This window comes from Oncorhynchus nerka, linkage group LG2 (genome assembly GCF_034236695.1).
Source record: "Oncorhynchus nerka isolate Pitt River linkage group LG2, Oner_Uvic_2.0, whole genome shotgun sequence".
Taxonomy (NCBI): domain Eukaryota; kingdom Metazoa; phylum Chordata; class Actinopteri; order Salmoniformes; family Salmonidae; genus Oncorhynchus; species Oncorhynchus nerka.
The window spans coordinates 75,219,811-75,291,079 of record NC_088397.1 but is presented as its reverse complement, the minus strand read 5'-3'; the positions used below and the strand labels follow the sequence as shown (position 1 = coordinate 75,291,079).

Sequence of the window (71,269 nt, the reverse complement as noted above, 5' to 3'; positions counted from 1 at the left end):
ATTAGCATAATGCAACGTTAACTATTCATGAAAATTGCAAATGAAATTAAATAAATCTATTTGCTCTCAAGCTTAGCCTTTTGTTAACAACACTGTCATCTCAGATTTTCAAAAATATGCTTCTCAACCATTGCAAAACAAGCATTTGTGTAACACTATTGATAGCCTAGCATAGGATTATGCCTGACATTCAGCAAGCAACATTTTCACAAAAACCAGAAAAACATTCAAATAAAATCATTTACCTTTGAAGAACTTCAGATGTTTTCAATGAAGAGACTGTTAGATTGCAAATGTTCAGTTTTTACAAAAAGATTATTTGTGTTGACAAATCACTCCGTTTTCTCCATCACGTTTGGGTAAGAAAAAAAAACGAAAATTAAGTCATTAAAACGCGAACTTTTTTCCAAATGAACTCCATAATATCGACAGAAACATGGCAAACCGATGTTTAGAATCAATCCTCAAGGTGTTTTTCACATATCTATCGACGATAAATCCATCGTGGCAGTTGACTTTCTCTTCTGAAGAAATGGAACGCGCATGGACCTAGAGATTACGCAATAATTTCGACACAGGACACCGGGCGGACCCCTGATAAATGTAGTCTCTTATGGTCAATCTTCCAATGATATGCCTACAAATACGTCACAATGCTGCAGACATCTTGGACGAACGGCAGAGAGCTTAGGTTCATTCATGGCACATTCACAGCCATATAAGGAGACGATGGGAAACAGAGCCTCAAATTCTGCTCATTTCTTGTTTGAGGTTTCATCTTGGTTTCGCCTGTAGAGTTCTGTGGCACTCACAGATAATATCTTTGCAGTTTTGAAAACGTCAGAGTGTTTTGTTTCCAAAGCTGCCAATTATATGCATAGTCGAGCATCTTTTCGTGACAAAATATTGTGCTTAAAACGGGCATGTTTTTTTATCCAATAATGACATAGCGCCCCCATAGGTTGAAGAGGTTATGTCAATAATTATTGTATTTGTTTTACATTGTCTGCAAACTGATATGTGACACGTATTCACGTCAAAATAACATGCAAAACGGGCATTTAAAAAAATATATCCTACGTATATTGTATCTACTGTCTGCTCTCTTCTCTCATCATCGTCTCCCTTCTCATCTATCCTACCTATCCCTCTCCATCTCTCTGTTTTTTTTTATCTCCTGACAGCTGCCCATCCAATCTCCTCTCATCAAAACCAGCAGGATTCCACTGGGAAAAGAGAGATGGATAGAGAGGGGCACAGAGAAAGGCACAGATAGACAAAGAGGCAGTGTCACGGTTTTCATATGGTGAAGGAGAGTCGGACCAAACTGCAGCGTGTCAATTGCGATTCATCTTTATTAAACAAACGTAAAACACGACAACACTAACACTACAAAACAATAAACGAAACGAAAACCGAAAACAGCCTATACATGTGTCTACTAACCTCTAACAAGGACATCAAGACACTCAGGACAATCACCCACAATACAACCAAAGAATATGGCTGCCTAAATATGGTTCCCAATCAGAGACAACGATAAACACCTGCCTCTGATTGAGAACCACTTCAGACAGCCATAGACTTTCCTAGAACACCCTACTAAGCTACAATCCCACTAACATACACACCAAAACCCCCAGACAAAACACACCACAATAGAAAAACTCCATGCCACACCCTGGCCTGACCCAATACATGAAGAAAAACACAAAATACTTAGACCAGGGCGTGACAGAACCCCCCCCCCCTAAGGTGCGGACTCCCGAACGCACCTCAAATCAATAGGGAGGGTCCGGGTGGGCGTCTGTCCATGGTGGCGGCTCCGGCGCGGGACGTGGACCCAACTCAGTTAATGTCTTAGTCCCCTCTCCTTGCGTCCCTGGATATTCCAACCTCGCCGCCAACCATGGCCTAGTAGTCCTCACCCACCAGACTGAGGAGCAGATCGGGACTGAGGTGAAGCTCGGGACTGAGGTGAAGCTCGGGACTGAGGTGAAGCTCGGGAGTGAAAGGAAGCTCAGGAGTGAAAGGATGCTCAGGCAGGTTGATGGATCTACCAGATCCGGGCCGACTGACAGATCCCGGCTGACTGGCAGTTCCGGCAGATCCCGGCTGACTGGCAGATCCAGCAGATCCCGGCTGACTGGCAGATCCGGAAGAGCCCGGCTGACTGGCAGATCCGGAAGAGCCCGGCTGACTGGCAGATCCGGAAAGAGCCCGGCTGACTGGCAGATCCGGAAAGAGCCCGGCTGACTGGCAGATCCGGAAAGAGCCCGGCTGACTGGCAGATCCGGAAAGAGCCCGGCTGACTGGCAGATCCGGAAAGAGCCCGGCTGACTGGCAGATCCGGAAGAGCCCGGCTGACTGGCAGATCCGGAAGAGCCCGGCTGACTGGCAGATCCGGAAGAGCCCGGCTGACTGGCAGATCCGGAAGAGCCCGGCTGACTGGCAGATCCGGAAGAGCCCGGCTGACTGGCAGATCCGGAAGAGACTGGCTGACTGGCAGATCCGGAAGAGACTGGCTGACTGGCAGATCCGGAAGAGCCTGGCTGACTGGCAGATCCCAGCTGACTGGCAGATCTGGAAGAGCCTGGTTGACTGGCAGATCTGGAAGATTCTGGCTGACTGGCAGATCTGGAAGAATCTGGCTGACTGGCAGATCTGGACGAGCCTGGTTGACTGGCAGATCTGGAAGATTCTGGCTAACTGGCAGATCTGGAAGAGCCAGGTTGACTGGAAGATCTGGAAGATTCTGGCTGACTGGCAGATCTGGAAGAGCCTGGCTGACTGGCAGATCCGGAAGAGCCTGGCTGACTGGCAGATCCCGGCTGACTGGCAGATCTGGAAGAGCCTGGTTGACTGGCAGATCTGGAAGATTCTGGCTGACTGGCAGATCTGGAAGAATCTGGCTGACTGGCAGATCTGGACGAGCCTGGTTGACTGGCAGATCTGGAAGATTCTGGCTAACTGGCAGATCTGGAAGAGCCAGGTTGACTGGAAGATCTGGAATATTCTGGCTGACTGGCAGATCTGGAAGAGCCTGGCTGACTGGCAGATCCGGAAGAGCCTGGCTGACTGGCAGATCCGGAAGAGCCTGGCTGACTGGCAGATCCCGGCTGACTGGCAGATCTGGAAGAGCCCGGTTGACTGGCAGATCTGGAAGAGCCCGGTTGACTGGCAGATCTGGCAGATCCCGGCTGACTGGCAGATCTGGAAGAGCCTGGTTGACTGGCAGATCTGGAAGAATCTGACTAACCCATGCTGACTGGCGGCTCTGACTGCTCCACGCTGACTGGCGGCTCTGGCTGCTCCATGTAGGCTGACAGCTCTGGCGGCTTCTTACAGACTAGCAGCTCTGGCGGCTCCGTGCAGACTGGCAGCTCCTTGCAGAATGGCAGCTCCTTGCAGACTGGCAGCTCCTTGCAGACTGGAAGCTCCTTGCAGACTGGCAGCTCCTTGCAGACTGGCAGCTCCTTGCAGACTGGCAGCTCCCTGCAGACTGACAGCTCTGGCTGCATCATGCAGACTGACAGCTCTGACTGCTCCATGCAGACTGACAGCACCCTGCAGACTGGCAGCTCTTTGCAGACTGACAGCTCTGGCTGCTTCATACAGACTGACAGCACCTCTGGCGGATCCTGGCTGACTGGCACTTCTGGCGGATCCTGGCTGACTGGCACTTCTGGCGGATCCTGGCTGCCTGGCGACGCTGGGCAGACTGGCGGCGCTGGGCAGACTGGGAGCACTGGCGGCGCTGGGCAGACTGGGAGCACTGGCGGCGCTGGGCAGACTGGAGACTCCGGCAGCGCAGGAGAGGAGAAAGGCTCCGACAGCGCTGGAGAGGCGGGAGACTCCGACGGCGCAGGAGAGGCGGGAGACTCCGACGGCGCAGGAGAGGCGGGAGACTCCGACGGCGCAGGAGAGGCGGGAGACTCCGATGGCGCAGGAGAGGCGAGGCGCACTGTAGGCCTGATGCGTGGTGCTGGCACTGGTGGTACTGGGCCGAGGACACGCACAGGAAGCCTGGTGCGGGGAGCTGCTACCGGAGGACTGGGGTGTGGAGGTGGTACTGGATAGACCGGACCGTGCAGGCGCACTGGAGCTCTTGAGCACCGAGCCTGCCCAACCTTACCTGGTTGAATACTCTCGGTCGCCCTGCCAGTGCGGCGAGGTGGAATAGCCCGCACTGGACTATGTAGGCGAACCGGAGACACTGAGCGCAAGGCTGGTGCCATGTACACCGGCCCAAGGAGACGCACTGGGGACCAGATGCGTAGAGCCGGCTTCATGGCATTTGGCTCGACGCTCAATCTAGCCCGGCCGATACGTGGAGCTGGAATATACCGCACCGGGCTATGCACCCGCACTGGGGACACCGTGCACACCACTGCATAACACGGTGCCTGCCCGGTCTCTCTAGCCCCCCGGTAAGCACAGGGAGTTTGCGCAGGTCTCCTACCTGGCGTAGCCATACTCCCTGTAAGCCACCCCCCAATCATTTTTTGGGGCTGATTCCCGGGCTTCCATCCACGTCGCCGTGCTGCCTCCTCATACCAGCGCCTCTCCGCTTTTGCCGCTTCTAGTTCCTCCTTGGGGCGGCGATATTCCCCAGGCTGAGCCGAGGGTCCTTTACCGTCCAGTTCTTCCTCCCATGTCCATTTCTCCAGGTGGTGCAGCCTCTCCCACTGCAGCTGCTCCTGCCTGTTGACACGCTGCTTGGTCCGTTGGTGGTGGGTGATTCTGTCACGGTTTTCATATGGTGAAGGAGAGTCGGACCAAACTGCAGCGTGTCGATTGCGATTCATCTTTATTAAACAAACTTAAAACACGACAAAACACTAACACTACAAAATAATAAACTAAACGAAAACCGAAAACAGCCTATACATGTGTCTACTAACCTCTAACAAGGACATCAAGACACAGGACAATCACCCACAATACAACCAAAGAATATGGCTGCCTAAATATGGTTCCCAATCAGAGACAACGATAAACACCTGCCTCTGATTGAGAACCACTTCAGACAGCCATAGACTTTCCTAGAACACCCTACTAAGCTACAATCCCACTAACATACACACCAAAACCCCCAGACAAAACACACCACAATACAAAAACTCCATGCCACACCATGGCCTGACCCAATACATGAAGAAAAACACAAAATACTTAGACCAGGGCGTGACAGGCAGATAGAGAGATTGACAGGGGCAGAAATATAAAGAGAGGCATACAGTGGAAGAGAGAGATAAAGAGAGGAGAACAGGTAAAGAGGGAAATGAAGAAAGACAGACAGGGAAAAAAGAGAGACTAAGAGAGGCAGACAGGTTAAATAGAGATAAAGAGAGACAGACGGTACAAGAGAGGTAAAGAGAAGCAGACAGGGTACAAGATAGATAAAGAGAGGCTGGCAGTGGAAGAGAGGCAGACGGGGAAATAGAGAGAAAGAGAGGCAGACAGGTAAAGAGTGAGATAGAGGCATACAGGGAAAAAAGAGATAGACTAACTGGGGCAGACAGGGTACAAGAGAGATAAAGCGAGGCATACAGGGTAAGAGAGGCAGACAGATGAAGTAATAGATTCAGAGAGGCATACGGGGAAGCGAGGCAGACAGGGAAAGAGAGAGATAATGATAGGCAGACAGGGAAAGAGAGAGATACAGAGAAGGAAGACAGGTAAAGAAAGAGATAAAGAGAGGCATACAGGGTAAGAGAGGCAGACAGGTGAAGAGAGATTCAGAGAGGCAGACAGGGGTAGAGAGAGATTCAGAGAGGCAGACAGGGGATGAGAGGCAAACAGGGAAAGAGAGATAAAGAGAGCCCTGACAGGGGAAGAGGGGCAGAAAGGGAAAGAGAGAGATAAAGAGAGCCCTGGCAGGGAAAGAGAGAGATAAAGAGAGCCCTGGCAGGGAAAGAGAGAGATAAAGAGAGCCCTGGCAGGGAAAGAGAGAGATAAAGAGAGCCCTGGCAGGGAAAGAGAGAGATAAAGAGTGAGGAAAGTAGAGAAAGGCCAAAGAGATTCAGGAGAAGGACGATACTGTGGTCTTTTTGGAATGCTTTTACGTCAGTTTGAATTTTGTTCAGTTTCTATTGAGTTTCATGGTTGAACAGCTTTGCAGAATCAGTAGAGTACAGCATCTGAATGTGTTTTCCAAATACAGTATTCAGCTTCTTTCAGCGATCGTCTTCTTATGTTCTGAACAACCAAACACTATGCCTGTTGAGACAAGAACAGAGACACTCAGCAGAGGAGAGGAGGGAGCAGATGGGCAGGGTTGTGTGTGGTAACAGGAAAGGGTGAGGGAGGAAAGAAAAGGCAGGGGGACGCTAGCAAAAGTAGAGTGGGGGGGGTCGAGAGGAATGGAATGGATGGGTGGAGAGGGGGATGGAGGAGGGAAGGATGTGAAGGAGAGAGAGGTTTTCATAAAGTGTTTGGCAAAGACCCTCTCAGTCCTGCACAGCCTCTCAAGAGGGACTCAAGAGGTACTGGTTCTCACTGGTCAGGTAGGTAGGTGTGTGTGTGTTTGTGTGTGTGTGTGCATGTGTGCATGAGCATTGTATGTGTGTGTGTGTGTGTGTGTGTGTGCGTGCGTGCGTGTGTGCACAAATATTGTATGGGTGTGTGTGTGTGTGTGTGTGTGTGTGTGTGTGTGTGTGTGTGTGTGTGTGCGTGGATGTGTTTAACTACCAGAATTCCCCACAAGAATAGTAAACAAACAAACATTTTACCAACTGGGGACATTTTGTTGGTCCCCACAAGGTGAAATGCTATTTCTAGTAGGTTTATGGTTAAGGTTAGAATTATTGTTAGGGTTAGAATTAGGTTTAGGAGCTAGGATTAGGGTTAAGATTAGGGTTAGGGTTAAGATTAGGGTTAGGGTTAGGTTTAGGGGTTAAAAATAATATTTTTAATGGGACTGAATTGTGTATCCCCACAAGGTTAGCTGTACAAGAGTTATTTGGCTGTCCCCATCATATAACCCTTTTTGGTTCCAGGTAGAACCCTTTTTGGTTCAAGGTAGAACCCTATTGGGCTGTCGAACCCTTTTCCAGAGAGTTCTACATGGAACACAAAAGAGTTCTACCAGTGGTGACAGCCAAAGAACCCTTTTGGAACCCTTTTTTCTGAGTGTACATTAATTTATATAGTCTTCTCTTTTTTACATTCTCCTCTGTGGATCCATTACCTGATGAAGAAAGATCCTTAAATACTGCCCCTGCAGTATTGTACAGTATTTAACATGCAGTATATCTAGTGTTGAGTCAATAGTGCCTGCTGTTTGGATGGGCAGCTGCTCTTTGGCTTGTTTTCATATCTGTTTTGTGTGTGTGTGTGTGTGTGTGTGTGTGTGTGTGTGTGTGTGTGTGTGTGTGTGCTGATCCCCTGTAGCTCTCCTCTCTTTTCATGTGGTGATAGATTACATTTTGATAGATAACATTTGACTTGGGTTTTTCTTTGGTTATGGTGTTTTGATGTTTAGCATCTACGTTTTCCGGTCATTCCAGGAGTTTATTATGTATTAAAGCTTTGGCAGCAAGAATGCATTACTTTCATATGTGTTGTTTTTACAAAGGGGGGCAGAGAAATGTCTTGATGGTAATTTATGAGTTTCAACTCCCAATGGGAGAGTATGGGTCCTTTACAATGTTCTCTCATTTCTTTGGGCCCCTTTTTTATACAGTAGATTCAGGTTGGTTGATGATTATCATTTGGAGTATTTTCCAGGATCTTCAGGTATGTTTAACTCACATTTCTGAACTCTGGGTAAGTCTCCTCTCTTTCTCTCCTCTTAGCTGCAGCAGACTTGTGTGTGAGTTCTTTCCTGCGTGTGTGACCATGCGCGGTGTGTGCGTGTTCCTTTTGGTATGCATCATGGCGCTATCCGTTGCCATGCCAGACAGGCAGGACCCGTTTCTCTGGCTGTCCGCCCTGCATGGTCGCGGTTACAACGAGGGATCCCTATTGGCCGACACCACCGGGGGGGAGTGTCCTGATGAGTGTGACTGCCCGCCCTCCTTTCCCATCGCTATGTACTGTGACGGACGGGGGCTGACAGCCATGCCCACCGTGCCCTCCAGGATGAAGTACCTGTACCTGCAGCACAACGAGATCACCGCCCTGCCAGACTCCGCCCTGGCTAACACTACTAACCTAGTCTGGGTCATGTTGCATCACAACACGCTGTCTACAGACAAAATCGGCAAGAGGGTAGGTTACTCTATATAACATGACACTTCACTGCACGTCACAATACAGCACTAGACTACACTACACTAGGCTTCGATCAACCAATCATTACATAGGTTATAACATACTTTTTTCATCATTGTATTCCAGGCGTTTGCCAAGCTGCAAGGGTTGGAGCGTCTGTATCTACAACATAACAACCTGACTGGTGTTCCCCCCAACCTGCCACGCTCACTACGAGACCTCAGACTCAACAACAACAACATCAACAAGGTAACGGCATCATTCAGACCCTTCATCACCGCTGCACTTTCAAACACTTTTATTCTTCTTCATCTGTATTCAGTCTTTATTTTGATTGTGAAGTGCATCCAGATGTTTTTCAATCAAGTGTCAAAGAGGCATGTAAAAAAACACACTCTTGGAAAGACCACAAGCGTTCTGGGCCTCATCACTGTTTTTATGCAATCATTTCAATAAAGTGTGTTTTGTTGTGGTTGCCTAGATTACACCAGAGGCCCTGGAGGGCATGGACAACCTGACCATCCTGTATCTCCATGGCAACGCTCTGACGGAGATGGGCACATCTCTTAGGGGGTTGAACTCACTCACACTCCTCGACATCAGCGGCAACAAACTGAAAAAGGTACTGTAGTGTAACGGGTGTGTGTGTGTGTGTGTGTGTGTGTGTGTGTGTGTGTGTGTGTGCGTATTTCACTTTTCTGTCTTCTCTTTGTGAAGCACTTAGTCAAAAATACTTTTGTAAAAACACAATATATAAATACATTTGTATTGATTGATCAAGTGATCTATTGATTGACTGACTGACCCCTCCAGGTTCCAGACAGCCTTCCAGAGCACATCCACCAGCTGTACCTGGAGTCTAATGCCATCAGCGCTGTCCCAGAGGGATTCCTCAGTAAGTTCTCCCAGCTGCAATACATTCGCATGGGCCACAACCAGCTGACGGACAAGGGCATCCCCCCCAACACCTTCAACGTGACTGGCCTGGTGGAGCTGGACCTCAGCTTTAACCAGCTGGAGAGGATCCCCCCCGTCAGCCAGACGCTAGAGCACCTCTACCTACAGGCCAACCACATCAAAGGTGTGTGTAATTAGTGATGTCTGACAACCTAATTAAGCATAATCAAAACTGATTTGTGAGTCATCTCATCATGACATGAACTACGGAGGCCCCTGAGGATCAACAGCAACCACATATCATATCCTTAAACTGTATACAGTATGCATGTTTGCATGCAAGCAGAACATACACATGCACATGTATGAGCACACAACATCTTGGCTGTCCATTGAAGTCCATGATGACAATGCTCCATTGAAGTCCATGATGACAATGCTCCATTGAAGTCCATGATGACAATGCTCCATTGAAGTCCATGATGACAATGCTCCATTGAAGTCCATGATGACAATGCTCCATTGAAGTCCATGATGACAATGCTCCATTGAAGTCCATAATGACAATGCTCCATTGAAGTCCATGATGACAATACTCCATTGAAGTCCATAATGACAATGCTCCATTGAAGTCCATGATGACAATGCTCCATTGAAGTCCATGATGACAATGCTCCATTGAAGTCCATGATGACAATGCTCCATTGAAGTCCATAATGACAATGCTCCATTGAAGTCCATGATGACAATGCTCCATTGAAGTCCATAATGACAATGCTCCATTGAAGTCCATAATGACAATGCTCCATTGAGGTTGGGGGGAAAGTAGGTTACAGTAGGTGGGAAGGTGCTTTGGACACGTCATGTGATGTGGTTGTGCAGCATAGTGTGGTTGTGGTGCAGCATAGTGTGGTTGTGGTGCAGCATAGTGTGGTTGTGGTGCAGCATAGTGTGGTTGTGGTGCAGCATAGTGTGGTTGTGGTGCAGCATAGTGTGGTTGTGGTGCAGCATAGTGTGGTTGTGGTGCAGCATAGTGTGGTTGTGGTGCACAGATGCCCTTACACAATGGTGCAGGAAGGACACGTCCATAGTCTAATGATGTGATTCCAGCAGCACTTAGAAGTTGAAGAAACACATTTGCTCTTTGTTTGAATGCCAGAATGTAAACAATATCACTCTCTGTCTCTACCTCTCTCGCTGGCTCTCTCCCACACTTGTCTCCCTCCCCTCTCTGTTGCTCTCTCCCTCTCTCTTTGTAGAGTTTACCCTGGGTAGTTTCTGTAGTGTCGTGGACGTGATTAACTTCTCCAAACTGAGGACGGTTCGTCTGGATGGGAATGAGATCAGCACCGCGGATGTCCCCTCCGACTCAGTCCTTTGTCTGCGCATGGCCAACACCATCGAGGTGTAATGCTCCCATCTCACCACCAGGCTGCAGCACCATCAAGGTGTGAACAACCATCTCAACACTGGAATGCAGTATTTCCAGTACACATCTGCAACTCCCCTATTTCCTGAACGGAGGGCAGCAGTTTGATCGTCACTAGCTACCAAAGCTACAAAGTCATAATTATGGCTAAACCCCACCTATTTCTATAATATATTAGCCATTTAGCAGACGCTTTTATCCAGAATTACTTGCAGTCATGCATGCATACATTTGAAGTATGGGTTGTCCGGGGAATTGTGCCAAGCGCTGCCAACTGAGCAACAATTTTTCTGCCAAAAATCTTATTTTAAACCTAACCTTAACCTTAACCACACTGCTAAACTTATGCCTAACCCTAACCTTAAATGAAGACTGAGAAGAACATTTTTGCTTTCATTAATTTTGACAATATAGCCAATTTTGACTCTGTGGCTGTGATAACTAGTGACAAAGCAGCAGTCCTAACTTTAGCATCACCTTGCAATTCCCCAATCTCACAAAGAAGGGGCAGCAGAGGGGTATGAGACACAAAGGCACAACAAGTTTATTTTGGTTTAGTTTGTTTTACTAATATCATTCAAAAGGACGTTAGCATACATCTCCATATCAGGACAAGTTAGAAATAGAATGTTCAAAGCATGTTGAAAGTGCTTCCAAAGTCAACTTCTTGTCAACTTTTGACGGTCAGAAAAAAATGATGGACAAATGGTGGTTCTGGCCATAATTTACGTTGTCTGACAACATATGAGCCTCAGAGAAATACCATTGGATCAGATCTCTGTGTTCCGGCCCTAATCCGAGTAGGGATGTAACTGTTGTGATTTATGATATGATTTATGATATGAAAGACATGTAGGCCTACTGCATGTATTGGTATTAGTATTGACTAAGGGCCTTGGTGTTTTGATGTCCTTTACAGGGCTTTCTTATTGACTTAATAAAGGGATTCATGTTTTACTAAGACTTAACAGGTTTTGATTTTGGATTATTGTTTAGGTTCAATCTCTTGTTTCACAAAATCATTATAGTTTTCGGGACAAAAAAATGTAACTTGAGTGCCACAGTAAACCCACTGGGCCAGACGATACCCAGAAATGAGCTTTCATTGGGTAGTGTCTGCAGTTTGTGATACGAGAGACAGAGGCAGGGACAAGGACAGAGACACAAACAGAGACCGATACCCGATCACCCAACAATGTCTCTATGGCGCACACACATACACTCTTACAAACACACTATTTTCTATAGACTCACTCTTTCTGCACACACAAAATCACACACTTCCAAGGTAAGTGCTTTGAATGGTAAGGTGGGAAAACCTTGTCCACCACCAATGTTTATCACCCACCTGGGGTACTGGTACCGAGTCAGTGTTCGGGGGTACAGGTTAGTCGAGGTCATTTGTACATGTAGGTAGGGGTGAAGTGACTATGCATAGATAACAAAAGCTTGGCCGTAGTGATGTACTGGGCCTTTCAAAGCACTTCATGGCTACCGAATTGAGTGCTACGGGGTACTAATCATTTAAGCAGGTTACCTTCGCTTCCTTGGGCCCAGGAACGTTGGCGGTCTGCTTGAAACATGTAGGTATCCCAGACTCGGTCAGGCAGAGGTTGAAAATGTCAGTGAAGACACTGTTAGCCTAGATTCAGATCATTTAGGCGAGAAAAAAACCTCACCCAGACAGGCCAGTCATGTGACAAACTCGTCATCATGAAAGCCTGTCAATACTTTGCCCCTTGATTACCAGCGCACATCTGTATGTTGTAAAAGCGTTACATGGTCGCTGCCCATATCATTGCATAGCGTAGAAAATACGAGAGTTCAGGGGCCTTGCTTTAACCCTTTCACGTACCATCACACGGGTGTGATCGTTCTACAGTGGTCCCTGAAGCATACGATCACAGTGTTTAGAACACTCATTTAGAATGCTCGTTTAGAACAGCCGTTTCGAATGACGCAACAATGAGCTGGCCACACTTTTTTCAGAAACGATTTACACAAACACAGTCCTTACAAAGTTATGTCCAGAATGTCAGCAGTTTATTTTTGGATGCATTGTTCAGATATTCACAGAAGTAAATATAGCATAACACAATCATCCTAACCGGAAAAATGTAGGCTACATTTGTCCTAGCACTGAGGAAAGATTGACCCAACACAAGCAGTCATATTTTCTAACTCTCGGCTGACGTAAACTACAATATGAATTAGCTAATAGCAATTACTATATATAATTAATCACATCACGGGTGAGCTCACCATTGATCGAAATAACTAGGTAAAACACTTTATAGAAATCGAAAGTAATCCGACGATTAGTTTCAGCGCGCAGCCATGCATTTTTTCCTCACAGAAACCGAAGATAATAAGAGAAGAGGAGATGAGTTTGGTCTGTTTGTAGTATGCATGTTGAAGGGGTGTGTCATCTACCATCGTTCACATCCCACCATTTTAATTTCCGGAAGTCCTCAAAAAATTAGTGAACTCTTACTCACCTCATTTTGTTATAACATCTTTGGTCAAACAGATGTGAATCCCAGAATGCATTGTATGTCAACAAACATGGCTACACAGCTGGAATTAGCTTAGCTCATCATAATCAGTACAACCTTCAAAAAAGTATTTTACACACATAATATGTGCCCATTACAATCTGTGCATGAATCGGAATGCATGAGTTGTCACCTAGAATTGAAAACATGTGATTAAAATCGTAAATACACAAATAATTACCACACAAAACATTTTCTGATAGTGATTTATTGATACAAGTGGCGCGTGCCGGCAGTCAACCACGTAACCTCCCACTCTGCGCCATTCAGTGTTGTTGTTTATGTATGTTGCTAGCGAGCTAAGCTGTAGCATTAACAATGTCTTTCAAAAGGAGACAACTCACAAATGTGGAAATTCTGGAGATTTTTTAAAATTCTGACAATGAGTCTGAGTATGAAAGTCAGGAATCAGATTCTGACAGTGACAGTGAGGAGCTGCCCCTCAACCTTGTAGCCATTGAGAACCCTGAATCTGAATTTCCCTTGTCAACTGAGGAAGTACCAGGTCCCTTTGAAGATGCTGGTGGTGATGGAGGCAGACCGACAGTGGATGAAGTACAGGAGTTCTGTGGTAGCTGGAAGGCCACCAGTCATTTCACCCCACCTGGCCCTGCTGTCTGCTTTGACGAGTCCCAGTCTGGAGTGCAATGCCCCTTGCCATTTCCAACTGAGGCAGAGTGCTTCAAGTTGTTTCTCACAGAGGAGCTGGTGGGAGAGATAGTTGAGGAGACCAATCGCTATGCCTTAGAGCTACAGGAGAAGAGAGAGCCAGGAGTGAGGGGGAAACTCGCTAAATGGGTGACAACCACAATTAGTGAAATGTATACCTTCCTGGTGACAGTCCTTCTCATGGGGATAGTAAAGAAGAACTCGCTAAGAGAATACTGGAGCACAGATCCTATGTTTGCAACTCCCTTCTTTGCCTCCCTCTTTTCCCAAGATCGCTTCCTAGTTCTGCTGCGATGCCTGCATTTTGTCAACAATGCTACTGCCATCCTAAGTGACCCGTTATACAAAATAAGAAATGTTCTTATCAGCCTGACATCAGCATTTGGTCGGGTCTTTGTGCCATACAAGGACCTATGCATTGATGAGTCCCTGATGTTATGGAAAGGTAGGCTGGCGTTCCGTCAATATATTCCCTCCAAAAGGCACAGGTTTGGAGTCAAGTTCTTTGTCATGTGCGACGTGAAGACAGGATTTGTCCAGGATATTATAGTTTACACAGGGTCCACCACTGACATCAAACATTATGAGGGGCTTGGGGTGTCAGGGTCCGTGGTGATGACCATGCTGGCTCCTCATCTCGGCAAGGGACACACTTTGTACGTGGACAATTGGTACAGCAGTCCCACACTCTTCCAGTATCTGCTCTCCAACAGCACAGGGGCCTGTGGCACAGTCAGGTCGAACAGGAAGTTGATGCCGGCATTCGGATGCGGGAAGATGCAGAGAGGGGAGGTGGAGTTCCAGGAGAACGGTCAACAGCTGGCAGTAAAGTGGCATGACAAGCGAGACGTCCATGTCCTCTCCACTGTCCATACTGCAACCATGTCGGCCACAGGGAAGGTGGACCACCTGACCGGAGAGAGAAAGATCAAACCAGATTGTGTGCTTGATTATAACCTCAAAATGGGGGCCGTGGATAAGGCAGACATGATAAACAGCTTTGTGGAATGCACACGGAAAACGAACAAGTGGTATAAGAAGATATTTTTTCCATCTGATCGACACTGCTGTCCTCAACGGCAGCATAGTTCACCGCCAACTAACAGGTGAGATGAGTACTGAACAAGGTATTTTTGTAATTGGATGTACAGTTCACATACAAATCCATTATGCAATTATAGTGACGATATCTCACCCACCTACCCACTGCCTCATCATCCTCTAACTTTCCTCATCCTCCCCACTCCCTCATAGGTAAAGTAATTACCTACCAAAAATACAGAGAGAACCTCATGAGAGAGCTGCTGGAGGAGTACCACACCCCTCGGCGCCCATCCACTGGGGGTCGTCCTGCTGTAGACAATCCCCTACGCCTCACTGCACGACATTTTCCCTGCAAAGTCCCTCAAACTGCTTCTCAAGGTAGTCGCACACGGAGGCATTGCAAAGTCTGCCTGTCTGGCGCCAGGAGAAGTAAGCAGAGGAAGATGACAAAATACATGTGTCTAGCTTGTGATACACCTCTATGTATTTCACCATGCTTTGAGGAGTATCACATGCTCAAGCATTATTGAGCACATCTGCAGCAATAGGTGACTGACTGACCTGACATGTGACTTGACAGGTGACCAGCCATGATACTATGCCTTAGAGATGGGGGTGGAAATGCAGTTGTTGTTCAGTCACTGCATGGATATTAAATATGGGTTATGCATATTCAGTTTTTTGTCCTCTAGTAAAACAAGTTGTTGAACCAACTACCAGTACTGCAATAAAATAGATGAATATTACATATTGGCATATGTGTTTTCTTGCTGTGTTTTCATCTAGTACAACTGTTAAGGAGTGTACGTTAGCATACAAAAGCTGTCCTCATTCTTCAGCTCCAAAGATGTCCAGCTCCAGTTATGATATTGGCAAATAATGTTTCTGGTTTCTGAAAGTACAGAATAAAGAGGAATTATTCATTAGAATACAATATAAGGATATAGCAATACAACAATACTACAAAGAAGTAACATAATAAACACTGCTATAAAAAAATAGTTTATTGCATTGACAAAATCACAGATTTGAGTTATAACAGTAAGAAACTAACTTTTGAGCTCCACAAGGGGGCAAGGCAGGGCAGAACAGAGCTTGCTGAATAGACCAAATAAACAAACCATGGTCATATTTTTATTTTATTTAACTAGGCAAGTAATTTAAGAACAAATTATTATTTACAATGATGGCCTACACCAGCCAAACCCGGACAACGCTGGGCCAATTGTGCGCTGCACTATGGGACTCCCAATCACAGCCAGTTGTGATACAGCCTGGATTTGAACCAGGGTGTCTGTAGTGCCATAGACCGCTGCGCCACTTGGGAGTCATAAGGCCAGGGTAGCTTCAAAATACAACACAAGCTAATAGTTTTCTGACGCAACTAGCATTGTTTTACAGAGCTAATAGAATAATGTAGCTAGGTAAGCATGATTGACAATAACACCATAAAGGTTATAAAATGTGTAACGTTACCTCACGTGTCCGCAGTTATAAGGAATATATTATGATCTACAGCTACAGCAGAAACGGCATACGGAAACTATTATTATAACTATTATAACGTAATAAGGCACTTATTTTGATGGAAACGCAGCCTGGATTTGAACCAGGGAGTCTGTAGTGACGCCTCTAGTACTGATGTGCTGTGCCTTTGACCGCTGCACCACTTGAGAGTCATAAGGCCAGGGTAGCTTCAAAATGCAACACAAGATAATACTTCTCTGACGCATTTAGCATTGTTTTACAGAGCTAATAGAAGAATGTGGCTACATGAGCACGATTGACTATAACACCATAAAGGTTATAAAATGAGTAACGTTACCTCACGTGTCCGCGGTGATAAAGAATATACACAAATATATTATGCTCCATACATACATTACGCTACAATAGAAATGTGGAATAGAAAATGTGAACACGTGTGCAGATCCTGTTCTGATGGGAGATGAGCAAATGTCTGCAGACGTGAACTGCACAAACAATTGGGTAGTGCTTGGGGAATTTTGTCCGTGTCAGAAATGTCCCAAAAATGTAATTATCCGCAAAAGTAAAAATGACTATTTTTATGTGAATGAATGAGGAGGCGTAACACACAATTCAAACTGTTTTAGAAAATAAAAACTTGTTTGAAAATCATTTCAAATTGAAGTTAAAACAACCTATAAATATAAACAGGCTGCGTGCTTTAGTTTGAGGGCAGCGCGGATAAAATGTACTGTTACGTATCAATCACATTCTGGAATGGAGAGAACATTCTAACATCACGTGCATAAAAAAACTCACGCTGGGGCGACCGTTAGAGATATTTGGAACTCACGCATGAAAGGGTTAACAAAGTTAAAGTGGCCAAAACGTCTTTCAAACTGTCAGGCATTCCCTTGGCAGCAAGAGCCTCTCGGTGGATGCTGCAGTGTACCCAAGTGGCGTCGGGAGCAACTGCTTGCACGCGTGTTACCACTCCACTATGTCTCCCTGTCATGGCTTTTGTGCCATCAGTACAGATACCAACACATCTTGACCACCAGAGTCCATTTGATGTCACAAAGATGTCCAGTACCTTAAAAATATAATCTCCTGTTGTCCTGGATTCCAGAAGAGGATATCGTCCTTAATTGACCCCCCATACACGTAACAGACATATAGTAAATAAATGTCCTTCTTTTTGAAAGAAAAGCTATTTTTTCATCCATTAAAATAAAATAAAATAGATCTGAAATACAGTGTAGACATAGTTAATGTTTTAAATGACTATTGTAGGTGTAAATGGCTGATTTTATATGGAATATCTACATAGGTGTACAGAGGCCCATTATCAGCAACCATCACTCCTTTGTTCCAATGGCACCCTGTGTTAGCTAATCCAAGTTTAGCATTTTAAAAGGCTAATTGATCATTAGAAAACCCCTTTGCAATTATGTTAGCACAGCTAAAAACTGTTGTTCTGATTAAAGAAGCAATACAACTGGCCGTCTTTAGACTTGTTGAGTATTTGGAGCATCAGCATTTGTGGGTTTGATTACAGGCGATAAATAGCGAGAAACAAAGAACTTTCTTCTGAAAGTCGTCAGTCTGTTCTTGTTCTGAGAAGTGGCTATTCCATGCGAGAAATTGCCAAGGAACTGCAGATCTGGTACAACACTGTGTACAACTCCCTTCACAGAACAACGCAAACTGGCTATAACCAGAATAGAAAGAGAAGTGGGAGGCCCCGGTGCACAACTGAGCAAGAAGACAAGTACATTAGAGTGTCTAGTTTGAAAAATAGATGCCTCACAAGTCCTCAACTGGCAGCTTCATTAAATAGTACCCGCAAAACACCAGTCTCAACGTCAACAGTGAAATGGTGACTCTGGGATGCTGGCCTTCTAGGCAGAGTTCCTCTGTCCAGTGTCTATGTTATTTTGCCTTATTGGCCAGTCTGAGATATGGCTATTTCTTTGCTACTCTGCCTAGAAGGCCAGCATCCCAGAGTTGCCTCTTCACTGTTGATGTTGAGACTGGTGTTTTGGGGGTACTACTGTTCGCTAAACACTAGATTGTTTAATTTTATTTTTGGAAGGGAAATGATGCTACTCAGGACAGAAAAAAACCTCACCCAAATGTATAGCCCCGTTGGAAAATGTACAGTTGAAGTCGGAAGTTTACATACACTTAAATTGGAGTCATTAAAACTCGGTTTTCAACCACCACAAATTTCTTGTTAACAAACTACAGTTTTGGCAAGTTGGTTAGGACATCTACTTTGTGCATGACACAAGTCATTTTTCCAACAATTGTTTACAGACAGATTATTTCACTTATTATTCACTGTATCACAATTCCAGTGGGTCAGAAGTTTACATACACTAAGTTGACTGTGCCTTTAAACAGCTTGGAAAATTCCAGAAAATTATGTAATGACTTTTGAAGCTTCTGATAGGCTAATTGACATCATTGGAGTCAATTGGAGGTGTACCTGTGGATGTATTTCAAGGCCTAACTTCAAACTCAGTATCCGTTTGCTTGACATCATGGGAAAATCAAAAGAAATCACCAAGAACCTCACAATTTGTAGACCTCCACAAGTCTGGTTCATCCTTTGGAGCAATTTCCAAATGCCTGAAGGTACCACGTTAATCGGTACAAACAATAGTACCCAAGTATAAATCCATGGGACCAGGCAGCTGTCATATCGCTCAGGAAGGAGACTCGTTCTGTCTCCTAAAGATGAACGTACTTTGGTGCGAAAAGTGCAAATCAATCCCAGCACAACAGCAAAGGACCTTGTGAAGATGCTGGAGGAAACATGTAGAAAAGTATCTATATCCACTGTAAAACGAGTCCTATATCAACATAACCTGAAAGGCCGCTCAGCAAGGAAGATTCCACCGCTCCAAAACCGCCATAAAAAAAGTCAGACTACGGTTTGCAACTGCACATGGGGACAAAGATCGTACGTTTTGGAGAAATGTCCTCTGGTCTGATGAAACAAAAATAGAACTGTTTGGCCATAATGACCATTGTTATGTTTGGAGGGAAAAAAGGGAGGTTTCCAAGCAGAAAAACCCCATCCCAACCGTGAAGCACGGGGTGGCAGCATCATGTTGTGGGGGTGCTTTGCTGCAGGAGGGATTGGTTCACTCCACAAAATAGATGGCTTCATTAGAAAGGAAAATTAGATGGGTATGTTGAAGCAACATCTCAAGACATCAAGTTAAAGCTTGTCCAAATGGACAATGACCCCAAGCGTACTTCCAAAGTTGTGGCAAAATGGCTTAAGGACAACAAAATCAAACAATCAATGAATAAAATGTATTTATAAATCCCTTCTAACATCAGCTGATGTCACAAAGTGCTGTACAGAAACCTAGCCTAAATCCCCAAACAGCAAGCAATGCAGGTGTAGAAGCACGGGGGCTAGAAAGAACTCCCTAGAAAGGCCAGAACCTACGAAGAATCCTAGAGAGGAACCAGGTGTGAACCAGGTGTGTCAGGTGGAGATTATAACCGAACATGGTCAAGATGATCTGGTTTCCATGGCCAAGTTTCCATGACCAAGAAGACTTTGATCTGGTTTCCTTTAAATATCATCCAATTTCATCAAAAACCTGATTTTGACTCAATGAACTTTAAACTAACAATATTTTGATGCGTAACATGTCTGTTGTCTTTACTAGTTTTCTGCGGTCAGGATTACCGTAAAATGACTGTTTAAGACTGAAACCATGCTGTAATCTCTGAAAACACAGTCCTGGAAAAATATAGTGTCCTGTACAATGGCAACAACATGATGTAGTGTGTGTGTGGCCAACTAACCTCTAATCCTATGATGAGAGTGCTGCTACTGTAATGTGACCATCTCTCTCTGTGTCAGCAGATGAGTAATGAACTCACTTCACCCTTGCTCACATACACAACAATCATGCAGTGCAACAGTCAGTCATGACGGATAAATGAGGTAACTCAGTACTTAACTACATTTGTCGATAGCTTAATATACATTATTCCAGTTGCGTGTTTACTCTATACGTGTGTATTTGTGATGCCATAGAAACTATTGTCTATACAGCCCAGCTCTGAGAACCACCTCCAACCTGTAGGCCTACTACAGTAGACTACATCCAGTATCTCTGTATATCTGACTACATCCTCTCTGGCCCTGCCTCGCCTCCTCTGCCTCTGCTGTTACTGCTACAGGTAGTCTGAGAACATCAACAATACTTCTCACCACTTCCCTGACATCGGTGGTGGCTGATAGCGATAGTGGTAGCTTAGCAGTTCAGAGTGTTTGGTCAGTAACCAAAAGGTTTCTGGTTCAAATCCCCAAACCAACTAGCTGATATATCTGTTGACATGCCCTTGAGTAAGGCACTTAACCCTAACTGTTCCTGTAAATTGCTCTGGATAAGAGTATCTGCTAAATTACTTAAATTTAAGGACAAGATGGCTGTTCTGGAGAGGTCCAAGAACTCTTCCTTAATCAGGACTACTCGGAAGCGATTTGCGCCAGAGGTGTAAAGTACTTATCGCTGCCAGAGAGCGTGGGAACATTGCTTACATCCACTATGACAGGCTCATTGTCCACCCTTCCTCCCAAAATACTTGTAGCAGTGAGAGAGCCGAGCTTCGGGTCAGCAACTTCAGCTCCACATCACATATACAGTACATACACCAATTGATACTCAAAAGTGCCTGATTGACAATGTTCTTGTCATGCTTTCTGTTTTTTTCTTCATATTATGTCTATCTCCGATAAGCTACCCAGGAAAGGGCAAAACATTGTACATATTAAATATTGCCTTAGAAATAAGGTTTATGAAATCAATAACTTGCTAAAATCAGATAACGTTCATATATTGCTCATCTCAGACTCAGTTCCACTTTCACCTGCCTCACCTAAAGCCTCTTCTTTTGGGGTGCTACTATAGGCCATACACCTTTACATACACCTTAGCCAAATACATTTAAACTCAGTTTTTCACAATTCCTAACATTTAATCTGAGTAAAATTCCCGGTTTTAGGTCAGTTAAGATCACCACTATTTTAAGAATGTGAAATGTCAGAATAATAGTAGAGAGAATGATTTATTTCAGCTTTTATTTTCTTTCATCACATTCCCAGTGGGTCAGAAGTACACTCAATTACTACTTGGTAGCATTGTATTTAAATTGTTTAACTTGGGTCAAACGTTTCGGGTAGCCTTCCACAAGCTTCCCACAATAAGTTTTTTTAATTTTGGCCCATTCCTCCTGACAAAGCTGCTGCAACTGAGTCAGGTTTGTAGGCCTTGCTTTTTCAGTTCTTAAGTCCTTAAGCCATTTTGCCACAACTTTGGAAGAATGCTTGGGGTCATGGTCCATTTGGAAGACCCAATTGCAACCAAGCTTTAACTTCCTGACTGATGTCTTGAGATGTTGCTTCAATATGTCCACATAATTTTCCTGCCTCATGGTGCATTCTATTTTGTGAAGTGCACCAGTCCCTCCTGCAGCAGAGCACCTCAACAACATGATGCTGCCACCCCACTGCTTCACGGTTGGGATGGTGTTCTTTGGCTTGCAAACCTCCCCCTTTTTCCTCCGAACATAACGATGGTCATTATGGCCAAACAGTTGTATTTTTGTTTCATCAGACCAGAGGACATTTCTCCAAAAAGTACGATCTTTGTCCCCATGTGCAGTTGCAAACCGTAGTCTGGCTTTTTTGGTGGTTTTTGAGCAGTGGCTTCTTCCTTGCTGAGCGGCCTTTCAGGTTATAGGACTCATTTTACTGTGGCTATAGATACTTTTGTACCTGTTTCCTCCAGCATTTTTCACAGGGTCCTTTGCTGTTGTTCTGGGATTGATTTGCACTTTTCACACCAACGTACGTTCATCTCTAGGAGACATAATGCATCCCCTTCCTGAGCGGTATGACAGCTGCGTGGTCCCATGGTGTTTATACTTGCATACTATTGTATGTGCAGATGAACGTGGTACCTTCAGGCATTTGGAAATTGCTCCCAAGGATGAACCAGACTTGTGGAGGTCTACAATTTTTTTCTGAGGTCTTGGTTGATTTTTTAAAATATTCCCATGATGTCAAGCAAAGAGGCACTGATTTGAAGTTAGGCCTTGAAATACATCCACAGGTACACCTCCAATTGACTCCAATGATGTCAATTAGCCTATCAGAAGCTTCTAAAGCCATTACATAATTTTCTGGAATTTTCCAAGCTGTTTAAATCACAGTCAACTTAGTGTATGTAAACTTCTGACCCACTGGAATTGTGATACAGTGAATTATAAGTTAAATAATCTGCCTGTAAACAATTGTTGGAAAAATTACTTGTGTCATGCACAAAGTAGATGTCCTAACCGACTTGCCAAAACTATAGTTTGTTGACAAGAAATTTGTGGAGTGGTTGAAAAACTAGTTTTAATGACTCCAACCTAAGTGTATGTAAACTTCGGACTTCAACTATATATGTGCTATGCTTGATATTGTGTTTGATGTTAACAGAGAATTTATTTTCTGGGTGACCTGAATAAAGACTGCTTTTCATCAAGCTGTCCGCTCAAGAGGAAGCTTCTCACTATAGTGTGTAATGAGGAGCATCCAGATGCTGCACTTGATGAATTTATGAAATTGTTTCTTCCAGTTCTTGATAAGCATACACCTATTAAGAAATTAACTGCTAGCACTGTTAAGGCCCCGTGGATTGATAAGGAATTTAAAAGCTGTATGGTTGAGAGGGACGAGGCAAACAGAGTAGTGAATACATCTGGCTGGATGTGACTAAACTGAACAAAGAGAAAGAAGACATTTTGATGTTGCCAATTACTTTAATTACTATTTAATTAGCAAAGTAGGCAAATTTAGGCATTAAATGCCAACAACAAACTGTGTGCCTTCACATGCATGCATAAATGACCTAATAATGAAAGAAAAGCATTGTAATTTTGAATTCTGTAAAGTTAGTGTGGGTGAGGTAGAAAGATTATTGTTGGCCATCAATAATGACAACCCACCTAGTCTTGACAACTTAAGACAGAAAGCTACTGAGGATGGTAGTAGCGGACTATATTGCCACTCCTATTTGTCATATGAAAAATGTTTATCCTCAGACCTGGAGGGAAGTCAAAGTCATTCCACTACCCAAGAATGGTAAATCACATTTTACTGGTTATAACAGCTGACCAATCAGCTTGCTGTTTTTGACAATGCAATTTCTATGTAAACAAATTAACAACAGATGTTCAGCATGCTTATAGAGAAGGGCACTCAACATGTATTGCACTGAAACAAATGACTGATGATTGTTGGAAATAAATTGATAATAATAACATTGGGGGTGCTGTACTGTTTGATTTCAGTGCAGCCTTTTATATTATTGACCAGAACCTGTTGTTCAGGCTTTTCAACCTCTACCATATCGTGATTTCAGAGCTATCGATCTAATAGAACACAGAGGGTTTTCTTTAATGGATGCTTCTCTAATGTTAAAAGGTTATAAAGTGTGGTGAAACACACGGCCGTTTTCTAGGCCCTCTACTCTTTTCTATTTTTACTAATGACCTGCCACTGGCATTAAACAAAGCCTGTGTGTTTATGTATGCTGATAATTCAACCCTATACGAGTCAGCAACCACAGCTAGTGAAATCACTGCAACCCTAAACAAATAATTGCAGTCAGTTTTAGAATGGGTTGCCAGTATTAAACTAGTCCTGAACATCTCTAGAACTAAGTGAATTGTATTTGGTCAAAATAATTCTCTATGTTTTAGACTTCAGCTGAATCTAATAATGAATAATGTGGCTGTTGAGCAAGTTGAGGAGACTAAATGACTTAGTGTTGCCTTGGATTGGAAACTGTCATGCTCAAAACATATAGATTCAATGGCTGTAAAGATGGGGAGACTAAATGACTTAGTGTTGCCTTGGATTGTAAACTGTCATGCTCAAAACACATTATTTCAATGGCTGTAAAGATGGGGAGACTAAATGACTTAGTGTTACCTTGGATTGTAAACTGTCATGCTCAAAACATATAGATTCAATGGCTGTAAAGATGGGGAGACTAAATGACTTAGTGTTACCTTGGATTGTAAACTGTCATGCTCAAAACATATAGATTCAATGGCTGTAAAGATGGGGAGACTAAATGACTTAGTGTTGCCTTGGATTGTAAACTGTCATGCTCAAAACACATTATTTCAATGGCTGTAAAGATGGGGAGACTAAATGACTTAGTGTTGCCTTGGATTGTAAACTGTCATGCTCAAAACATATAGATTCAATGGCTGTAAAGATGGGGAGACTAAATGACTTAGTGTTACCTTGGATTGTAAACTGTCATGCTCAAAACATATAGATTCAATGGCTGTAAAGATGGGGAGACTAAATGACTTAGTGTTCCCTTGGATTGTAAACTGTCATGCTCAAAACACATTATTTCAATGGCTGTAAAGATGGGGAGACTAAATGACTTAGTGTTGCCTTGGATTGTAAACTGTCATGCTCAAAACACATTATTTCAATGGCTGTAAAGATGGGGAGACTAAATGACTTAGTGTTGCCTTGGATTGTAAACTGTCATGCTCAAAACACATTATTTCAATGGCTGTAAAGATGGGGAGACTAAATGACTTAGTGTTGCCTTGGATTGTAAACTGTCATGCTCAAAACATATAGATTCAATGGCTGTAAAGATGGGGAGACTAAATGACTTAGTGTTCCCTTGGATTGTAAACTGTCATGCTCAAAACATATAGATTCAATGGCTGTAAAGATGGGGAGACTAAATGACTTAGTGTTCCCTTGGATTGTAAACTGTCATGCTCAAAACATATAGATTCAATGGCTGTAAAGATGGGGAGACTAAATGACTTAGTGTTCCCTTGGATTGTAAACTGTCATGCTCAAAACACATTATTTCAATGGCTGTAAAGATGGGGAGACTAAATGACTTAGTGTTCCCTTGGATTGTAAACTGTCATGCTCAAAACACATTATTTCAATGGCTGTAAAGATGGGGAGACTAAATGACTTAGTGTTGCCTTGGATTGTAAACTGTCATGCTCAAAACATATAGATTCAATGGCTGTAAAGATGGGGAGACTAAATGACTTAGTGTTCCCTTGGATTGTAAACTGTCATGCTCAAAACATATAGATTCAATGGCTGTAAAGATGGGGAGACTAAATGACTTAGTGTTACCTTGGATTGTAAACTGTCATGCTCAAAACACATTATTTCAATGGTTGTAAAGATGGGGAGACAATGACAGTGACAAAGAGATGCTCTTCTTTTTTGACACCACATTCCATAAAGAAAATCCTAGTTTTATCTTATCTTCATTATTGCCCAGTCATATGGTCAGCTGCTGCAAAAAAAATAACAAGAAAAACTGCAGCTGGCAGAGAAGAGAGCAGCACTTTTTGCTTTTCACTGTATTCAGAGGGCTAATATCAACATTATGCATGCAAGTCTCTCTTGGCTAAAAGTAACACGTTGGCAGGTGGTCAAGGCTCCACACTGTGAGCATTTCACTCGCATTTGTGAATAAAAATAGTAAAGTATGGTCACATGTATTGCTAAATAAATGCTGTAGTAGCCGTTTTCAAAGTATTTCTGACGTTTAGCTTCATAGTTGGTCAATTCATCGCACAAAGTCAAAGAACTAGGAATCATATAGCCTGTTCCACATTGCACTGCAACACTGCCTGGCTGGGAGCTGTGCACATGTGAAGAGCTGAGTGAAAGACTCATTTTTAGAAGTGCTGCGCAACCCATAAAAGTTGGTCTCATTCATTTGAAATGAAAATCTACTGAAGTGAGACTTTGTCCTGGTGTTTCTTGGCTATTTACATTGTTTTGTTCACAAGCTTTTTCAATGTTTGAGTTTCAACAGCTAGGGAAGCCAAGACAATGACTGGAGCAGTGTTACCACAGTAACCTCCCACCCTTAAAGGGGTAGGTGAACATTTTTGTATCCAAAGGATTTGTGTGCAAAAATTAATCACAAATTGTATTTTAGGCCCTGCTTTTCACAGTTCCCAAATCCAGTACAAATTCAAGAAAACTCACAGTATTATATAGAGCCATGATTACATGGAACTCCCTTCCATCTGTGATTGTTCATGTGAACAGCAAACCCAGTTTTTAAAAAAACAGATAAAGCATAACCTCATGGCGCAACGCCTCTCCCCTGTTTGACCTAGATATTTTGTGTGTATGTACTGATTTGTAGGCTATATGTGATGTTTTAACCCTCCCCGTTGTCCTGGTATTGTGTCTAGTCCCCGCGTCCTCCGGGTCACCCTGTCCCGTCCTGGCTAAAGGCCCAATGTGCGCAAGTGTGATAGTAGGCGTGTGAACAGCCTTTGCAGATGTATTTCTTACACCTGCAGCACACCGTGTGTGTCTTGGAGTCCTTCTTGGGTGGGCAGAGCTGACACCTCTTCCTCTTACTTGCCCCTGTGGCCGGGGCAACGAGTGGGGCAGTGGCCGTGCCAGCGGCGGGGCCCTCGCGCTGTTGATCACGAGGCGCCGCCGCCACCGCCGCCGTAGCACTCTGTAGGACTTTGACAAGCGCTGACGCCGCTTCGGTGCGGGGCAGATACTGCCTTCTTTGGATCAGCGGCTTCACGAGTGCCTTTCCCAGCTGCTCGAGGAACACCCTGCGCTTGTTCCGCTTGCCAGGCATCCAGTCAGGCTTGATCTCTCGCCATATGACAAAGGCGTTGTAGGAGGACACGTCGAGGATGTTGTGGAAGACGACCAGGGGCCAGCGGGCAGTCATCCGTCTGCAGCTGTAGGTGCCGACCACCTTGTCTAGGTTGTCCACGCCGCCCTTGTTGCAGTTGTAGTCTAGGATGAGGGCCGGCTTCCTGTCGCGGCGATCGCTAATGTGGCCCTCTGTGTGCAGCGTGCTCAAAAGTAGCACGTTCTTGTTTTCCTTTGCCAGGTAGGACACCAGAGTGGCGGTGGGCGTGAAGGCGAACCTGGAGGACAGGACCTGTCTACCCCTGGACTCGAGCAGCGCGGGCGGGAGCTCGGCCTTGTTCTTTCTCACCGTGCCCACCATGGTGAGGTTCCTCTCGAGGAGCCGCTGGCCCAGGTCATAGGAGGTGAAGAAGTTGTCGCAGGTGACGTTGCGACCGCTCAGGCCCGTTGTCAGATCGAGGACGACGCGCATCCCCTGGTTCTTCTCGGGGCCTCCGCCGGCCGCCTTGCCGGTGTACACTTGCATCTTCCAAGCGTAGCTGGACTTGGCGTCGCAGGCCACCCACGACTTGATGCCGTATTTGGCCGGCTTGCTGGGGATGTACTGACGGAAAGGACAGTGGCCTTTTGGAAAGGGGACAAGAGATTAGTGTGGTTACTGTGTCACGGGGGCCAAGGGACAAATTTTGTGTTACACACGCTGCCAGCGCTGCTACAGCCGCTGCTTGTACCGCTGCTACGGCAGCACTGCCTCTCTGTATAGACATATAAGCACATGCGCACACACGCGCACGCGCACGCACAAGCACAGTACCTCTGAACGGGACCAGTTGCTCGTCCACCGTCACGTCGGGCCCCGGGTTGTAGAGGGCCGGCAGCCGCGCCTCCCACAGGTCCCAGACCTCCCGTATGGCTGCGAGTTTGTCCGTGGCGAGTCTGGCGGGTCTCGACTGGCGGTCGTCGAAACGCAGCAGCCTCGAGTACCTGTGAAAGACCTTGAGCGGCATGGTGGCTCGGAACACGGTCCTGCCGCTCTCGGCGTCCCACAGGCTTGTGGCGGCCTCGCCCCGGGACCTGTAGACGCCCGCTAGGATCAGCAGCCCTACGTAGGCGCGCAGGTCCGTGGCGTCCATGGGTCGCCAGCCATCGCCGTATTTTCTGGCCCCGTGCAGGTTCGTCATTTCCACAATTATCCTTTCTATCGCTGGTGTGACAAACAGGTGGAAGCCGGACGCGATGTCGCGGGCCTGTGTCGCGGCATAGGCCGTGGGGCCCGGAGTCTGGTCCGGCCCGGCGTGGCAGATCGCGAGGGGCCCGCAGTGGCGGCCGTAGGCCACGGGGGACCACTCGATTTTGCCGTTTTTCGACAGCAACGGCGGCTCCCGTTGGTACGGGACCGAGGAGATCTCTTCCTCGCCGCGGTCCTCGTGCTCGTCCTCGTGCTCGTCCTCGGGCGGCTCTTCCTCGGGCTGCTCTTCCTCAGAAGAGGGAGAAGAGGCATCGTCGACCTCGCGGCGCTCGGGGTTGTATTCCTCCCCGTCTTCGTCTTCCGAAACCTCTTCCTCCTCCTCCTCCTCCTGGCAATCCGAGTAGTCTTCTTGGTCCACGCTGGACAAGATCTGTTCTAGAACCTGCGCGACCGTAAAACGCCGCTCGGCCCATGGCCGCTCGGCTCCACTGATCGGGGAAGAGCGCACTTGGCACGGGTGGGGCGCCGGTCACTTTGTGTGTGTGTGTGTGTGTGTGTGTGTGTGTGTGTGTGTGTGTGTGTGTGTGGGTGTGTGTGGGTGGGTGTGGGTGCCGCTGACAATATTAGTATCCTCTCTAGTAGGGCCGGCCGGCCGGCTTACGCGGGAGACCGAGACCCGAAAATGCTCGAGGCTCGCTTGCGCGCTCGTGTGTAGCCGTGTGCAGTTGACCCACCCCAGCCTAGCAGTTGACCCACCCCAGCCTAGCAACAAGAACACTCGCTGCTCTCTAGCACACAGCGGAGCACGTCTGGACCTGTGCAGCGGCTTGCTGGGTCGCTCTGACTCGCAGAGCGCAGAGCGCAAAGCCAACAAGAACACCCGGTTGCTCTCTAGCACACAGCGGAGCACGTCCGGACCTGTGCAGCGGCTGGCTGGGTCGCTCTGACCCACGAGCGCAGAGCACAACTACAACACTCGGCTGCTCTCTAGCACACAGCGGGGCACGTCCGGACCTGTGCAGCGGCTGGCTGGGTCGCTCTGACCCACGAGCGCAGAGCGGTGAGCCCAGAGCACAGAGCGGGGAGCCGGGCACAGCCTCGCCACACTCGCAGGCACTCTACTACGCTCAACGGCATACGCCTCGCCAGTGGCTGGCAGGGTCGCTCTGAGCCACGAGCGCAACTCTAACACTCGGCAGGGGCTGGCTGGGTCCACCGAGTGCAGAGCGGGGAGCCGGGCACAGCCTCGGCACACTCGCAGACACTCTACTACGCTCAACGGCATACGCCTCGCCAGTGGCTGGCAGGGTCGCTCTGAGCCACGAGCGCAACTCTAACACTCGGCTGCTCTCTAGCACACAGCAAGGCACGTCCGGACCTGTGTAGCGGCTGGCTGAGTCGCTCTGACCCAAGAGCGCAGAGCACAGAGCCCAGAGCACAGAGCGCAGAGCACAGAGCGGGGAGCCGGGCACAGCCTCGCCACACTCGCAGACACTCTACTACGCTCGACGGCATACGCCTCGCCAGTGGCTGACAGGGTCGCTCTGACTCAGGAGCGCAGAGCGCCAGCCCTGGAAACACAGGGCCTGGGTCGCTCTGAGCCACGAGCGCAGAGCGCAACAAGAACACTCGGCTGCTCTCTAGCACACAGCGGGGCACGTCCGGACCTGTGCAGCGTCTGGCAGGGTCGCTCTGACCCAAGAGCGCAGAGCGGCGAGCCCAGAGCACAGAGCACAGAGCGGGGAGCCGGGCACAACCTCGCCACACTCGCAGACTCTCTACTACGCTCGACGGCACATGCCTCGTCAGTGGCTGGCAGGGTCGCTCTGAGCGCAGAGCGAAGAGAGCAGAGAGCAGAGCGGGGAGCCGGGCACAGCCTCGCCACACTCGCAGACTCTCTACTACGCTCAAAGGCACACGCCTCGCCAGTGGCTGGCACGGTCGCTCTGACCCGCCAGCGCAGAGCGGGAGCCCTGGAAACACAGGGCCTGGGTCGCTCTGACCCGCGAGCACAGAGCACAGAAAGGGGAGCCCTCCACACACAGGACCTGGGTCACCCTGACCCAGGACCACGGGAGGGTTAAATATATGTAGTTCTGTTCTTGTCTATTAATGTTTTGTATTATTTCATGTTTTGTGTGGAACCCAGGAAGAGTACTTGCTGCTTTCGCTAATAAAATACCAAAATACCTTCTAATGAATGTGAAAACAAATGTGCATTGTCCCCGGCAACTAAGTTGGTGTATTTAGTGATGGTGTAAAACAGTTAGTTATACATCACCAAAGTGATATGACATATCTTAATATTTGAGAACAGTTATTTTAGAGACAGATATGACACTATCCCCTAATACAATAGAATCAGTCAAAAGAGTCCAGAAAAAACACCTTCTTCTCTTATTGTTTCCAATACTGTTGCAATGCATCACTACATTATTCATAAAACACCATCAGTATGTTTTTAAAAACATACCAGGAAATCAGCTAACCCATGGCAGTCACACAGAACACACAACCCAGATTTGTTTGTGAGGCAGGTATGCTTTTACAAGATGATTCTCAACAACTATCAGATCCTGTGACATAGGCACACACTAGCTTTTGTTTAACAAAGAGGGCTCCCTCTGTGGTTCTCAGCTGAAACATTGACGATGGTGCAGGACTGTGTACAATATTCCCAACACTTTGTCTACATGTTGAAACCCTTGCTTATGATAGGGCTTTGGAAACCTTTGGGTATTTACTGTCATATAATCAAGAAAGTTTTTCATAAACCAAAAGGTTCAATTACTACACACCTTTATAGGGTGAGAGTTCCCCCACGGCCATATTTCCATGTTACAGCGCTTGTCAAAGGAAGACCGACGGAAGACAGAGGCAACCAATTGGAAGAAGGATGCCAGAAAATACTGTCAGCTTCAACTGTGTTAAAACCGGTTAAAACAGTGTACAGTAAGTGTTTATGTTGCATTTGCAAAATTATTTTTTATGTGATATGAAAATAGAGGGCTTTATGTTTTAGAACCGTATCACTATTGAGAATCGATTGACATTTAGATGGAATGTTTGGCTGTTTTTGCTGACAGAGCCAGTTTACCTCATATAACATATAAGTTATTTGGACTTTAAAGGAGTAGGCTCCTTAATAGTAACATTGTGGTCTAAGGCACACACACACACACACAGATCCACACACACAGATCCACACATGCATCCAAAACACATGCACATGCAGACACACACATACACACACATAAGCACATACTCACACAAAGAAAAAAACTACAACGCACTTGACAAAAATGATAGGTAACCTGTTTTGTTTGGCATTGATAGAATAAACCCACTAGAAATAGTCAGTGGTGTAAAGTACTTAAGTGCAACTACTTAAAAAGTAGTGGTGTAAAGTACTTAAGTAAAACTACTTATTAAAGTGCTACTTAAGTCGTTTTTGCGGGTATCTGTACTTTACTTTAATATTTATAGTTTTGACAACTTTTACTTTCACTCCACTGTCTCTGACACCCGAAAGTAATAGTTACATTTCGAATGCTTAGCAGGACAGGAAAATGGTCAATTTCACACACTTATCAAGAGAGCCTTCCTGGTCATACCTACTGCCTCTGATCTGGCAGAATCACTGAACACAAATGCTTCGTTTGTAAATGATGTCTGAGTGTTGGAGTGTGCCCCTGGCTATCTGTAAATAAATAAAAAACAAGAATATTGTGCCTTCTGGTTTTAATATAAGGAATGTGGAATAATTAATATTTTAGCAATTACATTTACTTTTGATACTTAAGTATATTTAAAACCAAATACTTTTAGACATTTACTCAAGTTGTATTTTACTGCGTGACTTTTACTTTTACATTAGTAATTTTATATTAAGATATCTTTATTTTTATTCAAGTATGACAATTGGGTACTTTTTACACCATTGGAAATAGTTAGTCATATCTGAACGAGGACAAAATAATGAACGATTTAGGTCTATTTACAAGAAAATACTATAGGTACAGTATGTCTTAGCACTCTGGTTGGAAACACGCACGCGCACATGCACACACACGCATGCGGGCGCACGCGGTTTCAAACGTTTCACTCAAACTATAATTTGGTACGCGGGTAATGCAGGTGATTCTGGGATCAGAGCGGCGATTGGCTAGAGAGACGAGCGTGTCACTCAGGCTCAAGGGAGTTTAAATAACTGTGTACCTGTCTGTCCCAAACAAACGCTTCTCATCACATCACTTCGTAATGTGACAAACAGCAGCAAAATGAGGAAATATTGGAGCAGTTTCACAGACGTAATATTTACAAACCCCGCGGCCACTGACACGGTAGGATGATATGCAACTGTCTTGGTGTAACAGTTAATTAAGTCATGGTTGTTGGCGGGAGGAACGATATTTTGACCAAAGCAACTTCATTCTGACGACTGTCTTTTTATTTATTTAATTGGGGAGATTAGCCTACTTATAAAGATAAACGCTTAAAATGTATGAAGCGATTAATGGGTAAATATGCTATTATTTGCGCGGTCCAAATTACAAACAGGTAGAATTCTAATTCATCTGGAATGGAGAATTTAACTGTATAGCCTACTTCTCTGTCACGGTTGGGATGCTATTCACTGTAAATGAATAAAAACCAATTCCAGTGTGTAACAATGGCTTGACATTGACTTCTAAGCTTTATGAAATATGCTCTCACTTACTATGTGCGTGCTTGCGTTATCTGTCTGTGATACAGGTTAAGGATGACCATGAGAAGCAGCAGCAGGACTCCCATGTGGGCAGCAATGATGAGAATATTGACCGGGGGAACTGGACCAATAAGAGGGAGTACATGTTGTCTATGATTGGCTATGCTGTGGGTCTGGGGAATGTATGGAGGTTCCCCTACCTGGCCTATAAGAATGGAGGAGGTAGGTGGGGACACCTGTGCGCACACACACACACACACCAGTGGCTCTCGGTGCAGTTTAAGATTAGGGATGATTATTTTTGAGCATGGCCTAATTTCTATTACAGCCTATTGGATGACTGTCATTCATACTCCATTCACCCAGCTCAATGTTTAGTCTATTATATGATACTCTAATTTGCCCAATACCCATCATGAGGTTGCTACAACCTAGCCTACGAATGAAAGTTTATAACATAGGTACACAGGTTGAGAGACAAATTGGAGTAATCAAGGTGACGGATGGTGACACATTCAATACCGCCTTGCACACTCTTGCCATCATCTAGCTGATCTAGGCTGTAGTCACTAGTCAAAACAGTGGCAACACGGAACATCTAAAAGTAGAGTTTCTATTGGACAAATTCTGATACTTTCATCCCGTTTTGTTCCGTTTCCTTCTGTTTAAGAAATGTTTTGCAACAGAATGGGTGAAATGAATCCACCCCTGATCACCTGTTCACCTTCATAGCAGGCACATACAGCATCATCACTTGCTTGTTGAATAATTCCTTCTCGGATCTCCGCTCTCTCTCCTCTCACCTTTTCCCTTGGTGTTAAGTGCACAACACAACAGCTGTCTGTGGCCAGGTGAAAATAACGTATCTAAGTCAAACCTTCATACCCTAACTGCTAACCACTGCACAGCCTACATCGAGTGCGGTTACATGCATACAATAATGCGACTATTGTGGATAGTCATCACTCCTGTGTTCCAATGGCACAATGTGTTAGCTAATCAAAGTTAGCAATTTAAAAGGCTAATTGATCATTAGGAAACTATTTTGCAATTATGTTTGCACAGCTGAAAACCTGTTCTGATTTAAAGAAGGAATAAAACTGGCCTTCTTTGGACTGCTTGAGTAGCTGGAGCATCAGCACTTGTGGGTTCGATTACAGGCTCAAAATGGCTAGAAACAAATAACTTTCTTCTGAAACTCAGTCTATTCTTGTTCTGAGATATGAAGGTTATTCCATGTGAGAAATTGCCAAGAAACTGAAGATCTGGTACAGTGCTGTGAACTACTCCCTTCACAGAACAAAGCAAACTGGCCCTAACCAGAACAGTGAAAAGGCGACTCTGGGATGCTGACCTTCTAGGCAGAGTTCCCTCTGTCCAGTGTCTGTGTTCTTTTGCCCATCTTAATCTTTTCTTTTTATTGGCCAGTCCGAGATATGGCTTTTTCTTTTGCAACTCTACCTAGAAGGCCAGCATCCCGGAGTTGCCTCTTCACTGTTGATGTTGAGACAGGAACACGGCTTTCCCGAAGCGGATCCTCTGTTTGGTCCACCACCCAGGACAATGGATCAAAACAAGGCTCCCTAAATTTTTATCAGCATATCGAATGCGCGACCCGGGCTGGACTAATTCTGGATCATTGTTACTCTAACTTCCGTGATGCATACAAGGCCCTCCCTCGCCCTCCTTTCGGTAATTCTGACCACGACTCCATTTTGTTGCTCCCAGCCTATAGACAGAAACTTAAACAGGAAACGCCCGTGCTCAGGTCTGTTCAACGCTGGTCCCACCAATCTGATTCCATGCTTCAAGATTGCTTTGATCACGTGGACTGGGATATGTTCCGGATAGCGTCGAACAACATTGATGTATATGCTGTTTTGGTGAGCGAGTTTATTTGCAAGTGCATCGGTGATGTTGTACCCACGGCAACAATTAAAACCTTCCCCAACTAGAAACCGTGGATTGATGGCAGCATTCAAGCAATACTGAAAGCGCGAACCACTGCTTTTAATCAGGGCAAGGCGGCCCGAAACATGACCGAATACAAACAGTTTAGCTATTCCCTCCAAGGCAATCAAACAAGCTAAGCGTCAGCATGGAGACAAAGTAGAGTCGCAATTCAACGGCTCAGACACGAGGTATGTGGCAGGGTCTACAGTCAATCACAGACTACAAAAAGAAAACCAGCCCCATCGCGGACCCCGATGTCTTGCTCCCAGGCAAACTAAACAAATTCTTTGCTCGCTTTGAGGACAATACAGTGCCCCCGACATGGCCCGCTACCAAAACCTGCGGGCTCTCCTTCACCGCAGCCAACGTGAGTAAAACATTTAAACGTGTTTACCCTCGCAAGGCTGCCGGCCCAGACGGCATCCCCAGCCGCGTCCTCAGAGCATGCGCAGACCAGCTGGCTGGTGTGTTTACCCTCGCAAGGCTGCCGGCCCAGACGGCATCCCCAGCCGCGTCCTCAGAGCATGCGCAGACCAGCCGGCTGGTGTGTTTACGGACATATTCAATCAATCCCTATCCTAGTCTGCTGTTCCCACATGCTTCAAGAGGGCCACCATTGTTCCTGTTCCCAAGAAAACTAAGGTAACTGAGCTAAACGACTATCGCCCCGTAGCACTCACTTCCGTCATCATGAAGTGCTTTGAGAGACTAGTCAAGGACCATATCACCTCCACCCTACCTGACACCCTAGACCCACTCCAATTTGCTTATCTCCCCAATAGGTCCACAGACGATGCAATCGCAATCACACTGCACACTGCCCTAACCAATCTGGACAAGAGGAATACCTATGTAATACCTATGGGTCTCGACCCCGCCCTGTGCAACTGAGTCCTGGAAATTCTGACGGGCCGCCTCCAGGTGGTGAGGGTAGGTAACATCTCCACCCCGCTGATTCTCAAGATTGGGGCACCACAAGAGTACGTTCTCAGCCCTCTCCTGTACTCCCTGTTCACCCATGAATGCGTGGCCTTGCACGCCTCCAACTCAATCATCAAGTTTGCAGACGACACTACAGTGGTAGGCTTGATTACCAACAACGGCGAGACGGCCTACAGGGAGGTGAGGGCCCTCGGAGTGTAGTGTCAGGACAATAACCTCACACTCAACATCAACAAAACAAAGGAGATGATTGTGGACTTCAGGAAACAGCAGAGGGAGCACCCTTCTATCCACATCGATTGGACAGTAGTGGAGAAGGTGGAAAGTTTTTAAGTTCCTCTGAGTACACATCACGGACAAACTGAAATGGTCCACCCACACAGACAGCATGGTGATGAATGCGCAACAGCGCCTCTTCAACCTCAGGAGGCTGAAGAAATTTGGCTTGTCACCAAAAACACAAACTTTTACAGAGGCAAAAAGTTGGTATGGCAACTGCTCCGCCCACAACCGCAAGGCTCTCCAGAGGCGTTGTGCAGACCTCACTACCATCACTGGGCACAATCAACCTGCCCTCCGGGACACCTACATCACCCGATGTCACAGGAAGACCGAAAAGATCATCAAGGACAACAACCACCCAAGCCACTGCCTGTTCCCCCCGCTATCATCCAGAAGGCGAGGTCAGTACAGGTGCATCAAAGCTGGGACCGAGAGACTGAAAAACAGCTTATATCTCAAGGCCATCAGACTGTTAAACAGCCATCACTAACATTGAGTGGCTGCTGCCAACATATTGACTCAAATCTCTAGCCACTTTAATAATAACAATTGGATGTAATAAATGTCTCACTAGTCACTTTAAACAATGCCACTTTATATAATGCTTATATTACTCATCTCATATGTATATACTGTACTCTATACCATCTACTGCATCTTGCCGTTCGGCCATCGCTCACCCATGTATTTAAATGTACATATTCTCATTCATTCCTTTACACTTGTGTGTATAAGGTAGTTGTTGTGAAATTGTTAGATTACTTGTTAGATATTACTGCATGGTCGGAACTAGATGCAGAAGCATTTCGCTACACTTGCATTAACATCTGCTAACCATGTGTATGTGACCAATAAAATTGGATTTTGATTTGAGGGTACTATTTAATGAATGTGCCAGTTGAAGACTTGTGAGGCATCTGTTTCTCAAACTAGACACTAATGTACTTGTCCTTTTGCTCAGTTGTGCACCAGGGCCTCCCACTCTTTCTATTCTGGTTAGAGCCAGTTTGCGCTGTTCTGTGAAGGGCGTAGTACACAGCGTTATACCAGATCTTCAGTTTCTTGGATATTTCTTACATGGAATAGCCTTCATTTCTCAGAACAAGAACAGACTGAGGTTCAGAAGAAAGTTATTTGTTTCTGGCCATTTTGAGCCTGTAATTGAACCCACAAATGCTGATGCTCCAGATTCTCAACGAGTCTTAAGAAGGCCAGTTTAATTGCTTTTTTAGTCAGCACTAAAGAAGTTCAGCTGTGCTAACATAATTACAAAAGTATTTTCTAATGACTAATTAGCCTTTTAAAATGATAAACTTGGATAAGTTAACACAATGTGCCATTGTAACATAGGAGCCTATGTAGCCTCTGTACGCCTATGTAGATATTCCATAAAAAAATCTGCCGTTTCCAGCTACAATAGTCATTTACAACATTAACAATGTCTACACTTTATTTCTGAACATTTTGATATTATTTTAATGGACAAAAGAAATGAGCTTTTCTTTCAAAAACAAGGACATTTCTAAGTGACCCCAAACTTTTGAACAGTATTGTACATTGTTGCGCCCAACACACTTCACTAGCCCTAAAGAGGGAGGCTCGCTTGGCAGGTGCAAGCACAGGCACAGAACAAATACACTGCTGGAATGCCTTTTTACATTTTTTAATTGCATAATCTCCCTAGTGCCATAACCAGTTTAATATGAAATTATTAGTGTGCATGTAAACATACCATATTTGCTATTGTCATAGTCAACATAGCTAGGCCTACTAGAACTAACGCATTAGTAAACCCACAATCCAATCTATGTGTACAGCTAGCAGTTAGACTGGCAGGCACCGGCGGCAGTACATTACTAAAACCGAAAGCTTACCTTGACTTGGAAGAGTTGCAGTGTTGGATTGCCTTAGCCAGCTAGCTAACATAAATGGCATTCCTCGCTGTTTGAGTCAGGTTGTTGAGTAGGCTATATTAGCTGCCTTAGCTAGCTAAGTGAGTGAAAGGTAATGAACTGCTTATCCTTAATTTAAGAAAATAATATGTTTAAAACTGTTAAATATTGTCATTCTGAGTCAACAACACACCACACTTGATGCACGGCTGTGCTAGCTAGCTGTAGCTTCTGCTTTCAGTACCAGATTAATTATCTGATCATTTGATTGGATGGACATGTCAATTCATGCTGCAAGAGCTCTCCGGAAGTAGTCATAATTACTGTGTATGTCTATGGAAGTGGGTGAGAACCGTGAGCCTCCTAGGTTTTGTATTGAAGTCAATGTACCAAGAGGAGGATGGAAAATATATTTTTCCTCCACCTACACTATTATTCTTCTACCCTAGAAGGTGCTGTTGATGCTACTGTAGACCCTCATTGCAAAACAGTGTTTTAATAATTTTGTTAAAATTAATATATTTAGTATAGTTTTATCTTATGTTGACATTAGGTTTTTCTGAAATTCACTGAGTAGGCTGGTCCTCCCCTTCATCTGAGAAGGAGCCTCCACTGACACACACATACACAGTGACCTAAGCTTGCTTAGTGTGCACTAATGACACACCTGTTCAATAGTAACTCAATACCCTATAACGGGTCCCCGGTTGCATTCAGCCGTGTGCCAATTATTATTATTTTCTTTCCTTGAGCAGATGGTCGGGGGCTGGAACATAGTTATAAACTCAGCAAAAAAAGAAACGTCCTCTCATTGTCAACTGCGTTTATTTTCAGCAACATGTGTAAATATTTGTATGAACATAAGATTCAACATCCTGAGACAAACTGAACAAGTTCCACAGACATGTGACTAACAGAAATGGAATAATGTGACCCTGAACAAAGGGGGGTCAAAATCAAAAGTAACAGTCAGTATCTGGTGTGGCCACCAGCTCCATTAGGTACTGCAGTGCATCTCCTCCTCATGGACTGCACCAGATTTGCCAGTTCTTGCTGTGAGATGGTACCCCACTCTTCCACCAAGGCACCTGCAAGTTCCCGGACATTTCTGGGGGGAATGGCCCTAGCCCTCACCCTTCAATCTAACAGGTCCCAGATGGGCTCAATGGGATTGAGATCCAGGGTCTTTGCTGGCCATGGCAGAACACTGACATTTCTGTCTTGCAGGAAATCACGCACAGAACAAGCAGTATGGCTGGTGCCATTGTCATGCTGGAGGGTCATGTCAGGATGAACCTGCAGGAGGGTACCACATGAGGGGGGAGGATGTCTTCCCTGTAATGCACAGCATTGAGATTGCCTGCAATGACGACAAGCTCAGTCCGATGATGCGACACACCGCCCCAGACCATGACGGACCCTCCACCTCCAAATTGATCCCGCTACAGAGTACAGGCCTTGGTGTAACACTCATTCCTTTGACGATAAACATTAATCCGACCATTCCCCCTCCTGAGACAAAACCGAGACTCGTCAGTGACGAGCACTTTTGCCAGTCCTGTCTGGTCCAGCGAGGGTGGGTTTGTGCCCAATGGCGACGTTGTTGCCGGTGATATCTGGTGAGGACCTGCCTTACAACAGGCCTACAAGCCCTCAGTTCAGCCTCTCTCAGCCTATTATGGACAGTCTGAGCACTGATGGAGGGATTGTGCGTTCCTGGTGTAACTCAGACTGTTGTTGTTGCCATGCTGTACCTGTCCCGCAGGTGTGATGTTCGGATGTACCGATCCTGTGCAGGTGTTGTTACACGTGGTCTGCCACTGCGAGGACGATCAGCTCTCCGTCCTGTCTCCCTGTAGTGCTGTCTTGGGCGTCTCACAGTATGGACATTGCAATTTATTGCCCTGACCACATTTGCAGTCCTCATGCCTCCTTGCAGCATGCCTCACGTTCACGGAGATGAGCAGGGACCCTGGGCATCATTCTTTTGGTATTTTTCAGAGTCAATAGAAAGGCCTCTTTGGGGTCCTAAGTTTTCATAACTGACCTTCATTGACTACCGTCTGTAAGCTGTTAGTGTCTTCACGACTGTTCCACAGGTGCATGTTCATTAATTCATTGAACAAGCATTGGAAACTGTGTTTTAAACCACTTACAATGAAGATATGTGAAGTTATTTGGATTTTTACTAATTATTTTTGATAGACGGGGTCCTGAAAATGGACGTTTCTATTACTGAGTTTAAATTTCAACATTGCAAATTGACCGCAAAAAAACTAACCGATCACATATTTGACAAAAAACGGAATCATTTAAAACCTTGATAAGCTCACATGCCTCTATTTATGCGTGGGTTTACATGGCAACAGATTTCCTAAATTAAAACCACTTGAAGCTTATTTCCTGGTGATTTTAGTCTTATGTCACAAAATAATTAGTGTCAACTTGGGGGGCCTAATAAAATCACCTACTGGCCAACTCTGTCCCGCAGGCCGCCTATTTGGGAATCCTACCCTATAATAACTTATAAACTAGACCATGGCAGAACATTCTTAAAGATTAATTTCAGATTATTGTAGTTAAGCCCATATACGCTTTCACCATCCACTGGCTACCTCATATTCCTGCATTTGTTATTAGTGTCAAGTTTTCTGTCCTCTCTGTCTCTAGGTGCTTTCCTCATTCCGTATGTCATCATGCTGGCTGTTGCTGGTATACCTCTGTTCTTCCTGGAGAGTTCCTTTGGTCAGTTCTGCAGCCAAGGCCCTGTCAATGTGTGGCGGGCTCTGCCCATATTTCAGGGTAAGACTAAGCCTTGTACCCCTAATTTACCACCTAATCCCAAACCGGTCCCAATTCAATGTCTACCATTACTCTTGGTCTCAACCCTTCGATGTTTGCAGATACAGTATGTAAGGTATAAGTTATGTTTTTGGAACCTTCACCACTACACTGCTTATACCTAGCCAGACTCTTCAGATCTGCAGACATTGAAGGGTAAAGGGCCAAAGGGAATGGTTAAGGAGTGGATTGGGACCAGCTGTATGACTTTTTTCCCCCACTTCTAGGAACTCATCCATTCCCTTCACCACTCAGACCTTTTGGGGAGTGTTTGCTACTACTCTCTGTTTGAATGTTGTGTGAGCAGACAGCCCATTACACCACGGGATCAGCTTTATTGACCTTATAGGACATTTTTATCAATTTTGTTTGAGCAGTGTATTAATGGTTAACTATATGACCTGAATCTAAACTCGATGTATGAGCTGGAGGAACTATCAGTCTAGACCCAGGGCTAACCCTATAAGGCTGCTAGTCCATTTACTGTATGTACCCAGCCCCTAACCTATAACCCTACCAAGCCCAATGGGTTACTGTATCACTCTGTCAGACTGGCCTCTAGTTGCTGAATGTGCCAAAACACAGAACACATTCATGGTGCATATTGGACAAAGTCCTTCTCTACTGCTATTGGTTAGTTATAAAACTGTCAAGGGTAGTGTTTCCAAATCATGTTTTTTGTTTTTAACCCTAGCACTACGTAACGCACCTGATTCACATTTGTTGTGTATTTCAATCCGGTGTGTAGCGCTAGAGAAAATGTGCACCCCTTTTGGATCCCCGGAACCAGGATTAAGAAAAATTGCTCTAGGATGTGCATGTAAGCAATTTCTTAGTAATACTTGTTTGTGAGCTGAAATAAAAGAGAAATTGTAGAAATTGCCCATAAGCACATTTTGTTATTATGTTTAGCACAAATTTGTTTACATCCTCATTAGTGATAATTTCTCATTTGGCAAGATAATCCATCCACCTGATAAGTGTGGTATATCATTACACAGGTGAACTGGGGACAAAAAGCCACAAATGTTTTGTCACATAACACAATGCCACATGTTTTGAGGGAGTGTTCAACTGGCATGCTGACTGCAGGAATGCCCACCAGAACTGTTGCCAGAGAATTTTATGTTTTAGAGAATTTGGCAGTACGTCCAACCGGCCTCACAACCGCACACCACCTGCAACCACGCCAGCCCAGGACCTCCACATCCAGCTTTTCCACTTCCACCCATACAGCTGATGAAACTGTGGGTTTGCACAAGTGAAGTATTTCAGCACAAACTGTTAAACCATGTCATGGAAGCTCATCAGCTTGCTCGTTGACTTGACTGCTGTTTGGCGTTTTACCCGACTTCAGTGGGCAAATGCTCATCTTCGATGGCAACTTGCACGCTAGAAAAGTGTGCTCTTCACAAATGATTCCCTGTTTCAACTGTACCGGGCACATGGTGATGAGTGCTTCTACACCTGCATTGCTTGCTGTTTGGGGTTTTAGGCTGGGTTTCTGTACAGCATTTTGAGATACCAGCTGATGTAAGAAGTGCTTTATAAATCAATTTGATTTGATGAGTGTCGTGTGGTGACAGGCATAAGCTACGGGCAACGAACACAATTGCATTTTATTAATGGCAATTTGAATGTACACAGATGAAAATGAAATTACCCCTTGATCATGTTTGGGATGCTCTGGGTCGACATGTACGACAGCGTGTTCCAGTACCCGCCAATTTCCAGGAACTTCGCACAGCCATTGAAGAGGAGTGGGACAATATTCCACAGGCCACAATCAACAGCCTGAACTCTATACAAAGGAGATGTGTCGCACTGCATGAGGCAAATGGTGGTCACACCAGATACTGACTGGTTTTCTGATCCACGCACCTACTTTTATTTCTTTTTTCTTTCTTTAAGGGATCTGTGACCAACAGATGCATATTTGTTTTCTCTGACATGTGAAATCGATAGATTAGGGCGTAATGGATTTATTTAAAGTGACTGAGTTTCTTATATGAACTGTAACTCAGTAAAATCTTTCGAATTGTGTATTTGTGGTCAGTGTACCAGGAAGCACTGGTTCTGGCTGTTTGCCTTCGGCTGAATCAGTATGTGATAAAGATGGAACTTCACAGAACTTGTCAATAAAGTCACTGCTATCAGGGATGGTGACGCTTCAATCTATTCAGGAAGTGAATTGAAATTCAAATATTGAAGAATCCGCCTTGATTTACGTCTAACTCAATTCCTGCTCTCTCTCCTCACTCTCCCTTTCCCTATCCTCTCCAGGTGTGGGTGTAGCTATGGTTTTGGTCAGTACGTTAGTAGGCATCTACTACAACGTCATCATTGCCTACAGTCTCTACTACATGTTTGCCTCATTCCAGTCCCCTCTGCCATGGAGTGACTGTTTCTACTGGTCCAACAGCAACTGTAGCCTCACACCTAGAGGTACCTGTTTTATAATTTAGTGTCACATTTAAAGATGTAGTGAAGTTTCCCTGTTGTGCAGCTTTTACTCTTCTATCATGTTAATTAGGCTCCAAACAAAATAACCTTGACCAATATTTTCCATTACCTGACATTAATGTTTTCCATGATATGCTTTAATGAACATGACCTAGGTGAACCTGAACAGAGTGCCATGTAACTTTACCACTCTGACAATGGCTTCTGACCTCTACAGAAGTGTGCAACAATACCCTAGCTGCCAACTGGAGTGAACCAGTAATTGTAGCCAACATGACGCTGTGGGAGAATGAGACTTGCCCAAAGGAAAACATCATCAGCATCCCAGTACAGAGCCCCAGCGAACAGTATTGGGAGTGAGTAACACACACACACTTGATTCAATTTCACTAAGTTGAAAATACTTCAGAGGTCACACAGGTTGTGTTGAATGCCAGGTTGTCTCTATAATGCTATGTTGAAACTGATCCTGTCTGTAAGATTGACCACCTTACAGTCAGACAATCTCTTTGTCTATCCCCAGCCTGGTGGCCTTACAAAGGTCTAGTGGTCTGGATGAGACCGGTCCGGTGGTCTGGCATCTGGCTCTCTGTCTGCTACTGGGATGGCTGCTCATCGCTGCTGCCCTTTACAAAGGCATCAAGTCCTCAGGAAAAGTCTGTATGACCCATTTCCTGTTTGTGTGTGTGATATGCGCGGGTTGACCCATAACCCACAATCGCCGCAGTTATATCCACGAGGCGGGCAGGTTTAGGGTCATGAAATATTGTATAAAGGGAAAATGATACTTTTCATTATTTTAGGCTAGCTGGCATTAGTGCATAAGCTTTAGGGCCTAACTGTACGTGCACCAAGTAGTTTACATACCAGTCGCCAAATGCATTTTGAACGGGTGTTACGAAAACTATGAGTGGTGGGTAGAATCAGGCGCAGAGAGCAGGGTTCCTTCGTTTATCACAAATTTATTCACCGGTGCAACCAAAAATGAATGACGCCAACACACAAGGCGTAAATAGTTGCCAGTACAAAAACAACAGGACAAAAATAGACCGGATAAATAAAGAACACGAAAAGCAATAACCCATCAAACACAGAGTAACAATAAACAAGCCCGCACAAAAACCCAGCAGGCCTAGTGCCCTTAAATACCCTACAAACAAACCCTAATACAAAACAGGTGTACCCAATTAACCAATAACAAACACAAACGGAAAAAGAATCGGTGGCAGCTAATAGGCCGGTGACGACGACCGCCGAGCCCTGCCCGAACAGTAAGAGGCACCCTCTTCAGCGAGGTTCGTGACAGTACCCCCCCCCCCCCCCCCCCTGACGCGCGGCACCCACAGCGCGCCTACCCCGGCCTCGAGGACGACCCGGAGGACGAGGCGCGGGGCGATCCCGGTGAAGGCGGTGGAAATCCCTCAAGAGGGAAGGATCTAAAATGTCCCTCCCCGGTACCCAGCACCTCTCCTCCGGACCGTACCCCTCCCAGTCCACGAGGTACTGCAGGCCCCCCACCCGGCGTCTCGAGTCCAGAATAGCTCGTACTGTGTATGCCGGGGACCCCTCGATGTCCAGAGGGAGTGGAGGGACCTCCGGCACCTCATTGTCTTGTAGGGGACCAGCTACCACCGGCCTGAGGAGAGACACATGAAACGAGGGGTTAATGCGATAATAAGAGAGAAGTTGCAATCTATAACAAACCTTGTTTATCCTCCTCAGGACTTTAAATGGCCCCACACACTGCGGCCCCAGCTTCCGGCAGGGCAGGCGGAGGGGCAGGTTTCGGGTCGAGAGCCAGACCCTGTCCCCTGGTGCGAACACCGGTGCCTCACTGCAGTGGCGGTCAGCGACACTCTTCTGCCGTTCACTGGCCTGCCTGAGAGAAGCCTGGACTGCCTGCCAGGTCTCTCTAGAGTGCTGTACCCACTGCTCCACCGCAGGAGCCTCGGTCTGACTCTGATGCCACGGAGCCAGGACCGGCTGGTAGCCCAGTACGCATTCAAATGGCGACATATTTGTGGACGAATGCCGAAGAGAGTTCTGGGCCAATTCTGCCCACGGGACGTACCTCGCCCATTCTCCTGGCCGATCCTGGCAATACGACCTCAGAAACCTACCCACTTCCTGGTTTAATCTCTCCACCTGCCCATAACCAGAGGTAAGGCTGACCGAGATCCCCAGACACTCCATAAACGCCTTCCAAACCCGGGACGTGAACTGGGGACCCCGATCGGAGACTATATCCTCTGGAACCCCATAGTGCCGGAAGACGTGGGTAAATAGAGCCTCTGCAGTCTGTAGGGCCGTGGGAAGACCAGGCAATGGGAGGAGACGGCAGGACTTAGAGAACCGATCCACAACGACCAGAACGGTAGTGTTTCCCTGAGATGGAGGAAGATCAGTAAGAAAATCAACCGAGAGATGGGACCATGGCCGTTGTGGAAACGGGAGGGGCTGTAACTTCCCTCTAGGAAGGTGCCTAGGAGCCTTACTCTGGGCGCATACCGAACAGGAGGAGACATAGATCCTCACATCCCTAGCTAAAGTAGGCCACCAGTATTTCCCCCTAAGACCTCGCACCGTCCTATCAATCCCCGGATGACCCGCAGACGGTAGTGTGTGAGCCCACCGAATCAATTTATCACGGACACCAAGCGGTACGTAACTTTTACCAGTCGGACACTGTATAGGCGCAGGTTCAACCCTCAACGCCCGCTCGATGTCCGCGTCCACCTCCCATACCACTGGGGCCACCAGCCGAGAGGCTGGAAGGATGGGAGTGGGTTCGATGGACCGGTCCTCGGTGTCATAGAGACGGGACAGTGCGTCGGCCTTAGTGTTGAGGGAACCTGGTCTGTAAGAGATTGTAAATCTAAAACGTGTAAAAAACATGGCCCACCTAGCCTGACGCGGATTCAGTCTCCTCGCTTCTCGAATATACTCCAGATTACGGTGGTCAGTCCAGATGAGAAAAGGGTGTTTAGCCCCCTCTAGCCAGTGTCTCCACACCTTCAGGGCTTTTACCATAGCTAGTAACTCCCGATCCCCCACATCATAGTTCCGCTCCGCCGGATCCAGCTTCTTAGAAAAGAAAGCGCAGGGACGGAGCTTCGGTGGCGTGCCCGAAGGCTGAGACAGCACGGCCCCAACCCCAGCCTCCGACACATCCACCTCCACTATGAATGCTAACGCAGGGTCCGGATGCGCCAACACGGGAGCTCCAGTGAACAGTACCTTCAACTGGTTGAAGGCTCCATCAGCCTCAGCTGACCACCGCAAACGCACCGGTCCCCCCTTCAGCAGTGAGGTAATGGGCGCCGCTACTTGGCCAAAACCCCGGATAAACCTCCGGTAGTAATTGGCAAACCCTAAAAACCGCTGCACCTCCTTTACCGTGGTCGGAGTCGGCCAATTACGCACGGCATTAACGCGGTCACACTCCATCATCATCCCCGAGCTGGAAATGCGATAACCCAGGAAGGAAACGGCTGGTTTGGAGAACACACATTTCTCAGCCTTGACGTATAGGTCATGCTCCAGCAGTCGCCCAAGAACCTTGCGCACCAAGGAAACATGCGCGGCGCGTGTGGCAGAATAAATCAAGATGTCATCAATATAGACTACCACACCCTGCCCGTGCAAGTCCCTGAGAATCTCATCTACAAAGGATTGGAAGACGGCTGGAGCATTCTTCAACCCATACGGCATGACTCAGTACTCATAGTGGCCTGATGTGGTACTAAACGCTGTTTTCCACTCGTCTCCCTTCCGAATACGCACCAGATTATACGCGCTCCTGAGGTCCAGTTTTGTGAAGAAACGCGCTCCGTGGAATGATTCCACCGCCGTAGCGATGAGAGGTAGCGGATAACTAAAACCCACTGTGATCGAATTGAGACCTCGATAATCAATGCACGGACGCAGACCTCCCTCCTTTTTCCTCACAAAAAAGAAACTCGAGGAGACGGGTGACATGGAGGACCGAATGTACCCCTGTCTCAGAGCTTCCGTGACATATGTTTCCATAGCCAACGTCTCCTCCTGTGACAGTGGGTACACATGACTCCGGGGAAGTGCAGCGTTCTCCAGGAGGTTTATCACGCAATCCCACCGTCGATGAGGTGGTAATTTGGTCGCTCTCTTCTTACTAAAAGCGATAGCCAAATCGGCATATTCTGGGGGAATGCGCACGGTGGAAACCTGGTCTGGACTCTCCACCGTCGTGGCACCGATGGAAACTCCTATACACCTCTCCGAACACTCGTCTGACCACCCCTTAAGAGCCCCCTGTTTCCAGGAAATAACGGGATTATGAATAGCCAGCCAGGGAACCCCCAATACCACCGGGAACCCAGGTGAATCAATAAGGTAGAAACTGATCCTCTCCCTATGATTCCCCTGCGTTACCATGTCCAGCGGAATCGTGGCCTCCCTGACCAGCCCTGACCCTAACGGTCGGCTATCTAAGGAGTGCACGGGGACAGGTGGTTCTATCGGCACTAACGGAATACCCAATTTACGGGCGAGTCCACAATCCATAAAACTCCCAGCTGCGCCTGAATCGACTAGCGCCTTATGCTGAAGAGAGGGGAAAAACGCAGGGAAAAAAATTAACAAAAACATGTGACCAACAAGGAGCTCAGAGTGAGTTTGGTGCTTACTCACCTGGGGTGGCCGAGGAGTGTTCCGCCGACCATCTCGACTCCCAGAGGAACTCCTCCAACACCGGTCCGAAGTGTGTCCTCTACGTCCACAATAGGAGCAGGAGGAGCCCCCTCTGGTTCCCCTAGATGCAGCTCCTCCCAACTCCATCAGAGTGGGAGTGGGAGAGCTGGAGGGTGGAATTAACAGGACCCCTTCCGAACGCCCGCGGGCAGCCCGCAGGTTGTCCAATCGAATAGACATGTCTATAAGTTCATCCAGGGAGAGAGTTGTGTCTCTGCAAGCTAGCTCCCGGCGGACGTCCTCCCGAAGATTACACCGGTAATGATCCATCAGGGCCCTGTCATTCCACCCAGCACCAGCAGCTAGGGTCCTAAACTCCAACGCGAAGTCCTGCGCACTCCTCATCTCCTGTCTGAGGTGGAACAGTTGCTCACCCGCCGCTTTCCCCTCTGGTGGATGATCGAACACAGCTCTGAAACGGCGGGTGAACTCCAGGTAGTTGTCCCGAGCCGAGTCTGGACTGTTCCAGACCGCGTTAGCCCAGTCCAGGGCCCTGCCCGTTAAACAGGAGACGAGGAGGCTCACACTCTCCTCACCCGAGGGAGCCGGACGCACGGTAGCCAGGTAGAGCTCTAGCTGGAGCAAAAATCCCTGGCACCCAGCTGCTGCTCCCTCGTACTCCCTCGGGGGAGTAAGACGCAGTGCGCCAGACCCAGAGGACGATGTAGATGGTGTCGGTAGTGGGAGAGCTGAGATAGGCGTCGGTAAACCACTCCTTTCCCATTGTTCCATCATCTGATCCATCGCCGTACCAATCCGATGGAGGACAGCTGTGTGGTGATGGACGCGCTCCTCAATAGTGGGGAGAGGGTTGGTCGCTGCTCCTGCTGATTCCATTTCTTCGGGTGGGGACTTCTGTTCCGAAAACTATGAGTGGTGGGTAGAATCAGGCGCAGAGAGCAGGGTTCCTTCGTTTATCACAAATTTATTCACCGGTGCAACCAAAAATGAATGACGCCAACATACAAGGCGTAAATAGTTGCCAGTCCAAAAACAACAGGACAAAAATAGACCGGATAAATAAAGAACACGAAAAGCAATAACCCATCAAACACAGAGTAACAATAAACAAGCCCGCACAAAAACCCAGCAGGCCTAGTGCCCTTAAATACCCTACAAACAAACCCTAATACAAAACAGGTGTACCCAATTAACCAATAACAAACACAAACGGAAAAATAATCGATGGCAGCTAATAGGCCGGTGACGACGACCGCCGAGCCCAGCCCGAACAGGAAGAGGCACCCTCTTCAGCGAGGTTCGTGACAACGGGCAGGACAAGTTAACGTCGATCCATGGAGGGAAAAAAAGGACCATGTCTGAGTTTAGAGAAAAGCTGCGAAATGGAGAGTTGAAAATAAATACAAGAAATCTGGACACTCACTGTAGGTCTATAACCTCTCACTTAGCCTGAATATTAACACCTGCAGAATTTAAGCATTTCTTGCAGTAAAATGATACAGCAAATGTAGGCAACATTTTTACTCACAGGAGTGGAGAAATATGATTTCTTTCTTTCAGCTTCTTGACAGAATGCAAATGTGCAGTTAGATACAGTTTGTCGAGGTGCAATCTTTTTCAGCATCATAAAAGATGATACTATTTCAACCACAAAATATACATCCAAGCTGAACTGAAATCTTATGAGAAACACTTTGGGTTGTTTTCACAGCTTTCTATTTCCTTACAACTGGTCAAACTGATATTATTTGGAAATTTTACACATCTTTTAAGTTTGAGTTATTTAATTTTCTTGCCGGTCCCTAAACATCTTTGCTCCATGGAAGTATCAGAGATGACTGAGAAGTTTATCGATGTCAACTAGATTCTGGTAAGCAAGGGTTTATTTAGTCTTGGGCAACAATGACAGAAGAGATGCTGCACGTATCTAATTATAGACAAGTTGACTTACAAATAGCCTACCAAAACATTAGAAGTTACAAGCAAAAACATATCTGAAATCAGGCAAACTTAGTACAAAAAAAAAAAAAACCTAACGGTAACCTACAACATTTTCTATATTAGAGGGTTAGGGTCGGGTGCAGGCCTCCGATTTAAACTTATTACATATAGTTGGGTGGTTGTTGATGGGTTATTAGCAATTGCGGGCGAACAAAGAGCTGACCTGCTCCCCACTAGTGTGTGAGTTGGTCCTGTCTTTCTAATGTTTGTCTTTCGGATGTGCATGTGTCCCTCTAATATTTTTGTGTGTGTCTGTCCCCAGGTGGTGTATTTCACCGCTACGTTTCCCTATGTGGTGTTGCTGATTCTTCTGATCCGGGGAGTTACACTAGAGGGCGCCAGAGACGGGATCGAGTTCTACATTGGCTCCCAGTCCAACCTCACAAAACTGGGCGAGGCAGAGGTTAGAGCCTAACCTCTTACCTGTCAACTCAAAATACACATGCTTGACTGAAGTAACTAAATAGTAGGTCTTTCTGGCAGGTGTGGAGAGATGCAGCCACACAGATCTTCTATTCTCTGTCAGTAGCGTGGGGTGGTGTCACGGCCCTGTCTTCATATAACAAGTTCCACAACAATGTGTTCAAGGACGCACTGACCGTCTGCCTCACCAACTGTGGTATGACTCAAACACCACACACGCACCAGATGGATGCTAATGGCATCATAAAGAAGAACTTTCAAGGTTTCATTCTGTTCCAGTTCATCGTTTTTCCTTTCCTGTTTAATGTCACTCTATAGGTACCAGTGTGTTTGCAGGCTTCGCCATCTTCTCCATCTTAGGTCACATGGCTCATGTCTATGGAAAGCCTGTATCCGAGGTGGCCCAGGCAGGTGAGTAGTACACCACTGTACTGTGTTTAGCTTTTCCTTACTGACACAATAGCCACTTAACAAACTCTAACAAAGTGTGCGCGTGTGCATGCGTGTAGGTTTTGGCCTAGCATTTATTGCGTACCCTGATGCCCTGTCCAAGCTGCCAATTTCTCCTCTTTGGTCCATCCTCTTCTTCTTCATGCTGCTCACCCTTGGACTGGACTCGCAGTTCGCTGGCATAGGTCAGTCAGACACACACACACCCATGCACATGGGACACACACGCACCCATGCACATGGGACACACACGCACCCATGCACATGGGACACACACGCACCCATGCACATGGGACACACACGCACCCATGCACATGGGACACACACGCACCCATGCACATGGGACACACACGCACCCATGCACATGGGACACACACGCACCCATGCACATGGGACACACACGCACCCATGCACATGGGACACACACGCACCCATGCACATGGGACACACACGCACCCATGCACATGGGACACACACGCACCCATGCACATGGGACACACACGCACCCATGCACATGGGACACACACGCACCCATGCACATGGGACACACACGCCAGGGTATTTCACTTACTGCCAACTATTTGGGGTATTTCAATTACTTTCAAAAACATTTGTAAGTAAGTATTTAGATATTTTTTTATTTGAAAAGACCAGTAGTTGAATATTGGAATGTATTTGGAAATACACTTGGAAAGTTTTTGAAAATACTCATACACTCCCATGCATTTAAAGATGCATTATGCAGAAATTGCTCTGCCACTTCCTGACTGTTAAAATTCGAATAGTTCACCTAATTTCAGTTTGTGACAAAACAAGCAAGTATAGTGTAGAGTCATTGTAGCATCTAAAACACTGTGAAATGTATTTTCCATAACAAAAAATATTGTATTTTCAGCTGTTTGACGTTGGTGTACAAAATACTAAAATGCACAGAAAAATAAGTATTTAAACAACAAATAGTTTGGACCCCTACTCATTCCAGGATTTTTCTTTATTCTACATTGTAGAGTAATAATGAAGACATCAAAACTATGAAATAACACATGGAATCGTGTAGTAACCAAAAAAGTGTTCAACAAAAAAAGAAAATTGAGATATTTCAAAGTAGCCACCCTTTGCATTCATGACAGCTTTGCACACTCTTGACATTCTCTCAACCAGCTTCAGGATGTTATCACCTGGAATGCTTTCCCATCAGTCTTGAAGGAGTTCCCACATTTGCTGAGCTCTTGTTGGCTGCTTTTCCTTCACTCTGCGGTCCAACTCATCCCAAACCATCTCAATTGGGTTGAGGTCGGGGGAATGTGGAGGCCAGGTCATCTGATGCAGCACTCCATCACTCTCCGTCTTTGTCAAATAGCCCTCACACAGCCTGGAGGTGTGTTGGGTCATTGTTCTGTTGAAAAACAAATGATAGTACCACTAAGCGCAAACCATGCAGCCATGCTGGTTAAGTGTGCCTTGAATTCTAAATAAATCGGTGTCACCAGCAAAGCAGTATCACACCACCGCTCATATTTCTTGGCCCAAGCAAGTCTCCTCTTCTTATTGGTGTCCTTTTAGTAGTGGTTTCTTTGCAGCAATTCAACCATGAAGGCCTGATTCACACAGTCTCCTCTGAATAGCATTTATTTGGGCTGGTTACTAATTAACTTATCCTCTGCAGCAGAGGTATCTCTGGGTCTTCCTTTCCTGGGGCGGTCCTCATGAGAGCCAGTTTCATCATAGCGCTTGATGGTTTTCGCGACTACACTTGAAGAAACTTTCAAAGTTCTTACTTTTCCGGATTGACTGACCATCATGTGCTAAAGTTATGGTAGACTGTTTCTCTTTGCTTATTTGAGCTGTTCTTGCCATGATATGGACTTGGTATTTTACCAAATAGGGCTATCTTCTGTAAACCACCCCTACCTTGTCACAACACAACTGCTTGGCTCAAATGCATTAAGAAGGAAATAAATTCAACAAATTCACTTTTAACAAGGCACACCTGTTAATTGAAATGTATTCCAGGTGACTACCTCATTTTTTTAAACATTTTTTTAAAATATTTTTTACCTTTATTTAACCAGGCAAGTCAGTTAAGAACATATTCTTATTTTCAATGACGGCCTGGGAACAGTGGGTTAACTGCCTGTTCAGGGGCAGAACGACAGATTTGTACCTTGTCAGCTCGGGGGTTTGAACTCGCAACCTTCCATGAAGCTGGTTGAGAGAATGCCAAGAGTGTGCAAGGGTGGATACTTTGAAGAATCTCAAGTGTGAAATATATTTTGATTTGTTTAACACTCTTTGTTTGGTTACTACATGATTCCATATTGCTTAGGTTTGATGTATTTTACAATGTAAAAAGAAGCCCTTGAGTGAGTGTCCAAACTTTTGACTGGTAGTGTAATTACTCTTTACTCAGTACTTTGTTGAAGCACCTTTGGCAGTGAATACAGCCTCAAGTATTCTTTGGGTATAATGCTATAAGCTTGGCACACCTGTATTTGGCGAGTTTCTCCCATTCTACTCTGCAGATCCTTTCAAGCTCTGTCAGGTTGGATGGGGAGCATTGCTGCACAGATATTTTCAGGTCTCTCCAGAGATGTTCCATTGAGCCACTCAAGAATATTCAGAGACTTGTGCCAAAGCCACTCCTGCTTTGTCTTGGCTGTGTCCTTAAGGTCGTTGTCCTGTTGGAAGGTGGAACTTCGCCCCAATCTGAGGTCCTGATTACTCTAGAGCAGGTTCTCATCAGGTTCATGCTCTACAACATCCGCAGAGTACGACCCTGCCTCACACAGGAAGCGGCGCAGGTCCTAATCCAGGCACTTGTCATCTCCCGTCTGGATTACTGCAACTCGCTGTTGGCTGGGCTCCCTGCCTGTGCCATTAAACCCCTACAACTCATCCAGAACGCCGCAGCCCGTCTGGTGTTCAACCTTCCCAAGTTCTCTCACGTCACCCCGCTCCTCCGCTCCCTCCACTGGCTTCCAGTTGAAGCTCGCATCCGCTACAAGACCATGGTGCTTGCCTACGGAGCTGTGAGAGGAACGGCACCTCAGTACCTCCAGGCTCTGATCAGGCCCTACACCCAAACAAGGGCACTGCGTTCATCCACCTCTGGCCTGCTCGCCTCCCTACCACTGAGGAAGTACAGTTCCCGCTCAGCCCAGTCAAAACTGTTCGCTGCTCTGGCCCCCCAATGGTGGAACAAACTCCCTCACGACGCCAGGACAGCGGAGTCAATCACCACCTTCCGGAGACACCTGAAACCCCACCTCTTTAAGGAATACCTAGGATAGGATAAAGTAATCCCTCTCACCCCCCCTCCCCCTGAAAAGATTTAGATGCACTACTGTTCCACTGGAGGTCATAAGGTGAATGCACCAATTTGTAAGTCGCTCTGGTTAAGAGCGTCTGCTAAATGACTTAAATGTAAATGTAAATGTAAGGATCTCTCTCTGTACATTGCTCTGTTCAGGTGAGACTTGAAATTGAGCTCAGGCACATCCTGTTTCCATTGATCATCCTTGATGTTTCCACAACTTGATTTGGAGTACACCTGTGGTAAATTCAATTGATTGGACATGATTTGGAAAGGCGCACACACCTGTTAAGGTCCCACAGTTGACAGTGTGTCACGTTCAGACCATAGTTCTGTTATTTTATTCTTTGTTTTAGTATGGGCAGGGCGTGAGTTGGGGTGGGCAGTCTGTTTGTTTTTCTATGTTGGTTTTTGTGTTCGGCCTAGTATGGTTCTCAATCAGAGGCAGGTGTCGTTAGTTGTCTCTGATTGAGAATCATACTTAGGTAGCCTGGGTTTCACTGTTGGGTTGTGAGTGTTTGTTTCCGTGTGAGTGTTTGGTCACACGGTACTGTTTCGGTTTTGGTATATTCACGTCATCGTTTATTGTTTTGATTCAGTGCTCAGTGCTTTCTTTTATTAAAATCATCATGAACACTTACCACGCTGTGCTTTGGTCTGATCCTTACTCCTCCTCAGACGAAGAGGACAATATCCATTACACAGTGCATGTCAGAGCAAAAACCAAGCCATGAGGTTGAAGAAATTGTCTGTAGAGATCTGAGACAGGATTGTGTCGAGGCACAGATCTGGGGAAGGGTACCAAAACCTTCTTGCAGCATTGAAGGTCCCCAACAACACAGTGGCCTCTATGATTCTTAAGTGGAAGAAGTTTGGAACCACCAAGCGTCTTCCTAGACCTGGCCGCACGGAAACTCTGAGCAGTCAGGGGAGAATGGCCTTGGAGGTGACCAAGAACCCAATGGTCACTCAGACAGAGCTCCAGAGTTCATCTGTGGAGATGGGAGAAACTGCCAGAACGACAACATCTCTAAAGCACTCCACCAATCAGGCCTTTTATGGTAGAGTGGCCAGACGGAAGCCACTCCTCAGTGAAAGGCGCATGACAGCTCACTTGTAATTAGCCAAAAGGCACCTAAAGGACTTTCAGACCATGAGAAACAAGATTCCTTGGTCTGATGAAACCAAGATTGAACTCTTTGACCTGAATGCCAAATGTCACGTCTGGAGGAAATCTGGCAGCATCACGCTGTGTGAATTTTTATTTTTATTTTCTCCGCAGTAGGACTGGGAGACTAGTCAGGATCGAGGGAAAGATAAACGCTGGAAAGTGCAGACATCCTTGCTGAAAACCTGCTCAGGACTTCAGAATGGGTAGAAGGTTCACTTTCCAACAGAACAACCCTAATTACACAGCCAAGACAACGCAGGAATGGCTTCGGGACAAGTCTCTGAATGTCCTTGAGTGGCCCAGCCAGACCCTGGACTTGAACCCAATCTCTGGAGAGACTAGAAAATAGGTGCGCCGTGACGCTCCCCATCCAACCTGACCGAGCTTGAGAAGAATGGGAGAAACTCTCGAAATACAGGTGTGCCAAGCTTGTAGCATCATAGTCAAGAAGACTCAAGGCTGTAATCGCTGCCAACGGTGCTTCAACGAAGTACTGAGTAAAGGGTCTGAATTCATATGAATATATGATATTTCAGGTTACATTTGTTTATAAATGTGTTAAAATAAACTGTTTGTGCTTTGTCATTATGGGGTATTGTGTAGATTGATGGGGGAAAAAGTTTTGATACATTTTAGAATAGGCCTGTAACGTGAAATCGTGAAGGGGTCTGAAAACTTTCCGTGTGTGTGTGTGTGTGTGTGTGTGTGTGTGTTTGCACACACACACTACTACCTAGACCTGGACAGTGACCTCTGACTCTTGCCGTGTTCCCTCAGAGGTCATCTCCACCTGCCTACAGGATGCCTTCCCTGAAAGGTTCAAATCAAAACGCTCTATCATCTCTGTGGGAACCTGTGCCATCCTTTTCCTGCTCGGCCTGCCGTGCGTAACCCAGGTAAGTCCTTAGTTACCATAACTAAAATAGGTCCTTAGATACCACAAATTCTTTCAAATTAATTTATTGTGAATGCGTGTGATTACTGTGTGTGTGTGTGTCACTCCAGGCAGGGATATATTGGGTGACTCTGATGGATCAGTTCTGTGCTGGCTTTGTTCTACTGATCGCTGCTCTGCTGGAGCTTGTTGGGGTGTTCTACTTCTACGGTAAATGGAAGTATTACATTACATTACATTACATTACATTTAATGTAATATATTACATGTTATAGCTACATGTACAGAATATATTGTGTGATTGGTACATGTAGAGGATTTTTTATGTTATCAAATGTATTTATATAGCCCTTCTAACATCAGCTGATATCTCTGGGCAGAAACCCAGCCTAAAACCCCAAACAGCAAGCAATGCAGGTGTAGGAGCACGGTGGCTAGGAAAAACTCCCTAGAAAGGCCAAAACCTAGGAAGAAACCTAGAGAGGAACCAGGCTATGAGGGGTGGCCAGTCCTCTTCTGGCTGTGCCAGGTGGAGATTATAACAGAACATGGCCAAGATGTTCAAATGTTCATAAATGACCAGCATGGTCAAATAATAATAATCACAGTAGTTGTCGAGGGTGCAGTAAGTCAGCACCTCAGGAGTAAATGTCAATGGGCTTTCATAGCCGATCATTAAGAGTATCTCTACCACTCCTGCTGTCTCCAGAGAGTTGAAAACAGCAGGTCTGGAACAGGTAGCACGTCCGGTGAACAGGTCAGGATTACATAGCCGCAGGCAAAACAGTTGAAACTGGAGCAGCAGCACGGCCAGGTGGACTGGGGACGGCCAGATGGACTGGGGACAGCAAGGAGTCATCATGCCAGGTAGTCCTGAGGCATGGTCCTAGGAATCAGGTCCTCCGAGAGAAAAAGACAATTGGAGAGAGCATACTTAAATTCACACAGGACACCGGACAAGACAGGAGAAGTACTCCAGATATAACAAACTGACCCTAGCCCCCCGACACAAACTACTGCAGCATAAATACTGGAGGCTGAGACGGGAGGGGTCAGGAGACACTGTGGCCCCATCCGATGATACCCCCAGACAGGGCCAAACAGGAAGGATATAACCCTACCCACTTTTCCAAAGCACAGCCCCCACACCACTAGAGAGATATCTTCAACCATCCTGAGACAAGGCCGAGAATAGCCCACAAAGATCTCCGCCACGGCACAACCCAAGGGGGGGGGGGGCGCCAACCCAGACAGGAAGATCACGTCAGTGACTCAACCCACTCAAGTGACGCACCCCTCCTAGGGAGGGCATGAAAGAGCACCAGTAAGCCAGTGACTCAGCCCCTGGTAATAGGGTTAGAGGCAGAGAATCCCAGTGTAGAGAGGGGAACCGGCCAGGCAGAGACAGCAAGGGCGGTTCGTTGCTCCAAAGCCTTTCTGTTCACCTTCACACTCCTGGGCCAGACTACACTCAATCATATGACCCACTGAAGAGATGAGTCTTCAGTAAAGACTTAAAGGTTGAGACCGAGTCTGCGTCTCTCGCATGGATAGGCAGACCATTCCATAAAAATGGAGCTCTATGGGAGAAAGCCCTGCCTCCAGCTGTTTGCTTAGAAATTCTAGGGACAATTAGGAAGCCTGCGTCTTGTGACCGTAGCGTACGTGTAGGTATGTACGGCAGGACCAAATCAGAGAGATAGGTAGGAGCAAGCCCATGTAATGCTTTGTAGGTTAGCAGTAAAACCTTGAAATCAGCTCTTGCCTTAACAGGAAGCCAGTGTAGGGAGGCTAGCACTGGAGTAATATGATCAAATGTTTTGGCTCTAGTCAGGATTCTAGCAGCCGTATTTAGCACTAACTGAAGTTTATTTAGTGCTTTATCCGGGTAGCCGCAAAAGTAGAGCATTGCAGTCATCTAACCTACAAGTAATAAAAGCATGGATTAATTTTTATGCATCATTTTTGGACAGAAAGTTTCTGATTTTTGCAATGTTACGTAGAGGGAAAAAAGCTGTCCTTGAAACAGTCTTGATATGTTCGTCAAAAGAGAGATCAGGGTCCAGAGTAACGCCGAGGTCCTTCACAGTTGTATTTGAGACGACTGTACAACCATCAAGATTAATTGTCAGATTCAACAGAAGATCTCTTTGTTTCTTGGGACCTAGAACAAGCATCTCGGTTTTGTACGAGTTTAAAAGTAGAAAGTTTGCAGCCATCCACTTCCTTATGTCTGAAACACAGGCTTCTAGCGAGGGCAATTTTGGGGCTTCACCATGTTTTATTGAAATGTACAGCTGTGTGTCATCCGCATAGCAGTGAAAGTTAACATTATGTTTTCGAATGACATCCCCAAGAGTTAAAATATATAGTGAAAACAATAGTGGTCCTAAAACGGAACCTTGAGGAACACCGAAATGTACAGTTGATTTGTCAGAGGACAAACCATTCACAGAGACAAACTGATATCTTTCCGACAGATAAGATCTAACCAGGCCAGAACTTGTCCGTGTAGACCAATTTGGGTTTCCAATCTCTCCAAAAGAATGTTGTGATCGATGGTATAAAAAGGAGGAGGACAGGAGCACGAGGACAGATGCAGAGCCTCGGTCTGACATTAAAAGGTCATTTACCACCTTCACAAGTGCAGTCTCAGTGATATGATGGGGTCTAAAACCAGACTGAACATTTTTGTATACATTGTTTGACTTCAGGAAGGCAGTGAGTTGCTGCGCAACAGCTTTTTCAAACAAATTTGAGAGGAATGGAAGATTCGATATAGGCCGATAGTTTTTTATATTTTCTGTGTCAAGGTTTGGCTTTTTCAAGAGAGGCTATGGTGGGGCTGTATAGTCATTGCTTTTGTCCGTTCACAATGCACATACACTGAGTATACCAAACATTAGGGTGCCCCCCTCCCCCATTTTCCCCCTCAGAACAGCCTCAATTCATTGGAGCACGGACTCAACAAGGTGCCCGAAAGCGTTCCACAGGGCTGCTGGCCCATGTTGATTCCAATGCCTCCCACAGTTGTCAAGTTGGCTGGATGTCCTTTGGGTGGTGGATGAAACCCCAGCAGCATTGCAGTTATTGACACAAACCGGTGCACCTGGCACCTACTTCCATAACCCGTTCAAAGGCATTTCAATATTTTGTCTTGCCCATTCACCCTCTGAATGGCACACATACACAATCATGTCGCAAGGCTTAAAAATCCTTTATCCTGTCTCTTCACCTTCATCTATACTGATTTTGAAGTGGATTTAACAAGTGACATCAGTGAGGGATCATAGTTTTCACCTGGCTTAACCTGGTCATTGGAAAGAGCAGGTGTTCTCAATGTTTTGTATACTCAGTGTATATATTGTATGTTATGTTATATCTATATACAGTATAGTACATGTTATAGAGTATGGCACATTCTGTGTTTGTTTGAAGGAGGAAATCGTTTCATTAAGGACATAGAGATGATGATTGGGACGAGGAGCTCTCTCTTCTGGCTGTGGTGGAGAGCATGCTGGTTTTTCATCACTCCTGCTGTCATCACTGTGAGTACTCTCTCTGTCTTTCTCTTAACTTCTTGCGTCGAGCCAACCCGGATCCGGGATCATGACTACAGCCTCAAGCCCATTACCATAACGCAACGTTAACTATTCATGAAAATCGCAAATGAAATGAAATCAATATGCTAGCTCTCATGCTTAGCCTTTTGTTAACAACACTGTCATCTCAGATTTTCAAAAATATGCTTCTCTACCATAGCAAAACTAGCATTTAGCATTTAGCGTTAGCATTAGCATTTAGCGTTAGCATCACCAGGCAGCATTTTCACAAAAACCAGCAAAAACATTCAATAAATCATTTACCTTTGAAGAACTTGGATGTTTTCAATGAGGAGACTCTCAGTTAGATAGCAAATGTTCAGTTTTCCTGAAAGATTATTTGTGCAGGAGAAATCGGTCCGTTTTCTGCGTCATGTTTGGCTACCAAAAAAAAAGGAAAATTCAGTTATAAAAACGCAGTTATAAAAACGCAGAACTTTTTCCAAAATAACTCCATAATATCGACTGAAACATGGCAAACGTTGTTTAGAATCAATCCTCAAGGTGTTTTTCTACATATCTCTTCAATGATGTATCGTTCCTGGAAGTGTGCTTCTGCTTCTGTGTCCCATGGCAAAATGAGTGTTACTGACAATTGCGCACCAATTTAGACAAAGGACACCGGACGGCCCCCTGGCAAATGTAGTCTCTTATGGCCAATCTTCCAATGATATGCCTACAAATACGCCACAATGCTGCAGACATCTTGGATGAACGGCAGAGCGCATAAGCTCGTTCACAGCATATTCACAGCCATATAAGGAGACGTTAGTAAAACACAGCGTCAAAAATCCTGTTCATTTCCTGTTTGAAGTTTCATCTTGGTTTCGCCTGTAAGATCAGTTCTGGGGTACTCACAGATAATATCTTTGCAGTTTTGAAAACGTCAGAGTGTTTTCTTTCCAACCGTGGCAATTATATGCATAGTCGAGCATCTTTTCGTGACAAAATATTGCGCTTAAAACGGGCACGTTTTTTTTATCCAATAATGACATAGCGTCCCCCATAGGTTGAAGAGGTTAACTTAGATTCTATCCTACCTGGCTCTCTGTTCCAGGGTCCTAATTTCTTTAACCCCTGTTCTCTGGCACGCATACACACTTCTCTAATGCATGTGTGTGTTGTGTAGGTGATCTTGGTGTGGTCGTTGTTGACTTTCCGTCCGCCATCCTACGGTACGGTGCAGTACCCTGCGTGGGGTGTGGCTCTGGGATGGTGTATGATCGCTTTCTGTCTCATCTGGATACCCCTCGTCGCCATCTGGAAAATACTCTGTGCCCAAGGAAACCCGTGGCAGGTAGGTGTGTCTGGCAGAGATGTGGATGCTTAGGACTTCTGAGAGTGTTTGGAACTTCTCCTGGAATTCTCAATCCTTTTTTTAGCCAGGTATCAAACCCAGGTCCTGGAAAGTTCAGGTCAAAATGCATGCAGTATATTAAACCAAACTCCCCAAATACAGGTGTGCCAAGCTTGTAGTGTCATACCCAAGAAGACTCTAGGCTGTAATTGCTGCCAAAGGTGCTTCAACTAAGTACTGCGTAAATGGTCTGAATACTTATTTAAATGTGACATCTCTGTTTATTTTAAATTTTTAATACATTTGCAAAAATGACTACGAACCTGTTTTTTGTTTTTCCTAGTGATTACAGGGTATTGTGTTTTAGATTGAGGGATTAAAACAAATTCCATTTTAGAAGGCTGTAACGTAATAATGTGAAAAGTCAAGAGTTCTGAATTCTTTCCTAATGCCCTCTATACAGGGAGTACCAGTACCAAGTCGATGTGCAGAGGTAATTGAGTTAGCTATGTACATATATGTAGAGGTAAAGTGACTAGGCAAACGGATAGATAATAGACAGTAGCATGTGTGTGGCATGTTATGAGTTGTAGATTCAGGCTGAGGGTCAGCATCAGATATGTCATGATTCATTTCTTCCCCACCATCCGAGTCATTTTCATTCAGATCTTGTAGCGGCGCTAACGCAGCATGTGCATCCATTCGTCTTGGTCTTCTTATTGTAAATGACACACGATCTCGCTGTGTACTCCAAGTAGACCAGAGTAGACTAAGACTGCTTGGATTCAGTGGACTGATATAAGGTACATACCATATTGAGATTATAATTAGAATATGCCAATGCAATAGAATGGCCTACCCTGTTGTTCATTATGCATTATTCGCTTCCCCTCGCTCATCAACGCACCCTTTCTCCCCATCATAACTTACAGCAAAACCATAAGAAAAATGACATTCCCTTCTAAAACTGGTTATACCCTTCTAAAACTCCAGTTCTGTTTGCGATATTAAGATTCTAACTGCAGTGTGTAATATAGACTTATTTAGTAAAAATGAAGGTCGGCGGGGGGCTTGACTTAAATGGTGGAGTAATAAAAAAAGAATCAAATGCAGCCAATGTTACTTCTTTAGCATTTCTAGTGTTAATCAAATCAAATGTATTTATATAGCCCTTCGTACATCAGCTGATATCTCAAAGTGCTGTACAGGAACCCAGCCTAAAACCCCAAACAGCAAGCAATGCAGGTGTAGAAGCATGGTGGCTAGGAAAAACTCCCTAAAGGCCAAAACCTAGGAAGAAACCTAGAGAGGAACCAGGCTATGTGGGGTGGCCAGTCCTCTTCTGGCTGTGCCGGGTGGAGATTATAATGTTCATAAATGACCAGCATAGTCCAATAATAATAAGGCAGAACAGTTGAAACTGGAGCAGCAGCACGGCCAGGTGGACTGGGGACAGCAAGGAGTCATCATGTCAGGTAGTCCTGAGGCATGGTCCTAGGGCTCAGGTCCTCCGAGAGAGACAAAGAGGGAGAGCACACTTAAATTCACACAGGACACCGAATAGGACAGGAGAAGTACTCTAGATATAACAAACTGACCCTAGCCCCCCGACACAAACTACTGCAGCATAAATACTGGAGGCTGTGACAGGAGGGGTCAGGAGACACTGTGACCCCATCCGAGGACACCCCCGGACAGGGCCAAACAGGAAGGATATAACCCCACCCACTTTGCCAAAGCACAGCCCCCACACCCCTAGAGGGATATCTTCAACCACCAACTTACCATCCTGAGACAAGGCCGAGTATAGCCCACAAAGATCTCCACCACGGCACAACCCAAGGGTTGTGACTCAACCCACTCAAGTGACGCACCCCTCCCAGGGACGGTATGAAAGAGCCCCAGTAAGCCAGTGACTCAGCCCCTGTAATAGGGTTAGAGGCAGAGAATCCCAGTGGAAAGAGGGGAACCGGCCATATGATTCTGCCGGTCTCTCCAAGCATCCTCTCTATTACAGTGTGTCTCTGTCTGCAGCGTATGTGTGCTGTGTGTTCTCCTGTGGAGGGTTGGGGTCCATACCTGGAGGTCCACCGTGGCGGGCGTTATACAGACGGACAACGGTACTATAGGAAGAACTCTCTCCACCTGCCAGACAACAATGTTTACCACATCTCCAACCACCTCACACGCCTCTAACCTCCTGGGGTGTGTGTGTGTGGTGTCAACATTTGGTATCACCACTTTTCATAAGATTTTTACAAGTGTTGTATACTTATTTTTTTTACCACTATCTGATCACAATGATTCATGCTTAGTTTCACTTTGCACTGTGGTGTGGTCAGCTTTTAAAATTTTAATTCATAACATCACATATTTTAACTTGTGTGTACATGTTTTCTACGTGTTAAATGTCAATGCCTTAACTTAAACTGTCATGTTAATGACAACTTAGCCTGGTAACGTTTGACCGTAATAAAGGACTACTCTCTCTGCTATTCGCTGTATTTTAAATGGATTCTATTGAAACTAAACTGACAGAGGGTGTTTGAGCAAGGTTGGCCGTCATTGGAAATAAGAATTTGTTCTTGACTTCTCTAGTTGAATACTTAAACTTTTTATTTAATTTTTATTAAAGTTGAGGTGCAGAGTTGCTAATATTGATCACTTACTGAGTAGTTATGTGGGATGCAAGGTGATTTGTAGATCAGTGATTCTGCACAGTTCAAGTGCAATGTAGTTGACCACAAAGGAAGTAAAGTGACATACAGCAGGATGCATTCATATTTTGGGAGTTTATTAGTGGGTTAGACATTACATGGTGCAGATGTTAGAATGGGCCATGACAACTGGACCTAACAACAACACAGCCTTTAGACCCAGCTCCTTCATGACATACTTAGGGGTCAGATCTATTTATTGAAGCTGATGAAACGACCTGGGAGAGATGAGATGGGGTTGATATCATTTCAACTACTATTTGAACCCAGATCTGGTTGAGATAGTGATGGAGAGGGTTGTGAATGTAACAGAGTAGTATGCTACTCTATTACCCTCTAGTCTATTTTCCCCCACATATACAAACACAGATCTTGTTATGGAAGCTCTTGATGTTATCGTATCTGACCGACACGTTCTGCTTGTTGTAGGGCACCATCTGGGTAGAGTCCCAGACCTCGAGCTCCCTGCTTCAGGAAGGTGCAGATCTAAAGACACACTTACGTTAGGGTTGGGAGTTTACATCATCTTCAAAGGGAAGCCTGCTTCAGGAAGCTGCAGATGTAATCACACACACACTGTGTTTGAGTCCAAAATGGCACCCTGTTCCCCATATAGTACACTACCTTTAACCAGAGTACACAAGTATGGGACCAATGGTGGGAGCGCCCACAGCAGTGTTAGAGCCACTGGCCTGCTGAAAGGTGTGGCAAATCCAGCCAGGAGCTTCTCGGCAGGGGCACTGTTGCTTTTCCAGTACTTCATGGCATAGTCCTTAGAACACACAGTATCTGGTAGTGAGAACACTAGAGAGCGAAGGTTGGAAAAATAAAGATGTTACTCACGCTCAACTGGAACCTAGACAGGCAGGAAGAGACTGATTTGATAAACAGGGGAAGCGATGGGTAGAGAGAAATATGAGGGAGATAAAGAGGGAAGTAGAGTGAAAGTGTCTCGCCACATTGTAGTAGATATGGTTTCCCTGATCAGCCGGTCCTTGGTAGAGGGCTGTTTTCTCCAGTGTTGAACACCAAGATCCATGGAAGTCATAGGTCATCACATTCAGAAGGCCAACAGCCTGAGTGTTAGGGAGAGAGATACAAATATATATTTAGAGGCTTGAATAAACAAACCATTTCCAATATGCAAGGTATTATTTGATAGATCGTGCGTGTTTTTGTGTACACATTTTGCATGAGAATTGATATCATTGAGGCCCAGTGTGTATGTACTGACCGTCCAATCTTGGGGATCTGGTATGCAGTGTCAATGGTCCTCTTTCCGGACACAGCTGCAGTCAGAATCAGACGAGGACGGTTGGTCATCTTTCCCTCAACCTCGAAGACAGCCATCAGCTCCTAGAGGGAGACAGCACACAGATGGGTGTGTCATGACTAGCCTGTTTGGGTCAGGTTACCGTGTACCACACTTCTACAAGAGACATCTCTCACACCCGCCAGAGATGGAGAGGTATGGAGGTGGGGAGTTCTGACACCTCACACCCATTGTAAATCTTACGGTAGCAGACAAAATCCCTTTGTCCTCTCACTGTGAAGGAATGGAATGTATGATGGGCCTATGGAGAACCTACCTCAGAACAGTAACATGCAATAAATGGACTTTGGGACAATATGTTTCGCCAGCCAAAATGGAGTAATGATGATAAGATGGAATATGAAAATGAAGGTCGTTTTTGTTATGTTATTAAAAGTTAAACGACATAATGCAAACAGTGTAACTTGAAGAGTTTTCACAATATGTACCTGATGTTTGCATAATGTACGTTGTGGGAAAAATGTCCAGATCAAAGAGAATGTTTTTGTAAAGATGAAATGTGAAGTTGTCTAAATTGGATCTGAGTAAAATCCAGACCTTGCCTCGTAACTAGTTACGCCAAGAGAACTTGACATAAAGGCGGAAACACCCATTTCTGACCCGAGGGTGACCACGAGCTGCAGCCAAGGTTCGATTAGTTGTAAATCCAAAATGCAACATGAGGTTGAAGAAGACAAAGGAACCTTTTAACAATCTATGCTACGGATGAGTAGCTGTGTAAGAGGTTGAATTCAAGCAGGACCACCTGGTTATTCTCTCCAAAGAATTGTGTGTCTACACTGCTTTTATTCCCACGCTGGAACCACCTATATGGCTGATTAGCCATCCTCAGAAGACCCCTCTTTCAGAAGAAGTGCGAGGAAACAGACCACTAAAAGAAAGGACACTGACATCTTGAGGACAATCAGAGAGTTACACCCGGTAACTGAAGAAGTGCCGTTATCTGAGGAGAAGGCGAACCCAGTCCACGAAGAGACACCCCATTGGAGACCTTCGACACATAATTACATCATTATATTCTGACCCATAAGAGCGGCAGTTCGGTTAGGTTAGGTTAGGGTTAAACTAAGGTTAGGGTTAAACTAAGCATAGTTTACAAATGTACCCAAGTGTGCTTTTCTCTTGTACTCTCTCCCTCTCTCTCTCTTTTGAAATCCCCATTTTGTGTAACACATGTCATATTGTGTTGGTCCGCTAGGGACCTGTTTCAGTGTACTAAGATCTATTCAATAGCCTAGACTGTGTGTTTGTGTTTGTGTATCTTATATTATCATTTTATCTTGATAGTAAATAAATAATCAACTCAATTGGTGTGGTACGGACTTATTTAGTGTGACTCAGGTTAGTGCAGATGAGCAAGAGTGTGTGTTTGTGCATGTGTGTCTCTCTCACTGGTTCTTGAGGGCCTGGAACTACTCCGAAGAGTATCTCATTGTTCCATTCGGAGGTCTTGATCTCGTTGTTGGCCATGCAGGCGAAGGTATAGATCAGATGGTCACAGAGGAAGGGGTCAAAGTCAGTGATCAAATACTTGCCTGCTCCTGGATGGTACTGGCCCCAGTTTGTGAAATAACACGACAGGATGGATCCTATGGAAGTGTATTAGTAATGGTAGAGTTGGGAGTCAGGCAGTTTCAGAGTCAGGGTTGACAGACTGTAAGTCACATTATTGTTTTCTGATTTGCTACATGTAAATCTCAAATGTACGTAAAATGGCCTCTCAGCAGCCTCTAAGGTGCAGAGTTACGTATCCGGGTGGAAGCCGCTTGTTGATGGCTATTTAACAGTCTGACGCCCAATTTTTCAGTTTTTGATTTGTTAAAAAAGTTTGAAATATCCAATAAATGTCGTTCCACTTCATGATTGTGTCCCACTTGTTGTTGATTCTTCACAAAAAAATACAGTTTTATATCTTTATGTTTGAAGCCTGAAATGTGGCAAAAGGTCGCAAAGTTCAAGGGGGCCTCTCACTACCTCAAATATAATCAAATAAATATAAAAATGTTACATGCGCCGAATACAACAGGTGAAGACCTTACCGTGAAATGTTTACTTGTGAAATGCCCTTAATCAACAATGCAGTTCAAGAAACAGAGTCTAGACAATATTTACTAAATAAACTGAAGTAAAAAAAATCTAATAACAGGTTAGTCGAGGTAATTTTGTAAAGTGACTATATATAATAAACAGCGAGTAGCAGATTTGTAAAAACAAAGCGGTGGGGGGGTCAATGTAAATAGTTCTGGTGGCCAATTGATTAATTGTCCAGCTGTCTTATGGCTTAGGGGTAGAAGCTGTTAACCTTTGAGGAACCATTTTTGGTTCCAGGTAGCACCCTTTTGAAGTCCATGTAGAACCCTTTATACAGAGGCTTCTACATGGAACCCAAAATAGTTCTACTGGAACCAAAAAGGGTTGTCCTCTGGAGACAGCCAAAGAACCCTTTTAGAACGTTTTTTTTTCTAAGAGTGTAGGCTGTTCATGGGGCTGGCAACGCCAGTCCTTAGAAACAGACTTTGACCACAGCAGCATTGACAAAATGCATAGCTAGAGGACATTTGCCAGTGGCCTATTCCCTCACCAGGGACCCAGAGCCTTAGTATAGAGCCTTGTATGTTTGAATGTTCAGGATTCAATCGGTGATTGTCATCACAATTAAAATCTAAATAAAATGTTAGCTTTGGTACAGTTAGTTATAAGCTAAATAAGCCAGAAAGTGCTTCCACTTACCAATGCCAATGAGTACTTTGCTCCATGGTTGCTCTGTACTTTGCTCCATGGTTGCTCTGTACTTTGCTACATGGTTGCTCTGTACTGTGCTCTATGGTTGCTCTGTACTTTGCTCCATGGTTGCTCTGTACTGTGCTCTATGGTTGCTCTGTACTTTGCTCCATGGTTGCTCTGTACTTTGCTCCATGGTTGCTCTGTACTTTGCCCCATGGTTGCTCTGTACTTTGCTCCATGGTTGCTCTGTACTTTGCTCCATGGTTGCTCTGTACTTTGCTCCATGGTTGCTCGGTACTTTGCTCCATGGTTGCTCTGTACTTTGCTCCATGGTTGCTCTGTACTTTTTGTACTCCATGGTTGCTCGGTACTTTGCTCCATGGTTGCTCTGTACTTTGCTCCATGGTTGCTCTGTACTTTGCTCCATGGTTGCTCTGTACTTTGCTCCATGGTTGCTCTGTACTTTGCTCCATGGTTGCTCTGTACTTTGCTCCATGGTTGCTCTGTACCTTGCTCCATGGTTGCTCTGTACTTTGCTCCATGGTTGCTCTGTACTTTGCTCCATGGTTGCTCTGTACTTTGCTCCATGGTTGCTCTGTACTTTGCTCCATGGTTGCTCTGTACTTTGCTCCATGGTTGCTCTGTACTTTGCTACATGGTTGCTCTGTACTTTGCTCCATGGTTGCTCTGTACCTTGCTCCATGGTTGCTCTGTACTTTGCTCCATGGGCTGCTGAACCCTTTTATACTCTGTGACTTCTCCTATCTCTCTCATATCTCTATGGCTTTTCCATTATACAACAAAACTCAATAAGCCTCATTCACCTGTTTGAGCAAGGGTTTCTGCTGCCTTCACTAAAACTCTGATAAACTTCATACATCCTTGTTTTAAGATATTATTAGCTGACAATTAAAAAGCAAGTCTGTTTTCAGTTGTAATAATTTGCAGAAAAGTACAACCATAGGGACGGGATAATTCATAACCCCTTAGCCTTTTCAGTACACCCTAGCCCCTACAACTAGCCCTTGCACCTTAGCTAGCCCCCTTCTCCTACCTCCACCCCCCTATACACTTATAAAAATTGACCTTGAAATGGGATAGATGTAAATGATATGGTGAACATTCCACCAAGTCCAGCTCAAGGTTGAGCTCAGCCCATATACCTATCTTATGTTTCTGTTCTACTTGCTGGAGGTTGGGGTAGGGAAGTGCCTCTGGGATAGGGGTATGAGGAATGACTAAAGGGTAAGGGACAAGGGGTTGATTTAAAAATTAACGGGCTTAAGACTGTGTAACCTCATGATCTGCCTGGCAAAAGTTTTGGTATTTGCCAAATAGTTAGGTTGGTTTATCTGGCTGTAGTGTAATTGTAATAATGTATTACAATGCAGCCATATATAAAGTGCAAAATAACAGATATCTCTAGCTTAAATTGACACATTTTGATGGGGATTTTGTTATTATGTTAATTAGGTCGATGCACCAGTGTGTCAATCGACTATAGGGGGTTAAATGAGAAGTAGCTGTTCTGGAACCAAGAAATCCCGGACTCCCTTATCTGGTTTAGAGAAGGCGGATATGTTCAGGGAATCCTGCATTTGTTAAACCATCTTTCAGGGATTACCCTGCTGGCTAGGGATAGAAGCTATTGCCTTTTCCCATTTGTTCGGCCCATTTCCACCTCTGATCATAGCTAGCTAGAAAGGTATTTGGTAAACCATCTAGAAAACATAGACTAATAAGCAATCATTTAAGCCTGTAAGCTATAGCTAATAAGAAAGCTAACTAAGCTAACTAGTGAATATGCTTCATCATATTAATCTAGCTAGCTAAAGAGTTGTAATTTTATCCACAGTAAGCTGTATAATGGTATAGCTAATAAACCCAGCTATCGAGATGGATAATGTGTAATTAAATTATCCTAAACTGCCTCTCAGTAGCTGTCATTGCCGGTGGAATGTATTTATGGATGCCAATGGAAGCTAGGCTTCCGCAAATGATTTTACCCACACTACTGATCACTGCAAGTTATCTTGTTCCCTCTTCTGTTTACCTGGCTATGCAAATTAGATGACATCATCAGTCTAGGTAGGTGAATGAGGAAAGAGATGTGAAATTTGTGGGAGATTTGATATCTTTCTGCTGAATAGGATGGTTTACTACAGTTTAGTCGTTGATGTCATATCACAACACATGGAGAAAAATTATGTTATGTAGTCAAAACTGGCTTTTTAATGTTGGTTGCACCATATGATATTAGTGTTTTTCAAATGCTCAGACAAAAGTATTTAATATAAAATTATTCCTTCCTATCTGTCACACCCTGATCTGTTTCACCTGTCTTGTGATGGTCTCAAACCCCCACCAGGTGTCTCCCATTACCTCCTGTGTATTTATACCTGTGTTTCCTGTTTGTCTGTTGCCAGTTCGTCTTGTCCCGTCAAGTCCTACCAGCGTGTTGCCGTGATTCCTGTGCTCTAGTTTTTGTTTTTCTTAGTCTTCCTAGTTCTGACCTTTTTGCCTGTCCGCCTAACCTTGATCCTGCCTGCCAGCCGGTACCTGCCTGACTCTGATTTGGATTTTGACTCTTTGCCTGCACCTACTGATTGCCTGCTGTCCTGTACCTGTCTACAATCTGATTTGGATTTTGACTCTTTGCCTACACCTACTGATTGCCTGCTGTCCTGTACCTGTCTACAATCTGATTTGGATTATGACTCTTTGCCTGCCTTGACTTACCTTTTGCCTGCCACTTGTACTGTAATAAACTATGAGACCCCTGTGTCTGCATCTGCATCTGGGTTTTAGCCTGATAAACTCAATATTTGGGCAACATTTCATTATATAATCACATAGTTAAATATTTGCAGTTTTCTTTGGGGTTACAATATTTCACAACACTTTTTCTGTTGAAATTCAACCTCGGACGGTTCCACCACGTGACATTTTTACAGTTTGACATGCCATAACTGTAAAAATGGATCATTCCTTGTGATAAATTGATGCAGTGCCAAATAAAAGAGAACATGTAGAAATGTACTGTAAGATTTTTTTTTGTATTTATAGTTTTTTAAATATAAAATATTATCATTGGACACAAAGAACAGGCCACATCAATTGCCCATGAATGTATAGCAACACCAAATCAAAGCTCTATAATGGAAGGTCACAATATTGAAGATGATAACTTAGGAGTAACCCAAAGTTACTAAGTTAACCAACTTAATTCTCTGCATTTCTGCAATATTGTAACAAATCATAACAATTAGACTGTCCCCATTGCCTAGATCTTTCAATATATTGTACATGATATGACACTGCTGCTGTGATTAAACATTGCGTGCAGTAGTCTAGTATTTACTGTTTGCCGGAAACAGTGAACA

General features: G+C 45.3%; 4 protein-coding genes across 4 annotated transcripts; 3 read left to right on the top strand and 1 right to left on the bottom strand.

Moving 5' to 3' along the window:
- The first annotated feature begins 6,402 nt into the window (after positions 1–6,402).
- On the top strand, positions 6,403–11,506 carry LOC115142516 (fibromodulin-like). Its single transcript, XM_029682041.2, has 6 exons — positions 6,403–6,509; positions 7,800–8,214; positions 8,344–8,466; positions 8,699–8,839; positions 9,031–9,298; positions 10,374–11,506. Exons 2-6 carry the CDS (start codon positions 7,843–7,845, stop codon positions 10,523–10,525), a joined length of 1,056 nt encoding a protein of 351 aa, XP_029537901.1. The 5' UTR covers positions 6,403–6,509; positions 7,800–7,842; the 3' UTR covers positions 10,526–11,506.
- Positions 11,507–13,416: 1,910 nt separating this feature from the next.
- On the top strand, positions 13,417–15,111 carry LOC135561242 (piggyBac transposable element-derived protein 4-like). Its single transcript, XM_065002653.1, has 2 exons — positions 13,417–14,873; positions 15,022–15,111. Exons 1-2 carry the CDS (start codon positions 13,918–13,920, stop codon positions 15,023–15,025), a joined length of 960 nt encoding a protein of 319 aa, XP_064858725.1. The 5' UTR covers positions 13,417–13,917; the 3' UTR covers positions 15,026–15,111.
- An 11,480-nt stretch (positions 15,112–26,591) lies between these two features.
- On the bottom strand, positions 26,592–31,019 carry LOC115116644 (piggyBac transposable element-derived protein 4-like). The gene is made up of 7 exons (XM_065021858.1): positions 30,989–31,019; positions 29,888–30,188; positions 29,708–29,786; positions 29,381–29,593; positions 29,006–29,133; positions 27,816–28,678; positions 26,592–27,625 (listed from the first exon to the last, which is right to left on the bottom strand). The coding sequence occupies exons 1-7, from the start codon at positions 31,017–31,019 to the stop codon at positions 26,592–26,594; spliced, it is 2,649 nt and encodes an 882-aa protein (XP_064877930.1).
- Positions 31,020–32,351: 1,332 nt separating this feature from the next.
- On the top strand, positions 32,352–63,405 carry slc6a14 (solute carrier family 6 member 14). The gene is made up of 15 exons (XM_029682032.2): positions 32,352–32,533; positions 32,946–33,120; positions 40,638–40,769; positions 43,092–43,253; positions 43,489–43,627; positions 43,795–43,927; positions 50,224–50,364; positions 50,445–50,580; positions 50,703–50,795; positions 50,894–51,019; positions 56,096–56,214; positions 56,324–56,423; positions 59,652–59,761; positions 60,945–61,112; positions 63,147–63,405. Exons 1-15 carry the CDS (start codon positions 32,471–32,473, stop codon positions 63,306–63,308), a joined length of 1,959 nt encoding a protein of 652 aa, XP_029537892.1. The 5' UTR covers positions 32,352–32,470; the 3' UTR covers positions 63,309–63,405.
- The last annotated feature ends 7,864 nt before the right edge of the window (positions 63,406–71,269 follow it).

What these genes read in the sequence shown, in the direction of transcription:
- LOC115142516 (XM_029682041.2), top strand. Translation starts at nt 7,843, where the DNA reads ATGCGCGGTGTGTGCGTGTTCCTTTTGGTATGCATCATGGCGCTATCC. An exon ending in ACAACAACAACATCAACAAG is followed by an intron (nt 8,467 to 8,698) that starts GTAACGGCATCA and finishes GTGGTTGCCTAG; the next exon opens with ATTACACCAGAGGCCCTGGA. An exon ending in GCGGCAACAAACTGAAAAAG is followed by an intron (nt 8,840 to 9,030) that starts GTACTGTAGTGT and finishes TGACCCCTCCAG; the next exon opens with GTTCCAGACAGCCTTCCAGA.
- LOC135561242 (XM_065002653.1), top strand. Translation starts at nt 13,918, where the DNA reads ATGTATACCTTCCTGGTGACAGTCCTTCTCATGGGGATAGTAAAGAAG.
- LOC115116644 (XM_065021858.1), bottom strand. Translation starts at nt 31,019, where the DNA reads ATGGCCGTGGGGGAACTCTCACCCTATAAAG. An exon ending in CTGTCAGCCACTGGCGAGGC is followed by an intron (nt 29,594 to 29,707) that starts GTATGCCGTCGA and finishes CTCTTGGGTCAG; the next exon opens with AGCGACTCAGCCAGCCGCTA. An exon ending in GCAACTGGTCCCGTTCAGAG is followed by an intron (nt 27,626 to 27,815) that starts GTACTGTGCTTG and finishes CCTTTCCAAAAG; the next exon opens with GCCACTGTCCTTTCCGTCAG.
- slc6a14 (XM_029682032.2), top strand. Translation starts at nt 32,471, where the DNA reads ATGAGGAAATATTGGAGCAGTTTCACAGACGTAATATTTACAAACCCC. An exon ending in CCCAGCGAACAGTATTGGGA is followed by an intron (nt 43,628 to 43,794) that starts GTGAGTAACACA and finishes GTCTATCCCCAG; the next exon opens with CCTGGTGGCCTTACAAAGGT. An exon ending in CAAAACTGGGCGAGGCAGAG is followed by an intron (nt 50,365 to 50,444) that starts GTTAGAGCCTAA and finishes TCTTTCTGGCAG; the next exon opens with GTGTGGAGAGATGCAGCCAC.